This window comes from Columba livia, chromosome 4 (assembly GCF_036013475.1).
Source record: "Columba livia isolate bColLiv1 breed racing homer chromosome 4, bColLiv1.pat.W.v2, whole genome shotgun sequence".
Classification (NCBI taxonomy): Eukaryota; Metazoa; Chordata; class Aves; order Columbiformes; family Columbidae; genus Columba; species Columba livia.
The window spans coordinates 74,718,572-74,790,660 of record NC_088605.1 but is presented as its reverse complement, the minus strand read 5'-3'; the positions used below and the strand labels follow the sequence as shown (position 1 = coordinate 74,790,660).

The following is a 72,089-nucleotide window of genomic DNA, read 5'->3' as shown; positions in this document are numbered from 1 at the left end:
AACTCCACATACACACACAAAATGCAATGAATGGATGTTATAAAGCAGTTGCTGCTTTGAAGGTGACAAAGCAAACAGAACTGACTCATCCATCCACTCATTTTCCTATTCAATATGATTAACTGGCTGAGTCAAACTTCTTTATCTTTTTCCAAAGGCCTGCAGTGACAAGGATTATCACTACTGAGACGCACCAAAAATGATTAAGTATTTATTACTGCTCCCTAAACCCAAATCTACTACTCCACCACATCTCCATCCCACACACATAGGCATGTCTGCTGTTATTCTTGCTGTGCTGAGGCTACAGTATGCCTTTGCTTTACAGCAATCACATTATGGCTTACAGTTACTCAGCAAGAGTGACACACAAAGGCATAATGGCTTTAAAGCATCAAAGTGTCAGCAAATAACTCCAAAACAATTTTTCCCATAAGCAGCTGACAGTAGCTCCTATGAAACTAATGACATCTTTGTGTTTCTCCAACCAGTTAATTTTGGACAGAGTTCGATTGCCAGGTTTTTTTTCCCTCCACAGTGGTTCGTAGCCCCAGTTCAAAACAAAAATTACCCACAACCAAGGGACAGATGACTCTTTTTACAGAAAGCCTGTAAGCTGGTTTGTATTTGCATTGTGAATACTGAGGGCCCTAAAGAAAATGAAAGAGGAAAAAAATATTAGAGTATTTCTCCATGAAGAGAGCAGTTGATTGCCAAGCAATTACCTTAGTAATATGTTGCCATTTCTCATTTGGGGAAATTTCCTTGAATATTGGTAATATAATTATGATAAAGGCTGAAGGCATACTACAGTACTCAACTGCTAACAGTCCACAAACAATTTGTCTTCTCATGACAGACAGGAGAGGCTCTAATTACACTGAACATTTCAAGGAAAGATTGAATGTTTGCCAGAGAGCTCTCCATTGATTGCCTTTAAAGCATAGTACTGGACTGCTGAAGGGAAAATACAGATTCTTGGCTCCAGGTAATTAACTTCCATGCTGTTCTCTTCTTAAACCCTAATGAAGCCCCCTTGAAGTCTTCATTACCAAAGGGTATTTGTTAATAAAAAAGCAGAGCGCCAGCCAAAGGTCTTATTTCCCCCTCTTTCTCTATAAATTTCCCTCTATTATATATTCTCAGGACTCACTAATGCCTTTGAAGTGAGTAATGGTAGCCTGAAAAGTGCAAAGGGTGAGGGATACCTAATGAGACAGGACAAAGCAGAAATGTGGGAAAAGCTGGAACCTGAAGAAAGACTTACAGGAGAGAACTGGGGTGTTCGACAGAGAAAGGAACAAGAGGAGATGGAAGGCAGAGAGCTCTATCAGTATTTTGTGAAATGGCATTACCGTGAAGTTAAATTGAAGAAGGAAATAGAGTAAACTTTCAGGAAATGCAACAACTCAGCAGCTGAATCTGAGGGAGATACAACATTTCTCAGAGATGGTAAATAAACTAAGTCTAGATTTCATATGATAAGAAGTAAGATTGCTGACTGACATTGGTGGCAGGGTTTTCAGGAAACTTCTGCTCAGATATTTAAAGTACTGAGTGTGCCTGAAAGGGCTCTCCACAACAAAAACTGCGATCCAAGGACAGTGAATCCCCCTGCTCCAGCCACAAACACACACTGCTGTGCCAGCTGACATATAGGGGCTACCTAAGGGAATGTGTTCCCGTCTGCTGGCTCTGCTGCTGACAAAGTCTTTGGACTGCACTGACTGGGTGGCAATATATCAATGTATTCTACTTCTATCCAACAAAGCACCAGAGTCCTTTTCTACAAGGTTCCTGTGAAGTCACCTAAAACCATGTTTTGGATGATCTCTTAATTCCCTACACAAATATACAAGCATGTGCATTAAAAATGTCCACAATATTAGAGTTGGAGATTTAGTTGACCAGTACCTGAGTGCTGGAGGGAGGCCAAGATGTGCGGTCCGATTCCTCTTTCATTATCCAGTTGCCTGAATCCAAGCCAGGAGCCACTAGCAGAGAGGAAGAAATGTTTTAATGATTTCATTTTCATCTATTTTGTATGTTAATATGTCTTTTCAATATATTAATCCACATCCTTCCCTGTGTCCAAAACCTACATCAAAACCAGCAGCTTATCTCTATCCCTTCTTCATGCCTTGGCAAGAGAGTTTGGCATATGAAAAACCTCATCACTATTTGCTAGACAGTCTGTGCCCACACAGGAGGTATTCCTAGAGTTTCCAAGTTTGCACAGTGTGTTTCTGCTGCCTGCATATAGCAGCCATGCCCCCATCCCAATTCCCACTCCATGCCCCCATCCCAATTTTGAAGGGGCAGCTTTCACATTAAAAACAGATCAGATAAATCTTAAATAGCACACACAAAAGCACAGCCTGGCAATTTGTTAAAGGATTCAGACGGAATACCCTCCCTAATCCTCACTAGTCACTATTTGCAATTGCTGAAATGACCTTTTCCGGACACTAATCATCTGAAGATATGACGACGGTTCCAAGCCCATGAATCATTTCTGTTTCCCAAACCATGAAGTGCTGCTGCCAAAAGTATTTGGTTTTTGTTGGTGGTGGTTGTTCGTGTTTGTTTGTGCTTTGTTGTTTTGTTTAAAAAAGTAAACAAAAAACAGCAAAACCACCAAACCACAAAACCAAAACCAACTTGTACATTTCATAATCTAAAAATGGTTCCCACTCAAGCGATTTGTTGAGGTTTTGGGAAAGCATCTGAATTCTACATAGCTGAGTGTCTTGCATTTCCTGAAGTTCCACATCCTACTGAGATACAGCAAAGAATGCTCTAAGTGATTTCCTTTGTTAAGCTTATCCTTATGATTTCTATAGCTTGCTGTACTAGCTAAGTCTCTCTAAAGTTGGGATTTATCTTCCTAATTTCAGGACTTTTTTTCAGTTGAGGTTTTAGCTATGTTTAATCAGTAGCTGCAAGAGATTTTAATTTGCAAGAAAAGGGTTTTTTTTTTGGAGAAGGGTGGAGACTAATATAATCTCTTGCTTTAAAAAATATCTGTTAAAATGCAGGCAAAATATAGGATTAAACAGCATAGAAGCTAAAGCTACATGAGAAGCTAAAGCTACTTTGCTTAATTGTGATAACAGTAGCACAAGTAAATCCAAACAACTAAAGGTAGCACAGATATCCAAAAGTTTTCCACAAGAATATAAAACATGAACAAATACCCTATCAAAACAAGCAAGCAACTTGCACTTAGATTTTTCAGTTCAGGACTATTTGTAACAGCTCATATAAATGACGAATTATCACAGAACTAGTCTTTGCATCCAAAGCCCATTATTACTTTGCACCACCACTTCATTTGGCAGAGGAAATTGAGTTCCATTCAGAACTGCCTAACCACCAGTGATAAGCCAAAGTATCCATTCCAGATCTCTGGCATTACAGATACTGGAGAAGCAACTGATCTTCTGATTGCAGAGGAGAAAAAGCTCCCCTACAGAGCAAAATGTTCTGTAGTTCCCTGTTAAACAGGAACCAGCCACTGATTCAGGAACAAACAGATCATTTCTTCAGATTACCCTGAAAGTACATTTTTCAACGTTTTCACTTCAAGAAAAATATTCTGAGGTTTTGGGGTTTTTTTTCCACACTGACTCTGCAACCAAACCAGATGTAGTATTCACTTATTCCTAGCTTCAAGATGTTACAGCTTTTATAACAGTGTTGATCACCTGTGCTGCAGTGCATCACAACTGCTCGATGTTCAATTAGTATCTTTCTCCTCAATCTTTTACCACAAAGACACAAGGCAGTGCTGCTGACAGCTAATGAAAAATCCTCCTTAGCAGCAGAGGCACTTGCAGAGCAGCAGAAGCCTTTGCGCTCCTGCACTCAAAGTCCTGAGTCTGAACGCCCTTCCTCACATTGCAGTTTAAACACAAGCCGTGATGGCCTCAGGGGACTCAGGTGTGAAAATGAGCTGGTTTCACATGCATCCTGGTGGGGCACATCAGCAAGATGACACAAGCTGATAAGAGATGTGTTACCCTCATAATCACACTCCCCAGTGGATGCATCTGTGCCACAACTCATTGCAGCAGGGACAGTGACAAGCAAATGTTCAGTCCTAGGAATAGAGTGGAAAAAGCTTTTGTCACATTGTTTGTAGATGGTTTGTGCCTTTCCTCAGGAACATACTTTCAAGGGGTATCTGTATCTTAGCCCCAAGAATGGAAATGGAAATAATAGAAAACAAATGTCAATTTTCTATTCTATTTTCTTCTATTGAGGTCTTATGTCCACACTCATCACTGGAACACCTGATTGCTTTCTAGCAGTTCATCAAGTGGCATGACTAAAATCTGTCATGTGTTCATGTCCTCATCCCCTCAGCAGGGGTAGAAGTACGTGGAATGTTTTGGTTTGCCCCTTTTTTTTGTTTTTAATAGGACACGTACACAGATTGCTATTTGTTGTGTTAGGAAAGACAAGGTCAAACATGCACTTTTCACTTACAACAGATGGTGCTTTGTTTTGTATTGGTCCTAGGTCCTGCAGGACTTCAATCCATACTCCTAAACCATACTCAAGAAAGTTTTTATGTAGTTTCTTGTCTTGCTGGAGTGACTGATCACAGAAGCCACCTACAGGTCTACCAGCAAATCTTTACTTTTCTTGTAGTAAAGGGACATATGATCACTGGTGTTATGCTAGCATAAGAAAATATTGATGGGAAACTGGAAGGAGAGAACTGAAATGAGAAAGGATCATAATCTTCCTACTATAATAACTTCACCTTTTGGCTACACTTAGCAAAAACAAACCGGCCATAACCTCTCTAATAGATTGGGCCACTTCAGTGACTCCCTTGCATTCATGATTGCTCCAGACAGGACCATGTTCCTGAATCAAATTCCACCTGGAAGCCTCAGAGGCAGTGCTGTTCCTCCTACAAACCAGCACAGGAAACCAAGAGTCATCACTTTTTGTGCAGTCTGTAGTAATTCTTACTTCAATTTTTCCCTACAATTAAAAAAAAAAAAAAAAAAAACAAAAAGAAAACCTAGGCTAGGCATTTCCACATTACTATTCTGTTCTTCCTTTATGTCTTCTGAAACTAGAGGCCAATGATATTAAAACCAGCATATCTTCATGTTCTACATATCTCTGCTTCTTCCTTCACTTATTGATCCCTCCAGCCACAGCCCGTGACACTTACAGGCCATTTCATTTCCTAACAGAAACTCTGAGTTGTAACAGCTCCCTAAAAACAGCAGCCCATCAAACATATTTTTTTTTCCTTTTAAGACATTGTTGCGGGACTTGATCTTAACACACTTCCTTACAAAACAAGGGCAAAATCCAGCCTTTTCCTGTTTATTATCAACACAAAAAGCCCAGTGAGAGTTAAAAACAAAGGCAAATGAAGCTGACCCATTTTTAGATGTTAAAATAAAGCACCAGCACCCTCTATCAGGATATTTCAAACACTGGCAACAGAACAGTGATTTATCCCGAATAGAAAATATGCCTTTAGTAGATATTTAGTATGTACTGCAATCTCCCTAAGTCTGCTTTAATTAAAAGTGCTATTTCTGTTTTAAAATTGACACAAACCATGAGCATACAGAGCTCTGCTTCGCATAGATATTTTTCAGAGCTGTAGAGCAAATTGTTATGCAGTATCATTCAGATAAAGGCCTTCAATAAGAGAAGTGATAATGAAGACAGCAGCTGTTACTAAATTACAAAAACAAGACAGATTTGTTGGCAAACATTAACAATCTGGAGAACTTTTTTGCAAGTTCAACACTTCTGCAAAGAGTCCCTATTTGGGTTCCCTCAATGGAGTGTGATGGCACAAGCAAAGTTGCTTCATGGGAGACTTGAGGTCTTGCTAACACAACTGGCTTCTCCTCAAACTGATCCTCATCACAGGGGAGGTAATTAAGGTTCATCTTGACACGCCATGTAAGCCCTGCTTTATGGAAGGGACTATACCGTACAGAAGAGGTTCAGAAAGAAAACCTAGATGTCCAACACCCTTCCTTTTCCTAAATAATAGTTGCCACACAGAAGCAGAACACACTTCCCTGTTGTGTCTCACTAAAATCCTCAACCACTACAGGAACAAACCTCCTTCAGTACTGAGGGGCAGTTTTTTCACCATCTCTTTGTGTCTAAACCATTAAACAAAAACAACTGTCAGAGCAGCAGCTTCCAGTCAGTACAGAATAACACTAGGTTTCAAGCAGAAATCTCAAGGAGAAAGATTTCATAGCCATTCTTTCAGCTTGTGGCAACTACTGTAATGCCACTGGCTTCTTTAGAGCATTGGCAATTTAAACAACTGGACACATTCAAGGCTTTTCCAGTCCCCTCTGGTTATATGCATTTTATCTTTCACAATGATCATGCATATTGATGGAATTTCCATATGGAAATGATCAGCCGATGTTTTTCCCAATGTACTATATGAAAGGGCATAGAGTAGCACAACTCCTCAACCACGAGGATTCCCAGTCACTGCAGGCTTTTCATGTGTGTGCAAGTATACAACATAGATTTTGAAAACCATTTTGTTTCTTTTTTCCTCCCAAGTCTCCCTAGTAGTACATCCTTCTCTGCTGAGAGGAGTCTCAAGAGCTACGGGCTTTTTTTCTTTCACTGTTGTCATCAAATTGACACTGCATCAAACTCTCCTTGGTGTTGTACAAGTTCAAGAACTCTTGCTAAAAAGCATTGCAGTTGCATCTTCAGTGCAGCACTGGGGCAAGGTTACCAGGGCTACTGAAAGGGAGAGTGCTGCAGTGTGCTTTGACAAAAAAAGGCCAGAAAAACTCACCCCAAATGAGTCCATTACTGTTGTTATCAGGTCTCAGTTGAGACTGAGTAAATAGCAACATAAGGGAGATATCGAGTAATTTGTCATGTATGTTTTTAAACATGCAGATTGATACAGGATGCAGAGTCTGGGAAAGATGCATTCTGCAACTCAAGCACGCACACAAACTGGAGTTTTGCCCCACACTTAAATAAAGTTATACATCCAAGAAGTTTCTATCCCCAAAGAGAGGGGGAAAAATGCATATCTATGTAGAAGAACCAGTTTTTAAACAGGAAAAGTGGTCAGTCTCTTTGGAGAAGAAATAAACAATGTGTTTTGGAATAAAAGTTGTTATCTATCTGCATTTCTAAAAACATTTCAGAGGGAAGAGTGCTGTAACAGCTATCATAACCACTTCTGTGTGTTCTTTAACCTTTTGCAGTATTTTTGAAGGCTTTGTTATGCAAAATAGCATCACATGGAAACAAATTGCCTCAGTTGCTTTGTGGTAATTTCCCAAATGCATGCTATTGCCCATTGCCCCATGTCAAAGGGAACTTAGCCCTCTCTTCTTAAGGGAACTCAGATCTTCCACGGCACACTAAACAGTACAAATACAAGAACATGGCATTAGTTTTGGAAACAACCACCTATCTTGGAACAATAGATTCACTGGTAAGGCTTACTGGGCTCTTCTGTGTAAAACCATGGCAAAAGAAAGAAAAATAAACCAGGACAGGCCACAGATTAAAGCAACAGTCACATTGATAAAAAAGATACACATACTATTAGGTTTCTTCACAGAGATTATGAAGAGCAGACACTCAAAGGTAGAGACACTGCATACTACAGTGCACAACATAGTTAAGTTCCTTGGTCATAAGCAAGAAAGGGCAGTTAGTGAGGAGTCTGTTCCATTGTATGTTAGATTTTATATCCAGTGGCACTTCTTGGACAATAAAGTTGTTTGGTTGGTTTGTTGTTCTTTTTAATCTTTATAAGGTAATAGCTTTGTAGCAAAAATGAGAGAAGTGGGGAGCAGATAAGGGTAGATATTACTCTTAAACACAGCAGGCATAAAAGATGTACGAGATAAAAAACTTCCTCATCTCTTCTGAGTGGTAGTAGAACTGCACTGACAAGGGAGAAAAAGATCAGTCAACACTGACATAGTGTTTCATTTTTTCAAATATTAGTTTAAAAAATGATACTCAATATACAAATTACCTGAGCTTTTAACAACATGAAAATTATTTCTGCCTCTGCTGAAACACATGACATAAAACATAAACTTACTCATCTTCTTACATGCTAACCTTATTTAGCAGTTCCTTCCTACCCAAAATGAAGTCAGAGTAGTCAAAACTAGTACTGCATACAGTGCAAGCTTTTTTCATCGGATTCCTTTTAATCATTACAGAACCCACACTGTCTAACCTGGACCAGAAGAGCTCCAATGGAAAGATTGTTTTCTGCTGAGTATATAACACAAACTTGGCCACTCATGTAATTGCCTGATGGATTCCTACTAATCTTTTGGGAAAACAAAATGTGTACTAATAATCACAAAGGACCACTGTCTGCCTTCACTGACATTTATTTGGCCCTAACAAAGCTGAGGAGACCTGTGCAGTGTCATCAAGAGAGCAGAGGAAAAGGACACTAGAATCCAGTCCTCCAAACACGGGCAAAATAGAGAGATCAGATTAAGTAAATGCATGTTTTTCTAAAGGCCTTACTCAAAGAAAACACAAAGAAGTTGAGCAGTTGTAGCAACAGCAGGAAGAGTAAAGATGAAAAATGCTGGTCCCGGTTTTCCTACAGACACCATGTAAATTGAGAATTGCACCATAAACATGTTGCAATTCCGTTTACCCAAAAGCAAAATTAAGAGTGATGAGATACTCAGTCCTTACTTCCCAGGGGAGCTGTACACATTTGGATATCAGGGTCCCAAAAACTGTAATCAGATCCGACTCTCATGATCACGTGATATCCAGCTGATTTCAATGGAACTTTTGACAAGGATCATCCAGCATAAATTCTATAGCTGCAATGAACATATATACAATTAGTGAAAGTTTGCTAAGTGCTTAGAGTTTCTGGAATAACAAGGGCTACCTAAATGCAAAGGATTATTGCTACAGAGTATCCATACTTAGTGTCACTCTAGTGACACTCCTGGAGCTGTTTTGGGAGCTGAGGTGAATAATAGACGTGATTTACTATAAAATAATCATTTATTCTAAAGAACAGCACCAAGGAAATGAAATAATAAAAGAGAAAAAAAAAGGGCACTGTAACTTCCTATGAACCAGAGAAAACCAATGGAAAACAGAACAGCTCCAACCAAATTAGTCAGCAATTGGAGGTGGCAACCAAGCAGCAGGATTTGATGAAATAACTAGTGCTGGTAAAAGGGCAGAAAGCAGGACTAGCATTCTAAAAAAATAATTTAACATAATTACATCAATATTGTCCAAACAGGTATAGCTGCATCTGGTGCAGGAATAAATAGCTTTTACTCAGTCCTTTGGGGAATCCCAGCTCAAATCCTAGTCTCCTCCTTCAGTCCTTTTTTCCAAAGGCCATTTCTGGTGTGCAAAGGGTTGGGGTTATTGCTCTTAAATAAAATAAATGTGCATCTGCTCTCATAACTGTGCCTGCATGTGTTCCCATCCAGAGCTAACTTGCTAACAGTTCTGTTGCCCTCGTGCAGCTTCTCTGGTTTTTGACATATATGAGCATGTCAGGGCCCCATTCCAGCCCCCTCCAAACACACACACACACACACAGAGCTCCCAGCCATCAACAATTCAGAAATAAGTCTTGATCCTAAACATAACAACAACCACCAGATCAGTCTCTCCTATGCTGCAGAATGAAATTTGCCCTGTGAGCTGCTGAGCCAGCTGCTGCCCTTTGGGACGAGGCGGATGTCAGTGCTGCAGTGGCAGGGGAGCGGGGAGCCAGCTGTTGCCAGCTGCAGGGATGCTACAGCCACAGCCCCAGAGGAGATTTATTGCACGTTGACTCTGCCTTCAGAAAACCCTGCAAAACCTCCTTCTGTCATACTGCCTTCCCAGCATAACAAGGATGACATTCACCCTCTGAGATCCCGCTGGTATTAACAACAGCAAAAAACACTCACTGAAGTAAATAAATGCCCAGAAAAACAAACAATCTCCAAAAGCGCTGCACAGGAGACCCAAACACTGCGGTAGCCCAAGGCCAGGATGTTTAACCTTTAGAAAGTCCAGAGGGTTTGTGAAGTCCAGTTGGTGTTTTACAACACACACTGGACTCTATAGAGAAGTTAATCAGATATTGCAATAATAAGTTTTGCAGATGCTGAAAGGCACACAGTGCTTTAAATGTCATTGACTGAGAGAGCACGTAACTGTGCTACCAGGTACTAGACAGTTTATGCTCTCTATATGAAACTTGTGAATACAGCTGCTCTGAAACCCAGTGGTAACTTTCTCCTCTTCTAGGACCCAGCACCCTGTCAGTCTGCAGCTGAATCCCAAGGCTTTTCACTGGATGTTTGTTCTCTAAGAGGTCCTGACAATCATAGGTGACTGCTGGCTCCTGTAGTTATTAACGTGACACAGTGATGGGATTCTTGCACTAGGAAGGGCAGGGTGGAACTTGGCATTCCTCTCTAAGCTCACTTTAAAACAACGTTTTCCATCTGGGATCATTTTCATCAACATGTCTTCTCCCTCCATTTTTCCATTAAAAGGAACAGGGAAAGAACAAGAAATCTGTTTAATCATCTTCTGTGCGATCAGCTGAATTCTAACGCTGTTTGATTACAGCTAGTCACAAAAATGTCAAGTGCATTTCCATTTAGAGTGCTTGCTTAAACAGCCATGCAAATGGGGACCACCCAAAAATCAGCACACATCATGAGAGATTTGAGCTTCCTTATGGCGTATACTTGTTTCAATCCACTCTCCTGCTCTTTAAAATAATGCATTTTCACAGCACATCATTTCCATAAATGAGCATGATACATCACTGCTGCAGATTGAATCATGAGGCCCATTAATAAAGGCCAGGGTTTCCCAGCAGCTTTTCTCATTGGGAAGGTGTTATCTTACCATCTAAATTTGTAATGAATATGATGCTCTTACCCTTGTGCCCACCCTACTGTTCCAGCTCCCATTCTCAATTTGGCTGGAGGTTTTCATCACACAGGCAGTGGCATCGTGTTAGAGAATAAATAATGCATTATTCCTTTCCCTAAGTAAGCAGCTATTCATTTCAAATGCAGCAAAAATGCTTAAAGTGAAATGGTTACCCTTGTCATATGAGATTCACCTCTTATAAAACATCTCTGCCCTGAGTTTCAAACCTGTTATATAATTCCTAGTATTACACTGCTGAATGATACACTATCAGTATTTGGCAACACTAATATTCAGACAACTCCTTGTTTTGTGATTGTAGTTTTCCCACATCCGTTTGCTTTCCAAAATGAGCAGGGCTGATCAGGAAATTGGGCTGGAAATTACAATAAGATATGCAAGGAAAAAAACCTCTGATGAAATATTGTCTATAAAAACACTTTGGGGTACCATTCTTTCAGTTTTTCCAACTAAGAACCCCCTGGTTTTTATTACGAAACTCTGATTTACAAAATGTTTTGTTTAAAAATCAGGCAACTGTAGTTTGTTGTACAGGAACAAAGTAATTTCTGGCACAGTCTGTAAAAGTAATACATTAGGTATGGATTTTCTGATTGAGGCTGGGAACTTCAGAAATCCCTATAGGGATCAAAAAAATCATACAGACATTCAGAGAACTGGACAACTGATTCCCTGACTATTTAAACTGGATTATTAAATGTTAAGCATACTCATTTGAACTGATCAGGCAAATGTTTTGGCTCCCGAAACACAAGATTTTGCAGAGGACACAAAATCATCAGCTTTCATGATCTTAAATTATTAGCCTTTTCGTTTGGGTCTGGATATTATTGAGAATGGTATAGAAGAAATTATCCATGCCTTGGAGGCTTAGAAAAGCTTTCTATGCAAAGCTTCACTGAATTTTCAGGCTGTAGAATTGCACCCCAAGCTGTGCTGGACTCTCAGCCCACTGAAAACTACTGAAGGAACAGAATTTCTCATATGGTGCTTCCGCTTCCTCTTCTGGTCAAAACTGGGAAGTGCACAGATATTTTCCTGTCTTTTCAAGCTTAACACAGCATTCACGAACCCTCAAACATTTCAACAGGCTCGAGCTGTGTTCATTAACCGCAGGTCCCAGCTCTTTAGCATAGTTGTGCAAAATAATTGTTAGCACATGGAGTTAATATCAACTATTGGATCTTCACACCATACCTCTTTGTGCACATAATAACAGCCTCCGAGGAAGTCACTGGGCAGATATAAAAAAAAAAACTGGAGACATATTTGGAAATATCACACCCTTATTCATTTGATTCATTATAAAGAGCTGCATTTCAAGCCTAAGCTGAACAGGCTTAGATTGTTAGAGCCTGGGGCATTTTTAACGGTTTTAGCTGCTTTGAATGTAGTTACTGTACTTATTGCTGATAGGTATTAAAATAAGGAGAGTGTAGAGTTGCTGGTTTAGGAGCAAGTCTAAAAACATAAAAAAGGACAAAACACACACAAAACCCAAAAAACAAACAAACAAAAACCACCACAACAAAACAACCACCAAAAAAAAAAAACCCACAAAAGCCACAAACAAAACACACCAGCAACACAAAAATAACTCTAAAACAACAGGAGAATAAAAGCCATATGTACCAAGAGTCTCCTTACAGCTACACAACATTGCTAAAACCAGAGTAGCAAAGCAGTAGGTTCTCTTTTGTACATTAATCCCACAGAAACAATTAAAACCGAGAATTCAGAGTGCCCAGACATTTTGAAAAAAAGCCCAAAAGTCTAAGACTTACCTTGTTAATTGGACACACTGTTTCCAGGTCTAGATAAGATTCTCTAGCCTTACTCTCACAATTCCCTGTAGTCTGCTAAAGTTTCCAACCTAGCCTTGTCTGATGGAGTTCAAATTAATAACAGTGTCTTGAAGACACAAGAGGTTTCACCAACTTTGCAAAAGGCCAGTCTGGTAAATGGAGGGTGCACTGGGTCAGTCACACCTGCAAACCACATTATCACGCACACCTGCAGACTATATTAGACCCAGGAGAGAGGTAACGAGGTAATTAGATAGACTGACATTTTACTGCAGGTTGAAGTAATTAGGAATCACACAAAACAGAGGAATGACTTTCTAAAGCTTACATTATTCCATATTTTGCCCAGGGTTTAAGAAGAATAATATCATGAAGCAGAAAACCCGATACCCTCTGATATAAGCAAGATTACCAGATACAGACAGGAACATACTGTAATGTTTCAATTCAGCTCTGAAATTCTTGAAATTTGTAAGGGCCAGAGTTGGTGTCCTGGTTTGAACTTGCATACAAAAGAGTGGTATGAAATGTTCACAACAACAACAACTTTAATGCATTTTCAGACAGTGAATGCATAGTAACACTACATGGTTGCTCCAAGTGTATCACCTGAGCTATAAGATGAGAACACACCTGGCAACAGCTTTTACTTTCTGTTTGCTTCACAAATTATGCTACACACATTATCCATGCAGAAGGCAGCAAATAGGACAAAATCCCAATTCGATCTTTATCATTATGCCTCCTAGCTTTTTCCATGATGTTTTAAAACTGTGCATCAGCCACAGGTGGTGAGCGTATTTCCCATCTGCCAGGGCTAAATGTGCCGTGATCAGTATCAGAAGGGAGAGACAGAGAGACACCGAAAGTCTGTCCAACTAGATTAAAATCTGGAAAGCCATGTTATCCAAGGGATGTATTGATTCTGTGGATATCATGTGTTTCATGCTGCAGAGCCATAGTCATGAGCAGAACCACACTGTGTTGGTGCCAAACCTGAAACTTGCCTCTTTAACTTTAATCAGACATTCAGTAGTAAAAAAGGAAAATCAACAAAAAGGAGAAAAGCAGACTCTATAAAAGATGATAAATTATTTAGTAAGTGCTGCAGCTCCATAGAATGGTGTTTGCTAAACAGCACTCCACTTACCTCCTTACAAAACCCTCTTTGTGGAACTAGGTTAATATACAGTTGCCCCAAAATACAGTATATTGTTATAAAGCGCTCTCTTCATTAGAGAGACTGAAGTACAGATAACAACTTCTCTCCTGCTTAATTTATTGCTGAGAATTGATCAAACTTGGCATGGATGGATGGATGGATGCAAAATTTTTGTCCTCTTAGCAGTTTTCTTTGCTTCTTATGACTTTAGCCTCCTTGGGGACGAGTGACTACCCTGCACTCCCGACCAAAATACTGGGTCCAACTGTCTCCCAGGTACCCCAAAGGGGCAGCATGTTTCCTGTAACTTTCCTCTACTTTTGGCTGCTGAAACAGCCTAAGATCCCACCTCCGTACGAAGGACACCTGCTTGGAAGGAGAAAGCAAGAGCAAGACCCCCCATCATGTGATCGGTTACCCTCGATTTGTAATGCAAAGTTCTGTAATAAGAGCCATCTGTCTTGCACAAAGCCTCCCTACACTGAACACTTTTACCGAGGGCCCCCAAACCGCCAACCAACTGAGATTTATCCCGAGGCAGTCTGCAGATGAGAAGAAAGAACTTGGATTAAAGAGGCACTTCCCAGGATGCCTGCTGAATGGTTTTAGGAAACAGGCCAAGGCACTGAAGCCATTAGTCACCAAAGACAAAAATCAGCCCAGCTGACAGTTATTTTCAAGAACCGAGGCTTCCTGCCCAGGCTATGTCCATTCCTCTTCTGTGTCAGTCATCTTCTCATTTCACTCAAGCTATCATACTCTGCAATAATGGGAGGAATCCCTCCGCGGCAACATGCAGTAAGTAATCACGCTTTCACATACATATCTATGATGGCAAAATTTCACAGTTCCTGAGATCCTACACTTATAACACAATAATCACAAGTAATAACAACATCACTTTGCTTTTTTTATAAGGGCCTTTTAAAGTGGTCTTATTTAAGAGATCATTCATAAGTCTTATCAATGCTACGTGTTTTCCTCTGCAGTGTCTTAAAATGTATTAGATCAGATGCAGAAAAGCAAAGTAGCTTTTTTACCTCAGCTGAATGATCAAAATTGACACTAGCTAAGAATTCCATCCATTAATCCTCAAAAGTTCATTAGGCCCTAGGGAGATAATAAGAGGCATTACACAAATTTGATACAAAAAGAACAAAGGAGTATTATACAAATTTTATGTCATTCCATTATCATTAATCCAAGACTTAGCCAGCACAACATGGGATGCTGTCCTCAGTGCACTAAGGTGATACTTTTGGGAAGCTCCTCAGCAGCAGTGTCCATGGAACAGCCTCCTATGGTCACTGGCAGCCTTGGAAAAAACTTCAGAAGAAAACCCTACAACACCATTGGGATGGTATTTTTGTATTGGTACTGCAAGGATTATCTGTCTTGGGTCTGGGCACTCGTGTGTGTGTGTGTGTTCACCAAATTCCTGAATGACTTCTGTGAGCAAGCTGTTCTAAGAGGCACCACAGGCTGGAGCCTGGCAGTGGTCCCACAGAAAGAACACAGCTGCATACGGTTCCTGAAGCAGAAAACTTGTTTCCAGAACAGTGGGATATGCCTCCAAAAAGCAGTGAAGGAGCTATAGCTTTTTGCAGCTGTTAGTATTGCTAGTTATCCTCTCTAATAACAAAGATGTCAAGGTTTAGGTTCATGTTTCATTCAGCTGCAATGTCTGTGCCAGCAGTAATGACTGGCAGCAGGGAGTTATGACCAAGTAGGGGGAGAACACCAAGAGAATGCAAATTTCAAGGTGCAAAGGCAGATGTCACTGTTTGATAAATCTTTTTTTAAGGAAGATGCTGAATACGTGTGTGCCACTGAGTTTATAGAGGCTAGAAGACTGCCATGTTCATAGTCCCTGCTCATTGCAAGGGTGGGTGAACTAGATGACCTTTAAAGTTCCCTTCCAGCCCAAACTATTTTATGATTCTATGTGTCTACATATTCCTGGCAAGATGGCAAACCCACGACTAGGGGTGGCTGGCCCAGCCTTTGGTGCTAAGGGACAAGAATCCATGGTAGAGTGATAAGAAAGGATTCAGAGGGATGGTTAGAGCAGAGACTCAGTGAAATGGTGGGCAATGATGCCAGTCTTCAAGTAGGACAACGTGATTCCAATTCACAGCATGCACTGTCAGTAAAAGCATTTCTCCACTGTAGCCAAGCGACGCGGTGCCAAGGGTGCCCTGATGCCATTACTGCATGAGACACACTCGAAACACAGGCAGGAAGAGCAATCTGTGTGAGGCTGGCTGGGAGGCCTGCCAAGCTGATAAATGACAGGGGATTGCTATTTTTATCTCTCCAGTTCAGTATTTCAGGCCCTAATGCATAAGCTGAGAATCAGTGAGTGATTGAGAATATCTTGAGACTGGAGGTGGCAGAAGAAAGGAAACCAGGAATTAGAACTTCCTGGATGGGCTCCATGGCATGAATTCAATTCAACATAAAAAAACAACCAACTGAACATTTTTCAACATTTCAAAAGGTTGGAGGGGAAGTTACAAAAGCATGGCCAGAATGATCTAGTCTCCTCTTCCACAGTTTGACCAGAAAAGACCACTCAACCAAATTCAAAATACATGGAGTCCCAAAAGCAGTCTTCCTGATGTGGCAGACTAGTTATTTTCTGCATTATAGGCATCTTCTTCAGCACTAGCTGTAACCTGGGATTTGTTCAGTCTTTGGCTGTTCAGCTACTCGGTACCAAGGGCCCAGTCTTGTTAAGATCCACTGCATAACTCACCTTTGGTTGTTGAGCTGTTGCTATTGCACTAACATGTATGTAAGAGAGTATGCATTGGTTTCAAGAATAACTCAACAGAAAAATATCAATGTAAAAAAATATAAAAATGTAAGGGGAAAAAAAGAAAAAGAAAGAAAGGTGGGAGGCAGCAACTCAACACATCAAGCACTAGAACAGGCTGTCCAGGGAAGTGGTTGAGTCACCATCCCTGGAAGTATTTAAAAGACATGTAGACATGGCACTTAGGGAAGTGGTTTAGTGGTGGACTCGCCAGTGTTAGGCTTAGAGTTGGACTTGATGATCTTAAAGGTCTTTTCCAACCTACACAATTCTATGATTCCACATGAGTGGATCAACCCTTAAACTTCCCATGCTATCAAGTTATTAATCTGATCTGTGGATCAAGATCCATGATGCTTATTGTCGTTGGAATTTATGTGGAACCAAAGCATCATCCTCAATCATCCTCACTTGACATGTTATACAACTCAGCTACATTTTACGTAGGGAAAAATCCAACCAACCAAAAAACCCCAAACAGATAACAACCACTTTTATGTTTCTAGTTTACTTGTGAAGTCCATAAATAATAATACAGATCTATCCTTTTATGACACCTAGGTATCCCCAGGAACTGACATAAAATTGACAAACAGGGACTCGGAGGGAAAACAAAACAAACCATAACTGATTGCAAATTCTTGCAATTCCCACAGAACAGCTGATCACTGACATTTGGTTTAAGGATATTCTGTGATTCTCACAAAATATTATTGCACCATGCTTTATCAAACTCATATGTTCAGGATACCATGAACTCAAGCAAATATAAATATAGCTCGACCTTTTATTTCCAAGGCACAAATATCAGTGATTTGATTTTGTTATAGTCTGCCTGTAAGTCACAGATAATTATATGTTATATTTGTAAGGAAACTAGTCCATAAATCTTTAAACATAGCACTTTAACCAAGTTTCAAAGAATGAACAGCTGGATAGAATTGTAATGATATATAATGTGAGAACATAAAAATTGAAGCCTTCCACTTAACTAGTAAATTTTCTCGATTTTATATTTATGTTCTCTTCTATAATTTTTATGATACATATAATTTACTTTAGTACTAAGTTTCTTTCTTTTTAACTATACTGATATACAGAGGACACCAACATCTATGAGTATGGTAAATCTGGACAGGTCTTGGCTGATTTGTAGATACAAAGGACAGTGATTTTCTCAAGCATTTGAAAAGAGCAAAGTGCGCACTTTAGGTTGTATGATCTCAAACTCTGGCACTTCACAGAGTTCAAGGTAATGAATATTTACCTATGTGGATGAAGTTTTCACACACATCAACTATGGACTGGTGTGCTCCGAAGTGTAGTTATCCCACTGAAGAGTTGGCACTTGGGCTTCTTCCTTCCACTGTAAGATATTGCTAATTCTTACTAATTACGGGAGGGCCTGCTGGCCTTCTGCAACGGAAGTGTAGGAGTGTGATGCAACAGGGAGAAAACTACATTGCAAGCAAATAATTCAGCTTAGAAATTGTAACAAAAAAATCATTTTAGATATCATACAGTATTTATAAGTGTAAACTGATACAGTAAATATTTTTTCCAGTTTATCAATCTAGAAAAATAAAAGCTAGATTTTGAAAAGCTAGATTTTGCAGGGAGATGTCCTGTTGCCCTCTGTAATTACATTAGTGTAAAACATAAACAGTTGTATTTTCTGCTTAGAGCTTAATGTCATTATTTTAGACATAATATACACTTTACTAGTGAAAGCAAAGTGAAAAGAGGTACACTCTTCCCATAGTAATAACAAATATAAAACTGGCTACAGCAAGTGCCTTTGTTGTGGAAGTTTAATACCTAGGAGTAAGAGTAAGTATAGGGCACAGCGCAAGAAAATACTAAAAGCCTTCACCTAAAACACTAGTGGCTCTATCTGTTAAAATGTTTCGTTCAAATATTTTTAAAAAATTCTTAATAAATAAATGAATTGATGATTTCATGATTCATAAGAATTCCAGATCAAAACTCATTATCCTGAGTGGGAAGGAATCCACTGATTTCAACAGACTTTTATTAGGTAACAAAATACAAAACAGCAAAACAGTGGAGAAGGAAATCTGCTAATCATATGTGCAATCCAACTATAAAAAAAGAGTTGTCAAAAATATTCTGACAAAGCCTATTATCCGTGAAAATTTGACATAATTAAAAAATTTGGCATATTCAGGCAAAGCTTATAAGACCTGATTAGAATTTGATACCTGAACTAAACGCAACTTCCAAACTTTTTGAAAGTCACTTAACAGTCCTAATTGTACCACATAAAAACTTATTTTGAAAAGATTACCTATTATTATGCTTTTATCTTGCTCCAAATGAATCTCAAACCACTGCCTACAACATGACAAAATCTGCCACCCAAGTTCAGATGTTCACAACACACGTTTCTATATCAAACCAAACCATTACACTGAGTGGTATGACCAGCCTCTTCAAATCTGTTCAGACTTGGATCTAAGCTCAACAGTTAATTTCTTTTTCCACCATATGACAAAGCAAACATTGTTCATGGCAGCTCATGAGTAAAATCAATTTGAATCTTATCTCTGATTTTGCAAAACAGACCCGCATAGCATTAGTTAACTAATAAACGCAAAATAACTCTTTTTCTAAAGTCTCACTAGAAATTAACTTCAAAAAGTAAATATTTTTGAGGGAGATTAGAGATATGAATTTTGCTTCATTTTTAAGACAAAGTAACATTATTTAATTCATTCTTAAGGCTGTTTCTGCATAAAAGAACTAATCCTGCAGTTCTAGAAAGCATTAAGAAGTTTTTCAGAAAAGAAATAAGAAATAAATTATCTCCAAGTAGTTGTTTAGATCCAGGCTATGCATGAGTACCAGCTCTTATCTTGAGAAATGACAATTCCATGAAATGGGATTGATATTTCTTCTTAATCGGACAGACACATCTATAACTCCTGGCAGGTATCCTCTCATTCACTCATTTCCTCAGGTTTTTTTGATTGAGGGAATGTTTTAAATAACAATGTTCCCTGATTCAGCAAGACTTGTTAAAGATTCATTGGCAAGGAAGACTCTTAGCCAAACTAAACTGTTTGGATTGGGAAAACAAGCATCTCATAATGCTGAATCCTTTGGAACAGAGTTGACTCTATTTCACATCACCATAAAAAGCAAAACATAGAGCTGAGGGTGTGACATGACAATAGGAAAAATAAAACTGTGGAACATGTTGTAAAAATGCCCTGCAAATTTTCACCCACCTTGGTGCATTGATGGTTGTGCTTTATCAAGAGAAGGGTTCTTTCATACTTGTCATGGAGGCACCCCAAAAGGCAATTTAGGCAGGCAATAAGCTCCAAATAAACGTTCTAACCAGAACTGTTCAGTAGAAAACACGCTATAAATGAGGTTTATCAAAAATTATTCAGCACTCCGACAACATTGTAAAACACAGATTCAGATACAGGGTAGGAGTTCAACTACACAGCTGATTCATACTCAAGGCATCCCAAAACTATAGAATGATGATTCAAAATGTGCATCTTTACCACTCATACAAAGTGAGGACTCTCAAGGGTACCCAGAAGATCACTTACCAATAAGGCAAGGTGTCTTAAGGAAACTTCCTTAGATGGCGTCCCAGTCTGAGGAGAGAGCTTCCACTGCCGTCCCACTGCTCCAAGGAAAACCAACTCAACACGTCTCCCAGAGGCTCCATTGACACCCTAATTGAAACCGACATGTGACCACTTACAGCAAGTGGTCTAAAATCTTCTCTCAACTAAGGAGTTTCCTTGGTCAGGCGTCCCAGCTTTTGACCAATGGGTGTGTGCATGACCACAGGGGTCTAGTGGTCTAGAAGTTTCTGGTGCTTTTGGCAGGAGGTTGGGGGGGGAGCTGTGTGCATCTGCCACAATGTCACAACACTTCTTGCTAAGCGTTGCACTCCCAGAGTACCACTTGACGACAGCTCGGTTGTAGCTTTTCAAGCCATCAGTCTCACAGGCTACCTAGGAATCCTTTCTCATACTCAGTCCCCAGAAAGATTTAGCATAGGATTCTCAGAGTGGTTCAGAAACTCAAAAGAAATTCAATATATTAAGTTCTTGTGGCTGTATAATGCTTCTTGAAATTGTTTTCTGCTTCTTTCCAGTCTTCCCAGTCTCACCATTCTGCTCTTCCTTCCAAGAAATCTGCCCACAGTTTATTCCTAGTGATTGAGATTTAAATAAGACCAGTTAATGAAATGAGCTACTCATTCCCATTATTCTTGACCAAAACCAAACCCATCTCATGTCCAGTTCTTTAAAGTTAGGGAAAATAGCCGACAATTGGGTGTGTGTGTCTAAAATTAGTAATCCTTTCATTCTATTAATTTGAATAGAGACTACTTGCAAGCCAAGAATGCTGCCTGTTCTAATAAATCCACTTTAGGACAGGAAACCCTGTTATTTGAATTTAAAGTGTTTTGGCATTGAGATCAGAGATGTTTGCTGGGAGAAACTGTATAAAGCTTCTTTTTATGATTATTTTTGTTTTTAACTACTTTTAACAAACATTAAGTGGGAAAAGGATAGAAGAAAGGGAATAAAATGAAACAGATGGAGGAGTCTCTACTGGAATGACACCAGTATAGGCTTGCAGGAGATAATTTAGTTAAGGCACAGTTGCATGGTTTGCTTAGCTGAGCAGAACAAACAATCAGATAAGCTGGCTGGAGCATATTCACAGTCTTTCATTGGAACAAAATAAAAAAAGCCGCCAGTTCCACAGAGTGTTCTGAACACTGACCCCAAGACATGGAACAAACAGAAAGTTTGATTTATTACAGCATTTATATTACAGAGCATAGTATATCAAGAAGCAGCAGTGGAAAATGCTTTTTGATCATCTTGTAGTTCATCCTTTTCCCTCTTTCATCATTGAAAAAGAAATAAAAGAATGCCATTGACCTATAGGTTCTAGGTTTCCAGTCACACAGCATAAGCTGTAAAACATGCTCTTTTCTCTGATTCTGTTTGCATGCACACTCGAGTTGATCAGAGCATCTTTTTCACATTCAGTTGGCTAAACCAGAAGAAAAGAAAACAAGGAAAAGCAGTAATTGACAGGCAATTGGCCAAAACGGATCATATGTATAGTGCTGTGGTTTGGAACTAGTATAGGAATAATGTTGATAGCACAATGATGTTTTAGTTGTTACTAAGTAGCCAGAGACTTTTCAGCTTCTCACGTTGGCCTGTCAATGAAAAGGCAGGGAGTGAACAAAAGGCTGGGAGGGGGCACAGCCGGGACAGCTGATTCCAAATGACCGAAGACATTTTCCATACCATATGACATCATGTTCAGTGTATATTTTAGGGGAAGAAGGAAAAAGCGGGGGGGACATTTGAAGTGATGGCATTTGTCTTCCCAAGTAACCATTACGTGTGATGAAGCCCGGCTTTCCTGGAGATGGCTGAACACCTGCCTGCCCATGGGAAGTGGTGAAAGAATTCTTTGTTTTGTTTTGCTTTGCCTGTGTGTGTGGCTTTTGCTTCACCTATTAAACTGTCTGTATCTCAACCATGAGTTTTCTGACTTTTACCCTCCTGATTCTCTCCCCCGTCCCACTGGATGGAAAGTGAGCGAGCAGCTGTGTGGTGCTAGGTTGCCATCCTAGGTTAAACCATGACAGCTTGATATATATCAAGCCCTTCTGGAATATACGTGATAGCTGTAGGTGTTATATATCCAGTTTAACAAATTAATAGTATTAACTACTGGCTAGCAAATATCTTTCTTTTAAAAGAATCCCTACCTGCCTTTCCAAGTGTACTCAGCAAATGTACTTTCATCTTTACTTTTTAGACAATGTTCCTCCCACAGTCAGAGTATTTTTGTACAACAGAACTGATATTATTTCTCATTATTAAAGAAACACAGAACCTAAGTAATCCCTATAATATGAATCATCTTCTATGATTTTTCCTTTTATCTTCTGGCATTAGAGCTACAAAACCCTCAGGAATCCAAGTTAACAGAGCTATCTCTGGCTAAAATCTTCCCTTGGTCAACAAAATTCTGGCAAGGTTCCAGCTGTTCTCCAAAGTAATCCATGACTTAACGTTTATTTTATATATTTCATCTAGGATGGAAGGCCAAACAATGATTGCTAAACACATTACATAGACTAAAGTTAATTTTGGGAAAAGTTAACCCTTGATGTATAGTTATAAAAAATGCAGACTCTCTCTTGCATCTCAAGCTTTCCTTTACTCCCCCTTCATAGTATAAAAGTATTAGTTAATTCATCCTTGTCCTAACTCCTCTTTCCCCACCTTGACTCCATTGTGGTCATTCTATGCAATTAAAAAATGTTGACAGTAGATGGGACCAGGGGACTTCTTAGAAGGGCACTCATACACAGTATTTAAGAAAGGCAGATTCAGACACACTACATGCTCAGACATGTACACATATGACACAGACACTTAAGATAGTTATTAACAGTAGCTACTGTGGGCAGAAAATATTTGGAGAGTTTAGCAGGTAAAACTGGTATTTTGAGTGTTTACTTGGGCACTTCTGTGTTAGCAAATGGAGAAAATCCAAAAATGGCGTTTTTGTCATCTTATTTGGTACCCATGGGCATCTATAGATGTCCCAGTACCTTTGCCTGCCAGTAATTCTGTTACAACATTTAACATTCGCCTTTCATTTGTTTAAATAAATATTTAATGCACCCTCAAGTTTTTTGTTTCTTACAACAGAAGACCAGTTTGCTTCTGTTCGCCCCATAACTTTAATTCTGGTTAATATCAGCCTGCTCTGGACAATTCCCTCATTGTCTCCCTGGCAGACACAGGAGTACCACTTTTACTATTCTATTTAGTAACAACAGTTGCTGCTTATGTTAGTGTCCTGCAACACCATCAAAGGGTTTGTGCTGGGTAACATACATCTGGATCATTGACACAGCTGGAGTAAGCAGTTGTACAGATCCTGCTACCCAAGCCAGCCCAAGTACCTCTGACAGGCACTTCTAGGTGTGGGACAATATTTATTTACACAAGGGGAAGAACCAATCTGAATAGGAAAACTTCCTATGAATGTACATGGAGGCTGATGATATTTCTAGCACATGTCCAGGGTACTGAGGTCGCCTAAGAAAAAAGCATCACTACAGTTACTGTTATTAAGCCCTAACCAAAAAAAAAAAAAAACAAATCGAAACAAACCAAAACTAAACCAAACCAAACAAACAAAAAAACACCATAAACCCTCCAATAAGTTGCCTTTTCACATTCTTATTTGGCGTGACATTGATGACTACTGCTTGATTATATATGTAAATAAAATAGCGGCCATCACCTCTCTATGATGATGTTGCTCTGAGTTAATGATGAAGTGGGACATGGGGAGGATGTGTGATATGTCGGTGTTAATGAAGATTTATTCAGTAGTGACATTTGATCAAATCTACTTGGCAAAGTCTTAGGTTTCATTAGTTAAAGACATAAAGCAGTCTGTCTGATTAAAGGGAGAAAAAGCAGTGGGGAGCTCACATAAATTACTACAGCTCAATTAGGTGCAGACAGTTTAGTGAGTGTTTATTACCAGTAGAAAAGAAGATTTTTCCAATTAGATTAAAAGGTTTTGAAAACAACCCTTATAGTGCACAGTGATTTAGACCCACTGCTGGAATAATACATTGTGAGAAGCTGCATTGATTAAAAGTAAGCTGGTAAGTTATCTACATTGCTTCATTGTTTATCAGTGGAGCCCCTGCTGCCTAGGTACAATTTACCTCACAAGATCAATGTCTGGACCTGGCTAATTTTCTCCTTGCCCTGAACATTTATATGGATGCAAAGGGCATCTATATCATAGCTGAAAATACCAATGAGATTTCTTTGGGATAATCATCAAGCAAGTGAAGTTGTATCAGTCACCAGAAGTGTATCCTGGCCATGCTGTGCCCTTCAGGCTGGCATCCCTGCTGCAAAGCTAGGTTCAAAGAAAAGACATTTTAATCAGAAAAGAAGGTGATTCCAGTGAGGTTCCACAGTCTCATTGTGAAAACTGAAAAGGCATTAAAACAAAAGCGGACGTATATAGAGTGCTCAGACAGTGGTCAGCCAGGGCTTCTGACAACTGATTGAAGGTGCTTGGTGTACAGTGCAAGCCCATGATTCATGAATCCCAGCATCTGACAGCACAGAATGTGACTTCCAGCAGTGCTGAGCTAGCTGGAGTCCAAGTCTGCTTTGCCAAAGGATTTTTGGATACAGGCTGCAAAAGGTAGGGGGTCATTGTCCATGGCTGTGAATGACTGATTGTTTCCCATGCGGAATGGCATGGGGAAGGCAGGGGGAATAGGAGCAAAGGAAAATAAAATGAATGATATTTCAATTCCTTATACTCCTACTGTGCCCTTCAGATCACACGGATGCCTGCAGCTGCTTCTAATCCCTCTCTCCCAGAATTGTTTATTGTGAAGACTGGAGGAACTGAAACCAACAAATGGAGAAATAAATAATTCTAATTTTACATGTTTGGTTTAATAATGACATGCACAGTTCCACGCTGAAGCCTTGCTTTTACTTTGTCTGTAAATAGGACTCAAAAGAATTCAAATGTTACAATATTGAACCTACATATCTTTATTTATTTTCCCTGCAACACTTGCACATGCAGCATTTCTCCTCTGCTAATGCAGGTCCCCAAAGTCTAAGTTTAAATCAATGCCATCAGAGATGCTGATGCTGTTCTGACAGACTGCCGTGAATGCGGAATTGTGCCCTTCCTTTTGGCTCTAACGATCAGTCCTTTGGGCTTCAAAAAAGTGTGTGCATAGGGGTAGTGATGAGGGGCAAGGAGCTATGGCACAGCATCTTCCACAGGAAAAAGAACAACTGGGTATGCAGGGGTTACCGTTCTTCATCACACTAACTATGGCAATGCCCCAATACATGGTACGTGTTTCCCAAACACACAGAAAAGTACATTCTCCCCCAAAAGGCTTCCTCACATTTACTGACCGGATGGGCAGTTCCTCTTTATAAACATTTTGATGTATACAAACCCATTATTTAAAAGCACATATGTAAGCATAGACTGTCACACAAACAGCAAACAACAAATCGTTGGTTGATTTATAAATATGATTAATCGAAAATGCAACAGTGTGGTATGAGTCATATGAATAATCCCATTGTTTTACCTGCACGTGCTCACTGCAAGCTTCTAAATTACACATTTGAGTCCTGAAAGTCTTAGTTCTTACCTCATAATGAGCAGAGTTCACATAGTCCATATTCAGAGTGCTTTGTCCTATACAGTCAAGCCACGAAGCTTTCCCTGGGGCTTCTTCTCTACATTTCAGCAGACATCACTGCCCTAACCATAACTACACTTCACCAAAACAACCAACAATCATTTTGCAACAAAAGAAGGCACATTCAAACCCCTCCAGGCACCCCAGATCGCACCTCTTTACCATATTGAATAACTGCTCATGAATAAAACACTGATATTCTTTGTAATGTAAACATCCTGTTGGTTAGCAAAACTGGGCTTTTGGATTGTTTTCTTTATAATTGGAAGGGCTTGTCATTTAAGGAAACAATTAACATTTGTTATGAGCAACTTGACTGTGAATGACTCCTACTACTACACTAAATACATGTAATTATGATTTATTGGCGCATAGCAACCTTCTGTAACATTGTAAGCCAACATCCATTTTTGCTTAATTAAACTCGTTATAACAACACTTTGCTACATAAAGGGGGAAAAAAAGCTAAATGGGTAAACCCCAAAATTCCATTAACTGTTCAAAATTGAGGTCATAAAGTAACTATGCAGCAGATTTCCTAGTACTAACCTGCTACCATGACTAACTGGAGAAAAATCTGGAAAATATGTAGATAGAAGAAGTGGACTCAGGCGTTTGGTCTAGTTATAAATTAAAACACTCTTGAACAAGCTGAAAGTCATGTCTTGGGACAAAGACGTCAGCGTTCTGCATTGCTCAGGTTGTTTATTGACTTTTCAGTATTAGAATTTCCTCCATATTTTGTTTTAAATTTACCAGCATTTTGGCTTGACATTATTCACACCAAGTGTTTAACAGGGACATTGTCAAAATGATGTGTGAAACTCATGTGCTTAGATCCTTTTCTTTCTACCAGGATTTAGCCATGCAGCTCCTGGGTGGAGATTAAAACTTCAGCCCCCACACAAACCCCTTCCTTTCTCCCATTAATCAGGAGGGCAGAGCTAAACTGCAGCCTGTCAGTACTTTGAATGAATATGTTTTACACATTGGAGCTGGTTGCTTGCTCAGCAACAGCCTGTGCTATCTGGAGGCCAAAGATAAGTGCTCAGGGATTACCTTTAAAACAATCCCCTCAGCTCTTTTGTCACTGAGAGCAGAAAGTCAGAACAAAAAGTGAGCTGTAATCCTTGCTTCTGTGGACTGGCCGATTTTTAACAATTGAAGGTTCGGAAAAAAAGCCCTTGAAAATCAGTATCAAAGCTCAACTGAAGTGCTGTGGCTGCTGCAAGGTCAGAATGTCTAGTCCGACTCTGTCCTCTCTCCCTCAACAGTTTTTAGCTATTTTACTCTGGCTCAGACTGTAAGAGCTTGTGCAATCCAGCCCAAACACCTTCAATCCTGAGTGTTGCTGCCATGTGAAGGTATTGTGCTGTTGGCCCATTTCTTGCATGGGACAAAGGAGAACAGAGCACTGGGAGTGGAAATGTGCTCTGCTCTGGCTCCTGGGGGAGAAGGCACCTCCAGATCAACTAATTATTTTGGCAATATCCATGGGGGTGCACAGCACTGGGATTCAGACTCCTGAGCCCTTGTTACCCACAAGTCCTGTCACTGCCCCATATTTACAGGACCATTGCTGCACAAACGCTGCTTGAAGGGAGGCGTTTTTCCCTTCTCAGAGGGGAAGCCTCTCAGAAATCGTCTGAGAAAATTAATCTTTCTGATTTCACACAGAATCACAGAATTACAGAATGTCAGGGATTGGAAGGGACCTCGAAAGCTCATCCACTGCAATCCCCCCGCCAGAGCAGGAACACCCAGATGATGTTACACAGGAAGGTGTCCAGGTGGGTTTCGAATGTCTCCAGAGAAGGAGACTCCACAACCTCCCTGGGCAGCCTGGTCCAGGCTCTGTCACCATCACTGTGAAGAAATTTCTTCTCAAATTTAAGTGGAACCTCCTGTGTTCCAATTTTAACCCATTACCTCTTGTCTCGGTTGTCACCGAGAAGAGCCTGGCTTCATCCTCCTGACACTCACCCTTTATATATCTGTAAACATTCATTAATGAGTCACCCCTCAGTCTCCTCTTCTCCAGCTCCAGAGCCCCAGCTCCCTCAGCCTTTCCCCACATGGGAGGTGCTCCACTTCCTTCATCATCTTTGTTGCTTTTCGCTGGACTGTCTCCAGCAGTTCCCTGTCCTTCTGGAACTGAGAGGCCCAGAACTATACACAATATTCCAGGTGTGGTCTCACCAGGGCAGAGTAGAGGGGCAGGAATACCTCTCTCGACCTACTAACCACCCCCCTTCTAATACATCCCAGGTACCATTGGCGTTCCTGGCCACAAGGGCACAGTTCTGGCTCATGGTCATCCATTTGTAACTGTGATGACGGGTTTTCAAAAGGAATTGAAAAGATATATGAGTGGATCCAACTACAATCGTAGGATCATCACACTCATGATTCAGAACTAGTTTCCATAAAACATCTTATTTTCTCCGTAATGTGCCAGTATCTCTCGAGGGCCATAAAACACCGTGCTGTGCTCTGTTCTCTTCAGTGCCTTCCAAACACTGAAGCAGAATACGATACTTTTCACATTCAACAGACCAAGAATTGAACTGATCAAGCAGATTAATTATTATTGTAAATTCTTCCAAGGTATTAGTAAATATCAACTATAGCTTGTATTTGCTCTTAATTTTAAAACTTTAATTTTAAAAAAAGGGGGGAAAAATGCTACTCTAAGTCCAGATGACAAAAAATACAGAAAGAACAAAAATTATTCTTCTTCCATTGGACTACCTGAAAAATCCTCAAAGAAATTCTATGGTAGTTGTGACTTAATAGAAAGAAATTTTCACATTCATGCTAGAAACCCTAAAGTGTACTTGGAGCACCAAAGTGAGAGAAGAAGAAAAATAACAGAAAAGAAAAAAAAGAGGCAACTGCAGAGGATTTGAAAGGATATAATCTAGTCAAAATACAGTATCCAGTGTACCACCATGGAGTGAGAAACTCCTCAGGATCTTTTAATGATGTAAAAAGTTTTGCTTGCTTATAAAGTTAATTGAAAAGAGCTGCATCTGCTGAGGCAAAAACCAGCACCATGGGCTCCAGCTCTCAACCCACACATACTAAAGCCTTGCCTAAAACATGCTTTATACTCACTGTGTCTTGTTCATACATACAACTGTGGCTTGCATGTATTTCCCCCTGCAGAGTTTAAGCTGGTGGGGGGAAGGCACAGCGACACAACATGCCTGTTCGGCAAAGAAAATGAAACCTTGATTTACCATCTGAAGGGCGCCAAGGTCATTTAGCTGCTGAGTGCCTTGCCGTATTTCTTATCCTGGAAGAGCTCTCTAGGTTAATGGGTAAAGACCAGTCCACCCTAAATGTCGACTCAAGTCAGGAAGCGTTTACTCAGTTCTGTCACTGGGGAACAGCAAGATTGTTGTGGATCATCACACACTGTGATTCCTATCGATATTTTGGCTGCATCTGCCATACACTTAGGAAAATATCTCAAGGCTGTTCTCCTGCCACCACCACATATATGCCACCAACTCTCACATGCTTTTTTGTCACTTTATCCACAAAAGGCAAACAGCAAGCAAATGGGCAATAGCATACTTAATCTCTTTCATGGTAATTTTTTTTAACCTGTTTTTTTTGTGTGATATGTTTCCTGTGCTGCTCCATTCTGAACTTCCAAATGCAGCCACCACAGCAAGAGGGGAGACTCGTTGACAGGCAGCACACCAACAGCTTGCTTTGAGTATTGCCAGTCAGGATGGTTTTCTGGAAAGAAAAAGAAAGCAAAAGTAGCTGAGATATTTAAATTTTACAACAACTTTAATAATAATAATAATAAATATCAATTTTAAAATACCTGAGATATTTAAATTTTACAGAAATTCTTCATGGCAGTTTCTAATATTTTATATAATGATATCAGCTCTAAATAAAAAAAAAAAAAAAAAAAAAAAAGGATGATCATACAAGTTCCTTAAGTCTTAGCACAGATTTTAAGACAAAATACTTTCTCTTCCAACAATGCAACATCAGATCCCATTATCAACACCAATAAATAGAAGCTGCTGTACTAAGAAATGTGTGTGTTGCTTCTTCGTTGTGATGTTAAGTCTCTACAATCAAGTCAGGTATGCTCAGCACTTCAAAGAAACATGTTTCAGTTTAGTGAAGCAGGAAAAACCCAGAATGAATTATTCCAACCCCATGGCTGATTAGAATATGTTTCACCCTAAGAGCTACAGATACCCAATAGACTATGATGCCTGTGCTATGCTGGGTGTTGTTTAGTTACCTTTCTAAATAGAGCACTTATCTTCATACAGCTTTCTTTTTTTTTTTTTTTTTTTTTTTTTAGAGACAAAAGATAAACGTTTTACATCAATTCCCTACTTTCAAATATGTTTCAAAACATGTTTCCATGACTGCAGAGCTTTATTCCAATTCTGAGTGTGCTGGTTAAACGAAAGGAATTCATGAATCACTTTGCACTATGAATTTTGCAGAGCTGAGATTGCTGAGAATTACTTTGTATTAGGAAGAGCTCTAGTAGCTAAGCACTGGCTCTATTAGGTTGTGATAAAAAGGAGTTATCAATGACTACAGTGAATTTAAGACACTTTATTGCTGAGCATTACAATAATTTATTGCAGAGTGCTTTTTAATTGATTGTCAGCTTTCAGTGTTTTGCTAATACCTGCAGTTTACATTTATTCAGCACCAACATAAAACCTGTTTTACATTTGTGCTCAAAATTATTAGTCAGAATTAACAGCTGAAATTGCCCATTTTCAAAAGTTCTTATTTATTAAAGGTTTCATTTTTTCTTGGTTCTATCCCACTGGTCAAATATCGACATGAAAAGATACAGAGTAATCATTTATGTATTACCTGTAACTACTTACCATCTATTTTGTGAGTGTGTCTCATTCCAGAAGGCTGTGAGCTTTTCTCATGGTTAGATGGTTCACCTTTTTTGTCTTATTTTCAGTTGTTCCTCATAATACCTCCAGCACCTCTAAAGACTGGCACCAACAACAATAAAGATGGAGAAAACTTATTAAGCTACATTACTAGATCATCCTCTCAGTGTATTCTATGAAAAATATTTGCTATTATTTTTTCCAGTTGCTATCTATTTAGAAGAAATACTGTAGAGGGTGTGAGTTATTGGATAGTGTTTTCAGTTTAAATATTTAGTACGTTTACTTTCATGTTCCTATCATACAGGGAAAAAAAATAGAGAAAAAAATAGTAGATTTCAGAGGTACAGCTTTTAGTATTCTTTGAATAAGAGATTCAGAGAAAATTCCTCACACATGAAATCCAGGACTTCCTTTAATTCAAAAATCAAAATGAGAAAGGGTAGGGTCAATGATACTTTATAGTAGTGTCTAAAATATAGGAGTTAGAGATAAACATCAAATAGCTTTGTCAGTCTGAGAATTCTCTTATTCCGGCAGCACCATTTTGAGATTTTTCCAGTTCTGGAAACACGAGATAACAAATCCTGAAAAGACAGTGCCTGGATTTCCAAATTACTGTGTTTTATTTTGTTTGTTTGCTTGTTTTTTAATTATTTAAATACCAATATTTGAGCAGCCACTATCCCGAGGATTGCACAAATGAAAAGCCATCTGAAGCCCAATTCCATTTTTGTATTGAACACAATGCCTTATTTTAAGTTTAGTATGTTGTAAAACACAAGGAAAACTATCTGGAAGTGGGGAGAAATGGCACGTCATTACTTGCATGTCACAATAGTGCGGGCTGTTCCTGTCATTTTCCACCATCATAATCCATCATTTCCCACTATTTCTAGTTTCTACTCTTTTTAAAAACATGATGAAAAAAATGAGTAACAGCAAGTAGCGATTCCACTGTTCTCCCCTTTGTCTGGCTTTACCCTGCTTGCCCAGTTTAGGAGGGCGATGCCCATAGTTCTCTTTGGAGGTATGTTTCCCTTCAGCAAGATTGTATGGGGTGTTTCAAAAAGATGAGCCATCTTTTTGAAACACTCTGTATTCATCAGTAGGGATGAACCTGTTTTTAATAGCAAGAATTCTTTGCCTGTATCAAGTAATGGTACTTGTAGATCTCACCTTCCAACCACACCACTATAGTCCCTGGTTGCTACAACAGCGAAGCTCCCTTGGTTGGGGGGTCTTCTTGGGGGTGTGAGGGAGCAGAGCACGTGAGGTTTTTTTGATTCACCAGGGATGTGGGGGATGCCATCATTTAGTAGAGTAAAATCTACTTTTGAATGTTCAGCATAATTCCAAGGAAAAGTGGGCAGCTGAATAAATCTCAGAAGTGCAGAATCAGATATGGAAAACCTGGTACCTCAGTCTGCTCTCCAAGATGTGAATCCTCACAGGGGCTCTAAGGTTGCTGGGGACCACCCTCCCATTTCAAAGGGAAGTGACAGAGGAAGCATTTCCTCTCCTTAAAGGCAGTACAGATATCAACCAAGCAAAGCAAGATGCAGGTTTTCTTGTCTTCTTTTATATTTTCTTTTATATATGACAGACAGACAGAAGTGTTATAAATTGGTAAGTAAATAAGGAAATATTTTCAATTAATTTTGGGGAAGAGAAGACATAATCAGTATCAATATATCCAAATGTTTTACGAAACAACAACCACTGAAACAAACAAACAAACAACTAGAAAACAGGTTTTCCACAGGAAGCTATTGAGGTAGAAGAATGCTGTATTTCAGTCCAAAGCAGCTTAAGAAACCTGTGTGCTGCATAACAGACACTACTAGGAAAAAGGTTTGTTGTTTTGGAAGCAAGTATTAAAGTCAACAATTTCTAACATGGAACCTCAGACAAAAATTAATATTGCATTTTCTCTGCATTACTGGTTGTATGTGATAGTTGAAAGTAAAGAATGAGTTTTCAGTTATTAAATCAGTTTTCTAAACATTCTTTGTTGTTACTTTAGCCTGTTTAAAATAAATCCTTCTTGAATTTCAGTTTATTTTGTCTGCTTTTCTAATAAATTAATAATGTAGCCGTCATAATCATAATGATTTCCACAGTGACGGAATACAACACTGATGGTTCATCACCCTATTTCTTAGAGAGAAAAGCCTGCCATCTGTATTTCATTCATGTGTAACTTTTCAGCTCCTCCAACACATATTCACAGAAAGAAAACACATATTTGAAAGCAAATGGAAAACAAACAAATGTTTTTCCCCATCCCTGCAACAATGATAATTTGTTTTAGCTAAAAACAAAGGATTGTGGTCTAGATTAATTTTAAAATGTATTTAACGAAACATCATTCCGAGTGCAAATATTAATGCACAGGTGGGGAATTGTGAGTACATTAAGTGTTTTTCTACCATATAGAATAAAGGCAGTCACTATCTAATCAGACAAACAAAACAACAGTGAGAATATTTTAATTAAAAGATTATATAGAGTGTGGAAAGCAACAGCTTTAAAGTGAATATACTTTTTAGGTTTAGAATCTAAAGTTAAAGCATTCTGGAAACTGTTGATATACAGGACTGGTAATCAAGACATTAGCAGCCATTGTCTGGACATTCATTACCTGAATTAAAATGTAATCTGCAAACACTGTAAGCCATCTTCCAGCTATCTGCTTGAAAAATATTATTCTACTTTATTTTTATTTCTGATTGTATACAACTAGTATATAATTACTGTGTACACACACAAACATTTTCTCCCCCTTGTTAACTTATTAACTCTCCTTTGTAGTTGCAAAGTCTGGCAATCAACTTTAAGTCTGAACACTGAACTCGAACTTCTAGTTATAGGTGAACTTAGTTCAGCAAAATTACCTCTTCATAGACTCTAAAAATGACAGATTTTCTATGACTTAAGGGGATTAATTCTTTTTATGGGCCTAAATGGCTGGACTCTGCTGTTGGTTAGATTATCAAGTGTTCTTGAGTATTACAGATAATTTTACGAGTCTTCTGTGTGCTACACAGTATACAGGGAGTTCATTAGCACTGGAAGAGAACATAAAAATGCATCCAGTTTACAGAAGGATAAATGTGTCTTCTGCAGCATGTTGTCACTGCACAAGTCAAAGATCTGGGATTTTATGGTTGGGCTGAGATAGAAAATAATAAGCATAGGATAAATTTTTGATGTGATTATCTACCTACACTCAGCATAAACAAAATAAATCAACCCAAAATAAAGCAATAGGTGAGGAAATAAAGAGCCTAGTAAACAAAAATGTTGCTAGATGCTTTGTATCTGTCCTTGTTGTAAGTAATAAAATCAAAATGGGATGGCTGAGAATAATTTTTAAACTAGGAAACGTAATTCAAAATCCTACTACATTTTGCAACCAGATATTTTAAAAACAGGACAAATATCCATGCCTTTATTTTGCAGAAGTCAGGTAATTATACTAATAAGGCAGAACAATTCTCTCTGTTGTTGCCCGTGTGGAATCAGTTTGGAATACAGAATCATAGAATACCAGGTTGGAAGGGACCGCAAGGATCATCTGGGCCACCTTTTTGTGGAGAAGCACAGTCTAGACAAGATGGGCCAGCACCCTCTCCAGCTGAATCTTAAAGCTGTCCAATGCTCAGGAATCCACCTCTTCCCCAGGAAGATTATTCCAATGGCTGATATAATTAAACTTAAAGACAACAAATGGTATTAACGCTGAGTATGACTGAGAAATGTGGGACAAACTGTTAGGAAACTAGGACAGGTTTATATGGGCGAGTAGTTATAGGTGCGCTCTCTGATTAAAGCCTCTAATGAGGTGTATTACATTGAGAAGTTCAGAGTGGATGGTGTTCACTTCCAATGGTATCTATAATTTTGGAATTTGGCCATAAACATTGAATTAATATAGGAAACAGTGAATAACAAATTACAATTGAAAATGACTGGTACAAATACCAAGAACATTTTCATTCAAGTGCTTTAATATTAATTAGAACCAGTATTTTAATGCATTTTTTAACTCTTAAGAGACTATATACAGGGAAGTGCTTTGTCTAACCTGAACTGACCTGAAATACCATAAGCTAAGTTGATATTAAAGACTATCAGTGAACTGTAAATCTACAATAAGAGATTTCTTTGGTCCTCCAGGTTTGCATTCTATGTTCTTGATAAAATGAGCCCAATGAAAAATCAGCCCATGAAAATGCAGAAATATGCAACCAGTAACCTCTCTGAAATAAAACCATAGTGTTTGCAGTCTTTGCAGACATAAATATATATATATATATATATATTTGACATTTTGATTGCGTTAAACATTTTCATCAGTGAAGGAGCAAGGGCTGCATTGTATTAATATTACTCCACTGCCTTTGCAGTTAAAACCAATCTGAATCTGACCTTCAGTACAGGTGGGTGTCTTCCTCATTAGCCTCCATATATAATATACAAATAGAAGGTTAAATTTGGGCCAATGTGTTTTCAAACTCAGCTGAGGTAATTTTTTTCTAACTGCTTTCCCCTTCTGTTCAATAAATGAACACCTATAAATACCACTGCATTATTTTAGGTAATATGCTTTATCTTGCAAATGGCACATCTCTTCGGGAAAATGGTTACCTGAAGACAGAAATATCTAATCAATATTGACCACACATATTGCAATTTTATTGCAAATTTGTGGGTTTGTACCTATATGAGGAAATAAATGATGTTCATTTCACAGCTGTTGGTTCTGAATTAGCAGATTCACTTTTCCCTCACTGACCACATACTGCTGCACTGCTGGAAGCGCTGAATCTTTTCCTGGGTATGTAAATATGCTTTTCAGTTACAACTCTCTGAAACTAGGTGTAGACAATCTTGTCTCTTAATGTCACAGAAGACAGGAAGGATTGGAGGGGTGGTTATAAAAATTCAAGGTAAGAGGAGGCAAAACTCTGCAGCAGCAACATGTTCACAGAACAAGAGCCAGAAAATAATCTTATATTCTCCTTCTGGGTACACACTTAACAGATTCTCTTGAGAAGACTAGGAAGTCTTCAGGCTTTAAAATGAAGAGCTGAAGAACATTAATTAAAAAAAAAAAAAAACGACAAAACAGAAACTCCACTCTCCTGACATGAACATCTGTTCTGGATTGAGTATTTAGAGGATTATGACCTGCAAGAGTGTAAACTGAAATCCAATTGAGCCATGCAAATTTCACAAGAAGGTACCTTGGAAAGCTGTTCCCCACACTCATTCATATCTTGCCTTTCTTCCTACATATACACAAGAATGAATGGTTCATAAGCACATCCATTTCCCAACTCACTTCAGCCATCCATTTCTTTCACGGTAAGTGTAAAATCCATCTTTTTCTATTGATGTTAATTCTTAGCATTATCATTTGGGAGAATATAGGCATCAGCTTTGCTTCTTTGCAAATATGTTGGAAGTGGATGAGCTCACACCTGCCATTTTGCTAGAGAACATATCCTATAGATAAGGTACAAGCAGATGCATTTCCTAACCCAGACTAGTTCTAAGTGCAAATCAGCCACTCAGAAATATGCGAAAATCCAGCACTTCAGAGGAACAGTTAGAACAGCAGAATGACTTCTTTGGAAAGTCCTGGCATGTACGTAGGTAGGGATCTGTTAACGGCAGTATCCCACAGAGCAAAACTTTTCTGTTTTACATTCAAAAAACACTGCACTTCCGAGACACTGAGTATGTTTCCAGCACACAAGCTACAGTTTTGGGGAGCCAAGAACTTCCAGTTTCTAAGAAGCCAGATAGAAACACATGTTTACTAGATTTTCATAAACAGACTTTGCCCTCTTCAGAACAAAAATCACCCCACTTTCAAAGATCAAGACCTACAAGAAGACAGGCAACTGCAGTTAGTTAGCTGGGTCCCCTGGTAGGAGCACTGGGCTTTTTACTGCTAGTAAATCTTCACACAACAGCATTCACAGGTAGCATTTCATCTCATGCCTAGTTAGCTAAAGGTCCACCTCTGAGAACCAGGACAGCATGTCTCAATTAGCCAAAATTTCAGCCATTCAGCAACATGACATCTCTACAGATGACAACAGTATTTTTTTAGGATCTTTCAAATGCCGCAGCTTGGGTTTTAACTTCAGGAGAGTCAGGGCCTAGGTACTGCATATCAGAAATGCTACCTGAAATTACATGAGTTCTTAAGGCTCAGAATGTCATTTTCACCAAGGCAAAGGTCCTCTGGGAAAAGGAAAGTTCTAATCTGGTCCAAAAATATGACAAAAATGAGCACAAGAAGGAAGAAGCATCATAAAGCTCACGACTTTGTGACTGAAGAGCTGTCTGGGTAGCCTTCCTGAAACTGTCTTCTCTAACATGCAGAACTAGAGTTATCACATTGAGTATTTAATGCTCTAGAGAAATAAGAGTATGGCATACACAGTATTACACATGATCATTTAATGGCCTGCAAAAAGCACTCTGCTACAATGTTAATATGGGATGTTTCTGAAATTGTTTCATCTGGCATTGCAGCTGTGCCACAGTTTCACAAAGAATACTGAGAACCTTCATGTTTTCCCCTTCCAGTATAAGCATAATGATATCCAGGGTTGTACCTCTATAAATTTACTAACTACCAGTTTTAAAATATGCAGGATTACAAAACAATTGTTGTTAACACTGTATTGTGAAAAGTTTCAGATGGTACGACATTTAAAGAGAAAAAGCACAAAACGAATGGGAGGACCATCTACAACAAGTACCATGAAAGAATGACAATGCTGGAAGGAAGAAACTGTCAGAAGATGTCAGGAACGTCTCCTAAGCTCACCTTGTACAGTGGCTGTACAACTGATTGTACTTTGTTTGCAAGATAAGAAGGTAGAGAAGTTACAATTTAAATGGTTGCATCCACATCCTGGCAAGCAGCCAGTCAAATTTTCTTTTCCTAAGAGCATTAAGCTTCTTATAAACTGCAGTTACAAATTCTGAGTAACAAGGAAACCAAAACCTTCAGTATTTATTACAACAGGAAGACAATCTCATTCCACTAGTAACCGCTGTAACCCTAACACAGCATGGTCTCAGGAACTACTTGGAGCAAATCGAGTAGGAAGAAAACGTGCAGCATAATCCCTGAACAAGCGCAAGTAACCAACGAACGAATGATGACCCACACTGCATGATTCACTTCCCAGCAGCATTCCCAGATAAATTAAGGATGTTGCAGCACAGTTAAGCCACATCTTGCCTTTTTTCCTCCATAAACAAGAAAATGAACAAGCTATTATTAAATAGGGAAAGCAATTAAAGTTGTAACACTTTCAAAAGATGCACTTTCCAGGAAATGCTTCCCATGTATATCAAGGAAAATGTTTTTAAAAATTCTTAACTAGTGAGAACCTGGTATTTTATGGTAACAATCCACCCCAGGAATCTGCCTCAAGAAGAAATTGGAATTGTAGCAAATGTTCCACTTTGAAAGAGAAACACCTCTAATTCCTAGAAACTGCAGCTCAAACTGTCGTCTCCCCATATTTAATCTCAAAATTCTTACATTCATGAAAAAATATGCTAGCCTTGAAGAGATCTCAGAGTGGACATAAGTGCACAGTATTTTAGTGTAAATAGCATCAAACAGTTTAAATGAAAGTCTTTAGTGGAATAGAACTTGGCTTGCTGTACTACTTGCAAATCGTTGAACAATTTCATTGACCATATCCAAGAATTAACACTATAGTAAAAAGCTAAGCAGTGAATACTCACTAACGGTTTCTTATAAGCCTATAAAATGTTAAAATTTATTTTACCCTCTAGTGCAACAAGCAGCACTAGAAGTCCATTTCTGTACTGACACTATCTTTCAGAAACTTGCTTTGTTTTTCCAACTGATGCCAAGCTACTAGATTAATTTTAATGCTTTAACTCATTAAACACATTAAACTAACAACAAAAACAAATAAAAGAAGCTATTTTTTCATCAGTAAATACAAACATTCAAAATTTTTCCTGTAATACTTTGCTATAAACCTATTATTCTAACAGTTATGTTTTAAATATTACATTTTAAAAAATCGTTACTCTACTTGCAATAAAGCTCATACTGCTTTACTACAAACATTCACTGCAAATAAGCACTCTCTGCAAAAAGCAACTTTCCACTTTCCTTGGAAAAACAAGATTTTTTGCTACCATCTCTCTACCATTTATGATTAAATCCAGCTATACAACACTACTCCAATGCACACAAAAGCTCTTAAGGCACACAAAAATCTACAAGGCTACATTCTCAAAGTCATGGTATTGCGAAATATTTATTCACACAGGGCTAAATGACTATGATGGATGCCCTCCTACTTGGATGCAAAATATTCCAAAAGATCCTTGCTCTGAGCATTAATACATGGTTCATGTTAATATACCATTAACATATATGAGTGAGGCACGGATCCCTTAGTTCAGAAAGGTGTAACTGCTCATGGATAAATCAAGTCCAGTCACAACTTTATCTTCTAGGACAGCAGTGAACATAAGCAAGTTACTGTTATTATCAGGCAAACAAACTTACTGTCAGTCAGGCACACAAATATGATCAAAAATAACCTACTTGAAAACAACCAATTTAATTTATATGTAAGTTGGATGAAGGCCAAGTGCATAGCAGAACAAAGCAGTGAAATATGTTTTCGGGTAGTTCTCTCTTGCTGCATTTTAAATAATAGTTATTTCCATGGAAGAACAGCTGATGTCTGCACAGCTCTGTGACTCACAATACTGAAACAGTCCCAGTAAAAAAGAGTAATTGCCTCTTGTACACAATTGTTCTCTGTATGCTTGTACCGTCTTTCAGTGTTCTGGGACAAAACAGTTGAAATGTTATAAAAAAACCCCTTTTGATAGTGGAAATTTTGAATAGGCAAAATGAATAGAGGCAGAGTGCATAGAATAGTACAACTCACAAACATTATTATGTAATCCTTTTACAATTTTTACTGAATAGACAGTACATGATGCATACAGTATGACAGTCAATTTAAGGGCTGAGTGAGCTGCAGAGATATGGATCTACAACCCATCAGAATGTGTTTTAAACGTAACAATAACTTTCCTCTTTCACACATTAACACTTTTATTTTCTGTTTGTATGTCACTCTTGCAGTTTTTAAACATTAGAAAAAATAGTCAAGTAACCTCTCCTTTTTGATGACAATAATGTAAACTTTTAAATCAGCACAGGCTACCAGGAGAGCAGTAGAAAAATGGTTATCATTTTTATTTGATTTTAAGAGTTAAGTTCTGTGCATTTTCTAAAGAATGAATTTTAGCAGTAGAACAAAATGTCTATTGTAACTCCAAGCAGTAGAAAAAAAAAGCTGCCTCTGGGAAAGAATTTATTAAACTTTTCCCCCTCCTAGACCCACACTGAACTCAGAATTAGACAGCATGCGTCCCACCCCCGGAAGACCATGATTTGCCTTTCAGTCAGATATTTCCTCCTGCTGGTAAACCTTAAGCTCTGTTCCCTAAAAAGGTTCAACTTGAGAATTGTTGCACTGCCATGGTTACAAGGTAAAATACGTGGTAAGCTCAGGGGGCCACCAAAGGAAATTGCTCGTCTGAGAAGAAAAGTGACCTCTCTATTTGGAATTATATATATATAAATATATATATATATATTTATATGACCTTTTGTACTTAAACATACTACGTATCTGAAACTTTTAACTGAGTATCTCATAAACATTATGACAATGACCTAATTCACCTGTAGTGCACCAAGTGCAGTCCAACTGTTTCTGACATATTAGTGATATTCGTGCTATCTACTAATGACATTGCAAGAATTTTTTCAGACATCAGTTCAGTTGAAGAGCTTACATTTTTCTCAAGAGGAACTATGTCTATTTGAATGTCTGACAGAAATCATACATTCCTTACAAGTCCTACAACTGCCTGCTGTTAACAGCATCCTGTAATATTGTCAGTGCCTCCAGCATAACAGAGGACTTCACAGCTAGAACTCTGAATGAAGCCCCCACCTGGATTTCCTTCACATGTGGGCACAAGGATGCAAAAGTATCTCTTGAATAGAAAATAAGGTGTACTTTCTAATGAGAGAACTGAACAAATTAGTTTTTCAGGGGTCCTATAAGCTCTGCACACCTGTATTGTATGATAACATATGTGCTGTATATGGCAGGATCTGGCCCGTAGTGTCATTTTTAAGAATATGCTACGGTTACCTGAGCAGGGATAGACAGAAGGGGCATGCAGTTATTACTGTAGACATCATCCATCCCCACTCTGACTGCATAGGTACAACACCAGGATTACTATCGACCAGAAGCTGAGACCAAAATCCTGTAGCTACAAAGGGGAATACTCAGAACAGCAAGCAATATCCTCAGTAATAAGAATTTATATGATTGAGTATCTGAAAGAGCAGACAGACAATCTTTACCCAATGCCTACAAAAGTAACAATCAGCAAACATCTACTAAAAGGGGAAATAAGACAGAAAGCTATTCCATGAGGAGATCACTTATGGCTCACACAGTTGCTCACTTGTCTGTGAACTTTCAACTTCACATAAGGGATCTAACATTTGTTATAGAAATTAGCAAGATTTTGTTACACATTATCCCAGTCAAAACCACCTTCTGTATATGGTACAGAACATCTAAGTGTTTTTCTCTTATACATGTATATGTACAGTCACAGAAAATTACTATAACATACTTAGTATAGAGCTTTCCTTCAGTCTTCAGGTAGTGTGCTGTACAGAGCAGTGACAGATATGCTTTGCTACTCTTGGATCCTTTTTCAATGCTCCTGCCCGGCACTTTTCTGCTCACACTCTGCGGTTACACTTATTCTCCTCCTCCATATCTCAAATTCCTTATGCTGTTTTCCAGAACAGTTCAGCATATCAGTCACATACTGTTTTTCTCAAGCATTTTCCTGCTTGTCTTTTTTTTCCCCCCCTCTCTTTTTTATATTCTCTTGCTTCTTTATTTAAAATATGAAGTGAACAGAACAAATGATTGGGACAAAATATGAGCCAAGACAAAACGCAGTAGTTTCAAACCCTACTGATAGCTACGAGACTTCATTAAAAGTGTCTATTTAATTATTGCAGCCTGGCAGAATTTGTAGGTATAAGATACAGAACATCAAAAAGGAACCCAGAACTGAAGAACATACACATTTATAATTTTAATTATTTTTGTTTTCTGACATATTTTCTCATATTTGGTGCAGAGTGGTTATAAGAAAGCAGAACAGATTCTAAGACACAATGGCAAATTTCTTATTGATTTAGGAAACAGCCTAATCAAGTTGTGCTGTATTATGCACTTTAAGAATTTTTTAAATGGTAGGAAATAATAATGAATTTGAATTGCCTTCCAAGAGTGCTTCCCTTCAATGGAAATTTGAACATCTATGGATATAACTGGAAAAACAAGCCTATTCTCCCTTGCCAACAAAAATTTTAAATGGTTACAAGAGTTTCAGATGAAAATTCATAAACTGATTAGTCAATACAGATTTTATCATTGACATTCCATCTAACATTCAAGAATATCAGAAAGAGTTTCAGAAGTTCATTATAGCTAAGCACAGTTTTATACACATTTTGATACTGATTTATGCAACATGTGAAGATTTCGTGCAGCTAAAAACAAGACAAGAAAAAGATGAAGCAAACAAACCAGATGGTTAGTCTTTATATTAGCTACATTTACATTATATGTGCAGCACTTCTTATCTTACCAAAAAATTTTAAAAGCATCCATATAGCAAACGTGATTTTAAAAGGTTATATTGGCATATCATCATTCTAGATGCTCAAAAAAAAATTCTTACAAGTATGGAAGTATTTTGGGTGATGAGTTAAAGCATTTTAACACATTGCAGTTAAACTTCTCATTTTTCATTCTCTCAGATTATACTTTAAAGCTACTGAAGTACTTTAAAGCACTTGTGCACAATGTATTACATTTATGACACTGCAGTACTTCCTATAATATTACACTACTTCTTTGAGTGGCATATATTTAATACCTAGATAGAATTCAAGCAAATGGAAGGACCTGTATTCTACATGTAGTATGTAGCTGGTGCCTCACCTGCCTTTCTCAAGTGGAAGGACTAAAGCAGTAAGCTACAATTAATTTTATTCATAATAAAAACTGCATACAAGAAATCATGATGTCTCGACCGATTCCAAAAGCCTATTTAACAAAATGCGTATTTTTGAAGACTCAGAGGTACTGTAATGTCTGCGCTATTATTTAAGAACCATTAAGTACGATTGCAACAGTAGCTCTATTAAACATTTTATAGTCTTCTCAGTGTACGTTTATTTTCTGCATCAACTTTTGGTCTTTTACAATACTGTTCTAATAATTTAGCATCTAAGCAATGCCACACTTCAATAGATTGAAGTTAGTAGGACATTTTTCTGGAAAGGGGAAAAAAGAGTTTCTGGCAAAAAGCCGACCTCATCTACATGAATTATAAGTGGTTTAAAATAATTTGCTGTCTCTAGGTCCCTTTAACCTTGCAAGGAAATTTTAAAGTGTTTCAGAAGCAAATTTACATAAATGCAATAAAAGTTTCAAATCTTGGATTTGTACTTCCCAAAGTACCTTTTTGCCATTAACTTTTGGTTTTAATGGCAATAAGAAATGAAGCTTTTGTTCCAGCTATTTGAAATAACAGCATCTCTGTACAGTACTTTAGATTAAAATATTCGTTAGCTAAGTGAAGTCACAATATGAAGGTGATTCAAAAGCAACAGAAAGCAACTTGAAAATCACATTTCCAAGACTACAGCTGATTGTAAAGTTTAAATCTAGATTCTTAGCCTGTTATGTCTGTCTCAACTCTCTCCTGTTGAAATGGTCTTTGGTTACAATACAGATCTAAATCTTCCTAGAGTCTGAAGTTGTTCAGTTATGCCAGTCAATAGAAGTATTTTCTGTTGAAAACCAAAATCATTTTAGGCTGTATATTGTGTCGGGATATCTGACAGGAAAGAGGAAAAAAAGCCTAAGTACCTGTCCATCGATGTCTACACTGGTTCTGGTGGTAGGAAGTATTGAACAAAATTTATTTCCCACTGTGAAGAAATGCATTTCTGTACAAAGCTAAATGTTTTAATTTGACCTATCAGCCTGTTATGATGGTAAACTTCATCAAGGACAGAGTGGAAATAATGTGATAACGTTTGCTGAAGAAGGAATTATGACCAAAAACCAAAAAAATGGTTAAGCAAATAAACAATTTAAGGCAAGGGCAATGCAGTAGTAAGAGTAATCAGCATTTTTGGGAAAGCTACTGCACAGCACTTCCATCTGTGAAGATTGTTCTGTTTCTAGATGACAAAATGTTCTTGATTTGTGTTACAAGCTTAATTCATGTTACATGTTAAGTTCCTAAATACTGATAATTATGGCATTCATCTCACGTGTAAGATAATCCATATTAATGGCATGACAAACATTAATGCTCCACACATTTAAAAAAAAGATAGTCATTTTGTATTACTTAATAATCCTCCCAAGAAAGCATTTCAGTCACTTTATCCTTGCAAATCCAAAAGATTATTTAAGGCTTCTTGCTGTCATTTTAAAGCAAGTCCATTGTAGCTTCTAGCATGGCACTCAGTGTGTTCTTTAAAATTAATCCTATGAAATGGCATTTGTCTACGTGAGAAAGTTTAAGGGCATTAAAAATAGTTAAGAAAAACATAGGTCTTGATAACTTGGAAAAATGTTTGCTAGATCTTGAAGATTTTCCCACGATGCTCATAAGAGTAACACTCCTTTTTCTTAAGAAAAAAAGAAAAGTAAGACTAACTAAAACTACTCTGGATTCAAAGATGAAACTAGCAATTTTTTAAGAGGCATAACACTTAACACTATTATATTGTACACTTAATTGAAAACACACAGGAAAAAAAAAATCACAGGGTAGGTGTAACACATGGGAGAACTCACACTTGAACTTGTGGATCACGAAGCGTTCCGGTTTTGATGTTCCGTGGTTACCATTAAAGCCAATATGACAGCAGTTTGCTAAATATTGAATGGATGACTACCAAAGTATCTTGTGCTTTGCAACACACCTTTTAACCAAGTTCACTATATATCTTCCACAAACTTTTAATGTCCCAATTTTACTTCAGAAGTCTGGATATGACAAAGGTGCCTTTACAGAGAGCTTTATTGAGCATCTTAAAAACAAGAACAAAAATTTCCAGGGCATTAAAATACAATTTGTGTATCTTACTGGTCATTCTCATCTTTTGCAGACACCAGACAATCACAGAGTCTAATTGTGCAAGTAGAAGAGATAAAATGTCTGAATTGGTTTTATTTTCCCTTATATCCCCATCAAAATCAGGTAAGTGGGAGAGGACACTCTCTAGACAAGTTTCTGGATACAGTAAGGACTTTTCTTTTTTCTTAGGCTTCCTCAAAAGTTTGTCTCTTTTTTTTCTCAAACAACACTAATCACTCTAATAAAAGGTGCCTGTAAATCTGCCTATGCCCTCAGGCCAGCATGATTACAATAAAAATACCTGAAGAAGAAAGAAAATAAAACAAAGGCTGAAGAATTTCTTTTCCAGCTTTCAGCAACTAGATCCTTCCCCTTCTTTTCACTAATTAAAAGTTCTTATCTCAGCCTTCCTCTGCCTAATCTTCTCTTCTTTTTCCTTATTTCTATATCTCTCATCCCATTTAAACCAACCTGCTCTCTCATCACCTGCCCTATGCTGCTTTTTGTTTATTTTTCATTTCCAGTAATTCATCTTCCTTCCTTCCTGCCCTCCCTTCTGCAGTGAGATAAGATATATGGGAATATATAGAGCAAAATTCTGGTTTCATTGAAGTTGATAACACAGCTTGCACTGACACCAGCACAGCCAGGATTTTAGTTGTGTACTGATATTTGATAAGAGACTTCCAAATAGTTTTCCCTCCTTGTTTGAGATAAACATACATGGATTTTTAATAAAAAATAAGGTCAGGAAAGTTAAACTGCACGTCCCACTTGGGAAGATAAAAATGGTCTCATATCCACACATAATACGTAGATGTAGGGATCATGAGACACATTTCTGAATGTATTATCTTTTAGAAATGACATACCTCAAACCTTTTGCAGCTGTAACTCCTCCTGCCCTTCTCTGAACAGGACCACCTCTCTCCTTCCCATGTCCAGCCAGGTAACAGCAAACTATCCCTAATTCCAGGCTGCTGAAGTGGGTGATACATAGAAAGGTCATAACCCAAGAGCCATTAGAAAACTGTTTTCCCTGTACCTGTCTCACCACTCCACTGCCCCAGGTATTTTTAGTTGGTTTTTCTTCACTGTTTTAATGTTACCTATCAGCTACTTATAAATCTAGTTACTAAATGCCTTTTGTTACAAGTATATAAATCTAGTTCACATTAGAGTCCAATCTCCCTCATTAAAATTTAAGTCAAGATGTACTCCCCTCTCATCTTTTGAGATTCCTGCTGGTGAAACAGTGCAGTATTTGGGATTTCCTTTTTCAGTGCTAACAACTGAATACTTTTCACTATTCCATCATTCTGCCACCTTTCTTCTGGCAGTAATACCCTAGCAGGGATAGCAAGAAACTTATGTCCTTATAGATTGTTACTTTATTCAAACAGCTGTTACTCATGGACTAAATATAAAGTGGACGATAGGAAAAGACTTTGCGAAGCCATATATCAGGACGAAAGTTTTATAGCTTTAGTGTTGCTTACAAATCAATTCCCCTGAGTTGGGCTACCATTAGTAGCTTTTAAGATTGCTTAGAGCTGTGTCATTCACTGTCATTTTGACACATTAATGCATTAATGGTATGTGCGGGCTGACACAACTTCTCTCAAGTACTATTACAGTAATTACTAGGAGTCTTCAATATGACATGCAAAGTTAAGAAAGGTGACAAAAGAGTATGTAGATACTCAGACACTCTTAAAACATTCATTCAACATTGACAGTGCGTAATTAAGAAACTGCAAAAACATTGAGACAAGGATTGTCTGCTCTCCATACCATCAGAGGAAACAAGCATGAATGGAAAAGGCAATTATATGAAAATGATGGCTGACACTATGAAACAATTCTGTTTCAGTAAAAAGAGGTTAGGAAAATCAGAGTAAAAAGTACTAGGTTTGCTCAGTTTCGTTCTTTCACAGAGAAAAATGTTAAAATCTCATTTGTGTTTAGTGAAAAATACGCAAATTTTTGAAAGCATTTAGGAGGCAGCAGATGGTGGTAATGAATCCCGAGTTTGCGTTTAGAACCTTCGAAACTCAGAACAAAACACGTTTCTGGATTACTTCAATTATCACAAATGTCTCCTAAAGTAAATCAGTGAGAGTGTGGAACGTTATCTGGAAAACAGGTCTCTGCCATTACAAATCATTTTACTTTATTCTTTCTCAATCAGCTTTATTTTTCCTAAGCATTACTCTGAGTTACAAATTAAGAATGCTAAGCATTACTTCCACTTTTCATCTAAAAACACTCTCTCATCCCCCACACGTACTGTTTAACAAACTGGTTCAGTGCATCAAGTACCTTAATATCAAAATTCCTCAGCTGTTCTTCCTTCACTTGGAACTAGGAGCATCTTGACAACTTATTGTCTCATGGTCTGGTGACTCAAGTGCTACACAGGGGTAATTCCTCAGACAACACCTTCATGTTGCTGTGCAATGGCCAGCATTACTTCTAAAAGCTGTTCAATACATTTGAAGTTACTTGAGGGGGGTGATTTTTTTGCTTGTGTATAACTAAAGAAGTGGAGAGTGCTCTTAAGCTTTTCACAAGGCTTAACTTTGTTGTTGAAATGTGTCTTGAACACTTCCCTTCCTTTCTAAGACCCATCTGTAACACTCTACTGCTTCCTTCACATCCCAGTCCGCAACTGCTGGGTCAAGAAACAGCCGCCTTTAAACTCATATTTGATAATTGTAGTATGACCATTTTTGGCAGGTAAATGGTTAACTTCTTTAGGAAAACATGTTTTTCAAATCACCAAACCTAAAGCTAAATTGGTGTTTTGCAAGTACAAGAGCTGATTAAGGACATCAACACTTGGCTGTTAATTGTTTACAGCCATGAACTATTTCTATATTTAGTCCAAGACACATTTTAAATCACTGCAGTGTGTTTTATAATCTGAAATGAACAGCAAGAATACGGGTGATATTTTAAATGATTCATAAATATTTAAAAGTCTGCTGATTTTCAATCACATCTTTCTGCAATCTGTTTTTCATAAATACTGAATTTAGTGACAGGTTATTTTCAGTAAAACAGCACAGTTATCATTCTTCTAGCAAAACAGTTAAAATAGCACAGAAAATCTTTAAGACTAGGAAGTTCCTTAGTATGATTTATTACCTAAAAGGTACTAATGTATTTCAGAAGCATGCTAGAGCTGTATTTCTGTTGTTCCTGTTAAGAAATTCTAGCTCCCAGCTTGTCAGTTTGATATATGTTTCTTCATATGTCTCATGTTTTTCATTGTTGTCATAAGGACAAAGCAAATTTGACAGCAATATTTACTTCTGCCAAAGAAAGAATATTTGAACACTAGTTAGGAAGGAAAGCAACTACGAAAAGATTGCTTTAATAAATAGTATACTATTAAAACAAACAAACAAAAAAAATCCAAGAGGGCCTATTGGGGTGGATATAAATAAGTTTTGTCTTCTCTCTTTAAAGCATATAGAAATTTTAGCTTTAAATGTAAACTAATTCCACAGCCCAGTGTGTACCTGTTAGGAATAATCAGCAGCTTAGCTATATCAGCTATGACTTGATAGAACATTCAAACACTACATATTGATAATATAAATACGTACAACTATAAATACAGATGTTTTGTCAGCCATCCTCTTCTCCTACCAGAACTGGGTGCTTTTAAATAACCAGATATTTGAAGTAGAAGATGACACCCTGCAGTGGTTCTCCACCAGTGAAATGCTTTGTGCCTACAACCAGTACACCCAGTTCTTTGATCACATGGAAACTGGTTCTCATGTAATGCCCTAGAATGGTACAATATTGCCCACTGGTCCTTGCTGGCTGGACATGCTGCATATGCCAAGCACTCGGCCTCTGTGCAATGAACAACCTTTAATTCCATCAATAGTCCCATAACCAAAGCTGCTTTCAAATAATAATATTTTAATGTCATAAATATTCTCCACTTGCAGGCCTACCGCTTCCCAAAACTAAAGCAGCAAAGAACACAGGGTTAGAGATAATATTTCTGTAAGTCAATGGCAACTTAATAGGCATGTGCTCCTGAAAACAAATCAAAGCTCCTCTGGGAAGAAAATGTATTTTCAGGACAAATGAACAACCAACTGGCCAGAACAAAACACTTGGTTACCCCACATTAAGTTGCTTTCTTAAGAGACACACTTGAAGGAGAACTTAAAGTTACTTATTTACAACAAACTGTTTAGAAATCGTAACAACTTCCTTCTAGATACTAAATCAAGGATACAAAATTAACATAATGTATAGCTCAGTATAATACCTAAGAAGAATTGCCTGCTTTCTTAACATGAACCCTTTAATGTTAAGATTAAGGTTAGAGCAAATCCAACTGATAGGAGGAAAGATAACCATGAAGTGTCATGCTAACATGTTTTGATTTTATTTTTTTTTAATTAGAGAAGCAGACAAGAAAATGTATCAGAAATCTCGAGGTTGTATTGAAGTTCAGTTGAATTACTTTAAGAAAAGCCTTTGAATTTACAACACCAAAGTACATCAAAATGAACAGACGCATTGCTCACCTAGAAACACGCAAACATTGTGTTTGATTAGAAACGCTGAAAGCAACTCCACATCTCAGATGAGAATAAGCAAATATAGAGACAGAGATTAAAGATTTACATGTGCATTTTATACTGTAGATTATGATCAAAGGGTTCAATGTTAGGAAACAGATTACTGTAGTGGGCTTTTAAAAAGTAACACGTTGAGAAATAACAACAAACAACATTGCATAGACATAGATAACTTCAGAAACAACTGTAGACAAACTAATGTAAAAAGTGTTTATAGACTAATTAACTTGTCCTGCATGAATGAAAAACAGAGTTTCAACTCTACACATTTAAGATAGATTCAGATGTTTGACTTCTGGAGTCAGTATAACTGCCTTTGTCTAGATTTCTGTCTTTCAACAATAGCAATTTCTTTTTAACACAGTTTTAAGAGCTATATCATAAAGTGCTCCATCCTATAGCACATCATAAATCTTCACAGCAGCCAGGACATGGGTCAAGCTCTAGACTACTCACTCTGTGAAGGCTAAGACATATGAACCGCACACAGATAAACATGTTTTCTAATTTTCAAATTATATATTCTGACATCACAGAACATAAACCTTTGACATACAAATCCATTTATCAGGCACTAATCTGAAACTGGAGCAAAGGCAATAGAAAGAATGGTCCACACCATTTCTAATAATGCTTTGTTTCACAGGAATAAATCCCAAATCAGCACAAACTGTTGGGAAAGTCTAGGGCCACTAATAAAATATCCCCAGAAGAAAAGGGGGGAAGGAAAGTGTATACCACAGAGTTTCTTTGCCTGTATAAAGTAAACGCAAGAAACAAGGAATACATAGTCTCTCCAGAAGGCTTATTTGCAGAAGCAAACATTTATACAATGCCCAACGTACTACTCTCCTCTTTCATAAAGATTTCATAAGTATGCAACAAAATAAACAGAATGACTGAAGCAACAGCATGAGGGAAACCCAATAAATAGAGCTCATTTCATATGCAAAAACAATACTGAGGAAAGAGCAGTTACTGCACTTCTAATAACAAACAACAGACCATTCATAACAGAAACTTAAATAACTCTGAGTTTCAGGTGAGCAAACCACACCAGGAACTGGATTTTTTTCTTTTTGCTGCCTATATTTTAATTTCATTCTGAAAGTACAAAATGCAACAGCATCCTGGTCTTCCCCATAGTATTTTCTTGCGGCATATGAGCATTGCAGTGATATAGATTGACTGCAATGGTCCCCAAGGTTCCCCCCACCTTTCTCAGCCCACACACATCAGGGTGCTGGCAGCATCTTTGCAACAAAAAGGGTTCTTGGCACCAAACGCTAATGAGAGTAACTTTGAAAAGCTCTGTGCTGGATACAGTCTAAAGGTACAGTGAACAAAATTCATATATCTTTGTACCTTTCTGGCTGATCATTATGCTGAAATACAACTCAGCAGGAGCTGAGAATAAGGGAGTATTTGCCTCAGATTTTTGGCAAGACCAAAGCAGTTTGTGACTGTGGAAATCCAAATCATATACAGAGATTTTCTGCCATACTTCATCCCCTGCCTATTTTTCACCCCATACCTACAAGGAAAACAATTGTGTCTTACCTCTGTTCTCATATTTGATTCATTGTTGATGCCATGCAAATTTAATGTTCAGAACAGTAGCTACAACAACAGATAACTTTTCCATATTAAAAAATGAGGAAGGAGAGGTTACAAACTTGAGATTGATAAAAGAGTTTTGCCTTGTGATCTCTAAAAGTAGTTCAACAAATTGACTAACTATATGTTTAGAAAAAGTAAGTCCATGTAACATTTAAAAAAAATTACCTTCCAGGTTTTACCACCAAAGCCTCGATTCAACTTCACACAAATGAAATCTCTCTAAAAATGGCCAGAGAGAAAAAAAAAATGTGATTCATAGTAATTAACCTATGTCATGTGTGATTCCTTTGGTTTTATATTGGTTTTATATCATATCATTAAGCACACAGTATATCCAAAATAAATTTAGATGCAAAGATGCAGAGACAGGCATGCCTAGAACTGCAAATACAGCTTCCTAGTTGTAGTTTGTAATTCACTTGTATACTAAGAAGTATCAGACAAAACTGTGTTCAAGTCAACCTATTTGTTATTTCAAATATGAAATACCAGCATGTGAACCTGGGTTAAGTTACAGATATGTGATTACTATATATAATAAAACATACAAGTATCTGTATATACAAATGAAATGCCAAATATTTAACATACTTGCAAACAACTAAAGACATATGCACACACACATATATATGTTTTCTTATCCGCCTAAATACAACTCTTGGGATAGACATTAATTGACGTGTGTCTACTGCTAATGAGAAGCATGATGCTAACTAAAATTCAGCACAGATGCAAATTACATCTTTGTTGACCAAAACCTCACCTTGTCTGTTCAGAAAAAAAACATGAATGTGACTTCTGTAGGTCTAAAAACATCATATTATCTGACTGAGCATGAACAAAATAACTTTAGTATGCATTTGAGATATGGGAAACTTGAAACATTTCATAATTGGGTTCCAAGAGATCCTGAAAATCACATTAAAACTACAACCACTTAAATGATTGTCTTAAATAAATTTTTTCTATCTACTTTTTTCTAGGACAAAACCACAATGTTTTCTTTCTTTTGGAAGCAGGGACCTCTAAGAGTTGTAAACGAAATGGAAGTTACCTGCAATTTTACATGTCAAACGTACACATTCATTTCTTCCACATAGTCAAGCATTACCAGCAGACCCAACATATTTGATGATTTTCTAGGCCTTCATTGAAATGTTGAAATGACATTAGAACATAGATTGCGTACGCATGTACATGAGGAGGGAGGATAATTCATAAACCTTGTATTCATGTATCTGGCTCTTTCTGGAGATCAGGATGGACAAGTGACAAGGCTAGGACTAGATGTGAGTTAAGTGGTGACATCTGAGCAAAGATTTAGTGGGACTGCAATGTTGACCATTAGCTGTTTTCATTTCAGCCAAGCCATCTTTAGATACCTCAGTTCTTCAGTGGACCAAGCTCTTACAGTGCCATCTGCTATGATTATCCTGTCTTGGACTAATAGGAGACTAAGTAACTCAAGTCCTGATTATTTTTTTAGGCTTTTCTTAGGAATCTTTTCAAAGATCATTAGCACATTTTCTTAGTAGTGGACACGACAATTAGACAGAGTGTTTCAACAGTTAATCAACCAGTGTAAAATATTAATGAATAAAATTCACATATAATACCACTCTGACTCTCATAACAGAGTTTAATTGAGCTGTAAGTGATTTGAAACACTTCAGGTGGTTCCTTTCTTAAAAGTAAATTTCACCCAATCCGAACTCTTGTGTAAGTTTAATTCTTAATAATGTCACATTTTAAAAAACATTGTTTCCACTAGCAATTGTTTACAACTTTATATGAAAGATATGTAATCAGAACGGTTTTTGTTCTGCAGTATTTCATGAGTTCTACCTATTTTTATAGCTTTTTACACCAAAATATTGATGGAAATGTAAGGTGAAAGTTGTAACTTAAAACCCTGAACATATGCAAAATAAAATGTCACTTCTGGTATACATCAATTTTAGTTTGTTTTTGCACATAGTAGAAAGGTTTTCCTGTATGTTCATAAAAGACTGGGGTTTGACCTTTTAAACAAAAGATACTTTATTTTGAGGAACCCAAAAGCTTAAGAAAAAAACATTAGGGTCAACATTTCTTACCTATACATAGATCAAAAACTCTTTAAGACAATGGAAATTTCTGAGTAGAGTACAAGTGGCTCTTTATGAAAAATGTACATGATATGATTAACGAAATGTCTAAATGTGGAATTAAGAAATTCTAGGTGTAAGAAAATGTCTTTGGACATAATGAAACTGAAGCTTCTTCAATCTTCTGTCCCACAGATTGCATGAAAATTCCCCATATTCATGTTACAGCAATACTCTTAATAAAGATGTGCTTTCAAACAGTGCTGGTGAGGAAAACAGCAAAACAAAACAAAGCAAAACACAAGCAGGTTTCACAGTTTTAGGCTACAAATAAATGAGACTATATTCAGGATAGAAAATATTCCCATTGGACTACATGATTTCTTAACTAAACAACGTAAGTAACTATTTTCATTTCCTCCCTGAAAGATATTCCAATATGCTTTCCCTAGAATACCCAAACTTTGCTCAGAATTAGTTATTCCCATACTTGTGGAATACAGTATAGAAACATAAAACATCTTTTAGAAATGTATAGACCTGCTGTAAAGGCAAATACAAATGTATAGGCCAGCAAGTACAGGTTGTAACTTTCAGATTCAGTAAGTTTCTCAGTTGCTGAGAATGTTGTCAAACTAATATCAAGAATCTCTATAAAATACTGAAGTAATCTGAAAAAGATTTTCTGCTACTGACTAGGAGGTTTTAAATGAAAAAAAATTACTGTTATGTTATCAATACCATTTTGTATTGCATATAATAGTTAACCGAATGACACATCCAGATTAAGACCACACACTTCTCTGGATGTGGATGCACATAGCGACACGGGGATGTCCAGTACCTCATGATAGCTCTCAAGGATATTCACGTCACTCCCTGTTTTCCATTTACATGAGCCTAATTACCAATTCAGATATTGAAGAAATCATCAGACATATGGTAAATTGAAGGCATGACAGTGTTATTATATAAAAGCTACAATTCTGCTAAAATCTATACTACTAGCTTTTAAGAAGCAAATCATTATTTATAACCCTGAAAAAAATATATATTAATATTTATGATGTTATAAATCTCCATGAAAGCCAGTGCCTACTTATAGAGAAAAATATGTATATATGTTGGTTGTTAGGAAGTCTAAGCATTTTGCCAAAATCTGCAAAAATCTCATGGAATGCATATTGGAGTATCTGAGTCATGAGCCTCATCTTCATAGTACATCATAAACACCTCGTATTGCAGTATGCCGAGTCATAAGAAGTTTTTGGTGTCAGAAAACTATTTTGGGAGGAACTATGAATGGACTTTAATATAGATTGCTTCACACTAATTTAAAAGATTCTGACTATTTTTTTAAGAAGTTCAAATTATGCCATAGCTCACAGAAGATATGAAATTTGCTGGAGAAAATATCCTATGAATAGAAAAGTACATTTTCCCTAAAAGAATAATTACCAGTCAAGCACAGCTGATGGGAAGCTATTACAAACCACCATCTCCTTCATTGATCTGGATATTTCAGGTAAAATTTTGACAGGTCTGCCAAGCTTCTCCATGAACATAATAATTCTTACATGGATTCCTCTGAGCACTGAGTAGAAGTAGTATCATAACACCTAAAGACACTGCCCAAGAAAGCCAAAGAAACTGTGGTAATTAGACGCCAAATCTATCTGAGAAAGTTAAAGGTTCAGTGTTCCATATGTCCCCCTCATAGTATGAAAAGTAAAACAATACCTCATGCTAAATCTCAAGGAGATTCACATGTCAACCCCTATTTGCCAAACTCCTTGTCCTCTGACATGTGATGACATTCAGTGTATTATTATCTAACAGAGCTGCTATTCAAAAAGTCACCACACACGTAATGTAGGCGACTTAGTTACTTAATTAAATGATACAAAAACCCTAAAATTACAATGTATTATGTGTACTATTCCATTAAAATATAACCAAGAAGCCCTGTTATATACAGATTCTCAACATGTGCTGGACAACAGTCACAGAATCACGGAATCACATAATGTCAGGGATTGGAAGGGACCTCAAAAGCTCATCCAGTCCAATCCCCCCAACGGAGCAGGAACACCCAGATGAGGTTACACAGGAAGGTGTCCAGGGGCGTTTTGAATGTCTCCAGAGTAGGAGACTCCACAACCTCCCTGGGCAGCCTCTTCCAGTATCTGTTACCCTTACTGAGAAGGTTTTCTCAAATTTAAGTGGAACCGCTTGCGTTCCAGTTTGAACCCATTACCCCTTGTCCTATCATTGGTTGTCACCGAGAAGAGCCTGGCTCCATCCTCGTGACACTCACAATAATTAAGAACTAGTAACAATTAATAGCTAGTATTTGCACAGATAACTATGACTTCAGAATGACATCATGGTCCACAATACCAGATTTTGTCAGACTTGTTATTAATCTGGCCGAATTTCATACTGAAAATCATCTATAGATAATAAGCACAGAATGTGAAGATGTGTTAGCAAGTGTCTATTCAGAATTTAATCATACTCTCCAGGAAAAATTTGTTCTATTGTAACAAAGAGTAAAAGTTAGCAAAGCAGCAAAAAAAGAACTAAAGTTAATAACTTGTATCAAATGGATAGCTATTTTTTAAATAAATGGAAACTGTGACTAATAAGCAGTGCATAGTAAGGAAAACGGAGATTGTAATTGCCATAATACAGCACATCAGTGGTCCATCTAGTCCAGCATTCTGTCTCCAGAAACATGCATAAAAAATGCTTAATGAAGCAAACAGAACATGCATAAATCATCAGCTGCCTTCAGCAAGTGCTTCATGAACTCAGAGCTGACTTGACATCGACAGTATTTAAAAAGGTCATAGGCAGACCGATCTCAAACTACTCTTGAAGAAAAAATGTGTTCAATTCTGCAACAATCTTTTCTGCAAGTTTCATATTGTGCTTCTTTCTGTACCACTCCTTGGTATTCAGGTTGAATCTACTGATGTATATTAATGTATTTTGTCAGCCTATTTTTTAAAATCTTGTCTTGCAAGAATTTAGAAACATAATGAATTACAGATGTAGGGCTACTGCAGCATCACATGAATGGCTTGTTCATGAAGACTGAGTTTACTTTCTGCTTTCTCATTAATATTTCTTATTACTATACCAGTAATTCAACTACTCCTCTTTTTGTTCTAGTCCCTTATGAACATACACATCCCTGCTTTATAAAACAGAGGGAGCAATTTATGAACTAACATGCAGTTAATGAATCGTAATAAAAAATGATCTTGTAGAAAATGACTAAACACAAAGATTAGCACAAAGACAAGATCTGATTTGATTACTGGATTCCAGTGGCAGAAGCCAGAGGAAGGAAAAACTGCAGTAATATCATGATAGAAAGTTCAACTTAGAGTAAAGTCAAACAAAGAGTTATGAAAACACACAATTTCCAAGTTTGAAACCAGTCTATCAGGTCAAAGGGACAGAGAGCAACTGAAGAGTACAAGGACTCATGAGAAACTCATTTCAACATGGCGACATTCAACAAACCTATTTATTTCTAACGGTAACAACAGTGTCACTTCTGACTAGCCATTATTAGAATGCATCTGACATCAACATACAAAAAAAATTAGCATTAAACAATAAAAAGTAATTGAAAATATAATGGCAAACACAGCAAACAGACCAAAATCAAAACTCCTGTTAAGATAAGCATCGCCTCCTACTGCTTTCTGGGAAAAAATTATCTTCTAATATAGTTTTTCTGAGACTATTTTTATATTTAGAATTAAAAAACGGTGTGAAGCTTCATGGTAAGTATGACCCATTTTCTTCAAGAGTTATTATTCTGGACAACCAAAATAATTTCATAAGTTATAAAATATGAGTGATATTTTATATTAAGGCAAAAGGATAGAAAAATGTTTCACGTGTCAAACATTTACTGAGTTAATTGTTCACTCTATTCAATTACTTTGTTCACTTCTAATTATCAATTAATTGTTCAACTATTTCACACAATCATTTTGAATACAAGTAACTACTTTCACTTCAGTGGCCAAGGACTGGATAAGGAAGAAATCTGGTATCTGGAGTGTCAGAAGTCTGAATGCTATACCATGCACTAAACGTTGGTCACCTTTCCTCAGATACATACCCTGACAGCCTAACGCTGGCTTCTCTATTATGATTGTCACTCAGTTGATGTCATATTATGTTCCTGTGGCCATTTAGTTGCACAACTAGCTCACAAAAGTAGCTATGGGCCTCTTCAGGCCTATTAGAAGCTGTCTGGTGAACGATGCCTCTCAGCTGGGGGTACTGCCCATGAAGGCAGCAGAACAGCTGAATTGGGATATGACATGATGACATGGACTGAATGTGTTCTTTGTTGATATCATGGTCAAGCAAGGAAGGAAGGAAAATTGATCTATTTTTCAAATAGATCCTTCCTTCACTAGAAAATGCTTGTGCGTCACCTTCTCTTAACAAAGTAGGATTCATTCTCAAAAGGGTTCTACAGAAAAGTCATAACCAGCTGGTCTCAGATACCTACTAGGTAAAAGTATAGGAAAACTGAAAGTTCCTTAGTAAGAAATGTTTGCAAATTCCTTTTATTCAGACCTAACTTTAACTTCATACTTCTGTGACAAAAGCCTATGTTTGAAGTCAGAGGGAAATACCACTGTACATGTGCTACTACAGAATTCTAGAAAATATTTTTTGTATTACAGTTTGAGTCCAGCCCTAAAAAACTGCTTTATGTGTGGTGTTTGTTGTTTTGGTTTGTTTCTTTTCCTCTCCTCTCTGGAAATTCCACTTACAGAAAGATAATAAAATTCAAAAATTTACTGTTTGTGACTCTGGTTGTGGTTACCAATTAACAAGTAGTGCTGGACTTCAAACGGTTCTCAAGAACAGTAAATTACGTGATCTGCCTTATTCTAATACTTCTATAGTCCCACTAAATTCCAGCAATCCTTTATTGTAAGATTCGCACAGAAAGAATAAGAGTTTAGTTTTGTTTTGTAAATGAACTGTTTGGTAACTGTAGGAATTCCAGATTTTAAGTTCATTATTAAAGGAAACTCATGACCATTAACAGTTTCTATGTGTATTCTCAGTGTACTTAACATCTACTGAATCAGCTCAGAGCAGTTAAGGACTAGAGAGGATAATAAATTAACTCAAAGCCGCATTTTTTTCTCCTTCTGTGCCTTCAGATGTTGTAAGCATAAAAACTGGTAATGCCTGCGCCCATTTTAGGCCACAAACAAATTGTGGCTCCACGACCATTTACCATTCTAGAAGACTGGCAAACAGAAATATACTTTTTCTTCTGTACTCAAAGTGAGCAAAAGGTGGGCACAATCTGCATTTCAAACCACAGGACGAGTCTAGCGCCACGGCCAGTGATCTTTAATGCAGAAGTCACAAAGCTCCTATGTGTTTTCCTTTATGATCTCACTCTCTGGTCTCTTGTTTTTCAAAACCACAAAATGTGCAAGACCATCATTTCGTTCATGGGAAAACTGTCACTGACTTATGATAACAATTTAATGAGGTTCAAGGAAAAAACACGTTAGGTGATGCTTACATGACTGAAGAAATTTCCCTCAATGCACAGACAAGCAACACCAGTCTTAAAAGGAATGGTGAAGTTACTTGGCTTGGCACCACTAGTACAAAGAATTAACCTTATTTAATATGATCTTGTTCATCATAATGAGCTTCATCTAATTCCATCCTTCAGAAAGCTTCATTTATCTAACTTACAAATAATATGTTAAACAAAAGCACTTCACTATATTAGTGTAAATTACATCAAATGCACTAGAGAAAATTACCTAATACAATATTCTAAACCATTTAGTGTTATGAACTAGAAACTAAAAGAGAAAATTACATTCATGATTTGTAGGCTATTGAAAACATTCTACACCTGAAATCACACAATCTGCATATACCTTGCTGCTCTCTCAATGGTAAAAGGCTTTAATAAGCCAGAGAACCAGAAATAATATTCTGTGAATTAAGCAGAAAAATACGTTAAGTCCCTCTGAATGCGCATGAACAAGACCCTGCAGGTGGTCTCTTCTCAGGCATTGGCACCTGAGCCAGGGAACTCCTCACTTCAGCTGGGTTTACTTCCAAACACAAGACAAGAGTTCCGAAACAAGGCCCAAGTTTTTCAAATGCAGAACAAACATCTGGACCAACATGTAGACACAGCATTAGCCTTTTTGTTAATTGTCTGATGTTCGCACAAAATGCCATGCATGCGATTGAGCAAACCCACACACACACCCTGAAATGTTTAAAATCTATCTATTGAAAATTGCCCGTAAAAAAAAAAAAACAGTGAAATCCAGAAGCACTGACTAACTTACAGGCCTATTCTATGGAAAATTATAGACCTAGAAACTTTCCCAAAGATTCTCTCTTCTGTTACTCAGTAGTTGTTCACGAAAAATTCACTCCCAAGTCTACAAAGTAAAACTAGATGAGTGTGGAGGAATCAAACTTCTTGCTATAATACATCGATTTGGTATGTAGTCAGACAACCTCAGAGATAAAAAGCAGGAGTCCCTTTTGAGAAAGGAGTAAAGTGTGGTTTGAACTGCAAAAAATGAAATGTGTTAATGTTTTCTGGAAAATCCAAAATTTTGAGACTAATGTTTTTTTTTCAAAAAAACAAGCAGATGGAGTAATAAGAATTGTAAAATCTTCAAAATACATAAACCATCTCTTTCCAGAGGGCAATCTTTGGAGATCTGCTAAAACAGCTCTTTCTAATAGAACTTCTTATTCTGTAGACCAGTAAAAATTTAGTTTAAGAAATTAAATTTGTTAATACAAAGCTTACTTGCAGTAAATATTCTTAAACTAACCAGGCAGCCTTTAAAAGATTTAAACTACTAAAAGGAAAACTTTGCCTTTAGGGTCAAGAAACAAGAAATTCAGAGTGCACATCATTTATATTTTGACATAAATCTGTACATCATAATGTCTAATACATAGAATTTCTACTTTAATAAAATATTCTGTTTCTTAAGGGCAGAAAGGGTTTCTGTTCAATTGCTACAATAATCATAAAGGAGTAAATGATATCTCCAGGAACTTAAGAATTACACAAATACTCAAATGAACAGATCCCTTGTATGAATTTTTAGAAACAATAAGCTCCTATTAATTGTGGGGGTTTATTAGTATCATTATTATTATTTTATGTTTTCCTCTTCCCTTGTGAGTTTTCTGCTTTTGTAGCATAAAATTACTAGGCTTTCATTTGTTTAATCAGATCACGGTCAAGTTTAACCTGTGCTAAACTATAAAACTTCAAATAAATGTTTCATTTAGAGTCTGCTCTATACACCAACAGGAATTAAGTTCAAATCAACGTAGGACACAGTGCTACCAAGAGTCCATTACAATCATCAAACTTCAGTTATTAAAGCAAAAAACGAAATGTAGAAGTTTCAGAAAGCAAATTTATGAAATTGCAAGTTTGTAGTTTTTATCTGACTGTATTTGATCAAATGCAGTGGAGCCCAATTACTAATTGATATCTCAGACTATAAACTTGACTTCTACTTACTCAGCAATGACTGTTTCCTCCTTTCTGTGCCCCATAAAGGTCTTTTAGACCTTTAGGATGTCAAAAGACTGAAAAATACTGATGTAGCTGTATTTCAGCCAAAGAAACAGAATCTGCTAGTTTAGGGATTTACAGACTCTCTAGGAAGAGTGGTACAGAAAAGAAGAAGGCAAAATTGCCTAACATAATTCTGTATATCAGGTCAAGAGAAATTAGAGGTCACTGAGCTTCCTTTTTTCCTAAAACAGAACCTATTGAGAGAAAAACAGTTATTAAATCACACTAAGTTGGGCAACAAAGCTAACAAAGAAATACTGCCGACTTCACCTTTTTCCCGGATAGAAAGATTAACCGTTCCACAGTTAGATTTCCTCTCTCTTTTATGGGATTTTGATCCCCTAAAAACATTAAATCTCCCCAGGTATTTGGAGAATTTGTATATGAGTTATGCAATAAAAATAAAGTTCCCTAAGTATCCAGCTATAACATATGAATTGCTGATTATACATGGCAGGTATTCCAGCAGTCTAATACAGTGGAAAAGATAAGCATCAAAGTCGTAGGGAATATACATGGTATTTATGTTGAAGTGCAGTGGAAACGAAATTGCAGGGAGCATCTTAGTCATTCTGAGCTTTCTTAGGTTAACATCCTCATAGATGCACAGCACAGAAACAAGAAGTGACTGATAAAAATGTCTGTTGCTATAGCAATTAGTAATATCAATAACAACTGATTAAACATTGACTATAAAATCTTTAAACAACAAAGTAAATCAAAGTGCTTCATTGTTCCTCCCTATCTTAAACTCCTAAGCCCTGAAGGTGGAAATATAAAGTAGCCATCAGAAGAGGTTTTCTCCAAGAGGCCCGATAAAACAGATATTCAACTTGAGGTTAAATTAAAACTTCAAAACTCTAGAGCTTAAAAAGACATTCAAAGGCTAAAATAAATTATAATACTTAAGATGTGGTGCTGTGTATAAATAATGGAACAAATTTTATGAGACCAACATATTTAGTATGTTAGTAGTGATGGAAGCAAGTGTGCAAATTGTTTGAGATACCAACACATTTAACAAGAAAGCAGCAAGGAAAGCAGCTCTGTAAAAATGAGGCAAAAATTGCAAGTTATTCCAAAGCCTCTAGATAAAAACTACCATGTAATTGCTCTGTTGATCTGCATCCATTTTTTCCTGAGAGGTTTTACTTTTCCTTTTGTCCTTAGCTTTTTTACCTTTTTTTGTTTACTTTTAAACTCTTACAAAGTATGTACTTAAACACTTCCATTTAGATTTTAACCATCTAGAAATTGCCACATTTATCACTCTGAGTTTTAAAAGGGAATTAAAAAGATAGCTAAAGCAGTAATTATGGCTATTTGCCTCTAATAAAAAATAATTTATCCCACATGCGCAATATAGTCCATCCATGAGTCTCAATACTTTAAGATGCCTGAGGGTCAAACTGCAGAGATGGGAAAGTTGGGGTACATTACATCATATAAAAGATATATAAAAAATCTGGCATCTACTGCATGCCCAAGTGTAAAATGGTAGGGGCTGCAGTAAAAAGCAACAAATAGGACTCTAAAAGATGACGGATGTCTCAATTAAGAAGTCTGCTGTGTTGTAAATTCCTTTCCTATGGTGTTCTCAGGAGGTTGCCCTGGTTCAAAACTCTTAGAAAACTATCGACAGAGTTCTCAGACCACAGACTGGAAAACCTCAGGCACAGATAGTTGTACTAACCAGAGGAATGCCTGAGACAGCTTGTGAACTACACGGGCTGAATACATTTTTCTGAAGAAAGCTGGAGAGCAGCAGGAGGATGCCAGAATTGGCACTCTTCAGCCTTTGCAGAGAAATAAAGCCAACCCCATTTTCAACTTAACAGAAGAATTGTCCCTGGCATGTGAGAAATGGGTCTCCACATCTTTAGCAATATACAAAATACTCACGTATTATGGGGTTTTAGTTCATAACCATCCAGCAATGAATAAAAAGTAGGTATCCATGCTGATTTTATCTGGTCAAATAATGACAGAAGAGGTGCTCACAGTGGTAAGCTTGCTCACAATTATAATAAAAGCATTTAAAGAGTTTAAATAAAGGATTTCACCTGGAAGTGGTAAAGCTGAATTCTTTTCCCTTCAGGAGTGGTTATGTTTTGAGCAATGGGGTTAAAACAAGCAAACAAAAAACCAAACCAACAAACAAAAACCTATCCTACAACTAATTTTGGAGGAGGGACTACAAACCCGGGATTTCCTTCAGCCAGGCAGGGATGTTGTACATTGTCCTACCCCCTCACTTAGTCTATATCCCATTAAACTGGCATTCTTCTCAGTCCAGTGCCTAACTTTAAACCAAGTCTCCCTTTACCTTCTTGCCTTCCTTGTGTGCTAGGAAATTGAAGTACTTGTAGGTGAACACTCTCTATAACTATTACACTATCACACAAATGACAACCTACACCCTTCCTGCACCTGCTTCTCTTGCACCCAGCAATACTGTCTGTGGCCCTCTGACCCTCTCACTTTGGCAGGAACTTCTATTCCAGCTCTAGGTATACAGGGACTTTTTTTTCAAATGGTTAAAAAGCCAACAGCATTCTGTTCTTGGGTCATCTCTGCCAAGTGAACAGAGGAACAGTTTGCAAATTGAACTGATAGCAATTTAAATACATGTTGCTAGACTATTCTACTGGCAAAAAAAAATAATAATGGACCAAACCATTATTATTCCTAGTACTGTTGTACAGAGTTGGGAACCAAAAAAATCTCATAAAATAGCAGCTACAGCTGTTTTCCACAGAGCACATGAATGTTCCCTTTAAATAGCCCTGGACATACTAGACACACCAAGAGGAATGGAAGGGCACAGAAAGAAGATAGCTGCATACTGGCTGTCCTCTAGGCACGTGCCCACATCAACCCCAAAGCTCAGCCCATTCTTCCTAGCAAACATTATTTCTTTCCTTTCCTGCCAGTATTATTGCCCTCTAATGTGATGCTGTAAAGGTTTGCAACAACATGGTTACAAGAGTCCAGTTTGCTCAAGAGGAATGTGGATATGTTTACTAATGAAGCACTTAGAAAAACTGCAGTGTGAAAAACAGTGAAACTGGATGCTGAACAGTGAAAAGGTCACTTACCTCTCACACATTTCCTAAACCACAAGTTCATGAATCAACCAGGTGCAGCCTTTAATATGTCCAGTAACTGCACGTAGCTTTTGAAAATCAGCAGTATTGTGAACATTTGTCTTTCTTGAAACCATGTTTTTGGAGTTGTCAAAAATGCAATGGCATTTTTTCCCTTCCTAATCTCCACAGTACCTGCACTCAAAAGTGACCTGTGAAATGTTATGCATACCCTCTTATCTTCCAGTCCCTGTGAGTAACAGATTGTGGGGTCCTTATTACATTTTTCTGGTAGCCCCATGTTTTGCTTCATCAGTTATTGAGGAACACACTGATGTCAGACAGTACACCTAAATCACAAAATCTAACACCAGATTAAAATAAAAATATTTACTTTCAACATCCAAAATAGACTGAACAGTTAAAAATGCTTTATCAGAGATGTAAGTGAAGAACTGAATGAAAAATCAGCGTTAGTTTATTACATCGAGATCAGAACTGGAAGTCTGGTTAGAAATCTCTGCCTGTGTTCAGTTGTTTTGATCTTTTTTCTTCCCTGCATTCCCTAACCAAGAACTACCTCTTGCTGCATGTCCTACATTTCCAGTTCATGCCAAAGAGGAAACCCTGATCTAGTGAACCACTTTTTATAGTTATACCCTTTGGGAGGATTTTCCAGAAAACCCAATAGAACTTAGTCTCCCTCTGCCCAAACCTACTTACCTCGAACACAATCATTCTGACCTCCCTCCTCTCCGCCACCCTTCTTTGAAGCGGCAATAGTTCTATATTAGCTGACCAGCTGTTATCTTCTATACTTCCCTGCCCTTCTATTCAGAAAGCTCCTCATCAACTGGCTAACTCTTCAATGTTAACACCTCCATTCACCTACACTTTGTATGAATTTATACCTGCATACATTAACAAACTAATTTGGTGTAGATATCTACAAGAGGTTTTTATTACAATGTCACTATGGATGACTGGCTAAGTTGATTGAGATCACACACAATAACAACATCAATCATGTTGGATGGCAATGGGTCCGGGTGGATTAACCTGCAAAACCTATCTTCAAGGGATACTTTAAAAATGGCTCAATATCAAACAAACGGGGAGCCCAAATATTTAGTTTCCTTTGCTTTCACAGTGCAATATAATCCCTCTGCTTGTCAGAGTAAGATAAAGTGTAGAGCAGCGTACTACTGAGATTTTAATACAGAGCCTAAACACTAGTAAAACATGCTTATTTGTGACATGACAGCATAACAAATGCTTAACTCCACAAAACAAAATAAAACAACATGGGAAACCTCTGTTAGTATTTATATTCTGTAACAATAGAGGAAAGATCTGCAGGAAAATGAGAAATGTGAGGAAAAGACAGAGTACTGTAATTAAATGACTTAGTGTACAAAGTCGCCCTCTCTATAGGAAAAAAAGAAACATACCATTGAAAATTTGATCAGCCATGAATGACTGGTCTAAACTACAATATGCATTGGCATTTCATTTCAAAAATATTCCTTTTGCTCAGTTAGTACCAAACTGATTCTTCTACACAGTGTTCACATGCTGGGTCTGTTATGCTAAGAACAATTGAACTTGAAGCACCTTGAAACAGAAGTACACCTGACTTCTCTGAGTCATCACATATAGGGGTTTTTCCACAAATAGATGTGTTTATTCCATTTTCTTGGCTAAATTCCAGCTCTCAATAATGCCAATGTTCTCATCTACAGTGTTAAAATTCCATAATGCCTAAAGTAGTCAATGAGTGAGAAATGTCTGCATTTTAATACCAGCAAATCTTCTTCCTCAACTCTATTTATTGTGCAGAGAAATTAATCAGGTTCTGTAAAACTGTTACATAGAGCAATTAGTCAATGCAGTACTTCTGAAAGGACTATAGATTTACTTTGCACCTACTGTCCTTCATTCCTTCCCCAAGATACTTTGCCCTTCAAACTGTGGCAAAATAAATCCACAAAGGCTGAAGCCAAGTGAAGAAACTGTGGTGACTTCAAGACACATAGGACAAGGAAAAAACCAACAAAATCCCCCAAGAAAACAAATTCCAAAGACTGAGAAGGAATATGTCGTTATGGGAAAGACTTCTGTTGTCAAAGAAAAAACCCAGGATATTCAATGTGTTTCTCTTATTGATACTTTTTTTGAAGAAAGTAGATGGAGCTACAAGGACCTTGGTATTATTTTTGCTGTGATAGATGGCTGTATGATTAGAATGCAAAAGCAAAAAAATAAAATAAATGGGAAGGGGAAAAACATATCCACCATCACTATTGAAAAAACTACATTTATTACTGCATAAACTCATTCATTTAAACACTAATTTTATCTAGTCATTTTATAAAAATGTGCTCCATTAATACTTGTGGTGAATGGGAATTGTACTTTAATTATTCTTATACTAACTACAGTTGGCAGGACCCCATAATCCCACAGAAATGAAAATAAAACAATTATTTTAATATCCTAAAATAAAGATTTAAATCATCAAAGAAGAAAACTTTAGAGCATGAGTTTTAGTGTATACAAAGTATCTTCACAAGAACTTCCACTGAAATACACAGATGATACAATAGCACTATTTGTAAAAGATACTTTTGTGTAAAATGCAACAACTCAAAAAGCCTAATTAATTTGATTTATTAATCTATTAGAACTACTATTAATGCTGAAATAAAATAATTTGGGTTAGAATTACCATATGTCAATCTGTACAGTATTATACCTGAAGAAACCTGAACCATCATCATAAAATTTCCATTGTTAGAAATCCACTAGCAACAAGTGACTGAAGAGAAATTAGCTCAATTTTTAGCAAACAACATAAATTACTTTAAAATACATTGAAAAGCTGACGTCACCTTGAAGACTAGTGTTATCATCCTTCATCAGTCACTGTTGATTACAGGGAATAAAATATAGCCAAGCAATGCTAGCGGTTGTATTTACACTTACTTTTATGTTGCTACTATGTATTTTAACTCTTCTCAACAGAAAGGCGATTGGCAGACTCTGGGAAAGGCAGAAACTACCATCTCCTGACTTCTGGTGTATATACTGCATTCCTTTTTCCCCATTCCCAGTTTATTCTCAATTCTGTTCAGTTTAGCAGAAAAATCATGTCTTTTTTAAGGTAACTATTCTGATTTTCAAGTCCCCAAGTGGTAGCATCTGGTAATCTTTTCCAAAACTTAACTCACTGTATGACAGAAAAGTAGTTAAACTTGCTTAAGTTCTAATCCTGGGTATTTTGGGGCCAGAGGAACACATATCAGCACATCACTGGGTAAACACAGATGAAAGGACACTACCCAATTCTCATACGATCGTTGTATATCTGATCGCACAGTGGACTGTTCTTCCTTAAGTCTCACAAACTCTGTTTTTCACGAGTTTCTGTATTAAGTCATTATCCCCTGGGTCCATCCTGGTATGCTCTCACCCTTCTTGAAATGGGACACCAAACTCAGATCTGATATTAAGCTTATGTATGTTCTATCTCAAGATTGTTAATGCTGCGTACATAGAAAAGATCAAATTTCCATGTCAGCTCCTAGTTATAATAAATTTTTAGTTAAGTAAATAAATAAAAAGAATACACATTGACCTTTTCAGCCATAGTATTGGTGTAAAAGTTCAAAATGAATGTCTAAGGAGGAGGTGTTTGTTGGTTGGATGCTTTTGCGGGGAGAGATCGACAAATCTCTTCATATCAAACACACAATTTATACAAAGTAAGAAGAAAACATTTGAAACACCATATGATTTGAACTCTGCTACTTTTAAGTCAAAAGTAAAAAATCCCAACTGTTTCTGACATCTAAAGTTAAAGATGATTTCTAAATCAACTAAATTTAATATAATCAAGCATCTCTGAAATTGTGACGTTTGGGAGGGCTTTCGGTTTGCTTTTATATAACTATTGCCTATAAAGACACAATTGACAATTTTAACACGTTTAATGAAGCAACCTAATTTTTTAAACATGAAACATTCAGATTTTAGTTACCGTTGGCTTTCTAAAACTCACTTCAGGAAAAATCTTTGAATACATTTCATAAGTCATCAATAAGTAACCACTGGTTAGGAATCATACATTTTTGAGGACAAAATTAGGTCGCTGTCTACCACATGCTGGCCTTTCTTAGCTTCCATAAATGATTAAGCAAGTGTAATAGAAAGGTTGTAAAATTAAAAATACATACTATCATTTTTCACAAAATCCATGGCACTGTACCATTCTTATAATTTCAGATTTCTAAGGTGAGACTTTAATTTTCAATAGTGTATTCATTCTTCTATGTAACTAAACCAGGCTAAAATTTCTCCACTGTAATTGCATATAATAAGAAATGACGTATTATAAACTCAATGTAGAATTACTGTAAATCCTTTTAACAGGCCCATATGAAAAGAACAAAGGCAAAAAAATGTCACTTACTTTAGCAGGGACGTTGTTGCTAGATGTACGAGGTTGGGCGAGCTGTCAGAACAAGATAAATGGAGCTCAGTTGTACCATTAACCTGTGACATTTTTGACAGTGCAAGGCTATGCAGTGTGAAAAAAGCAGAATACATGTCTTTTGACTTTTTTCCCCTCAGTTAGTAATAAAACTATGAAAATAGATGCAATAATCTTATATAAGAAAAAAGGGTCACAGTCTAATATAAGGCAAAAAAGTGTCATAATCTGACTCTTTTTCCAGCCCTCAAAAATATAAGAACTGAAATTAAGAGGCCCATGCCTTAAGGATACTCTATAGATAAATTCCACTACAAGATATAGAAAAGGAAATTCTATTAAGTAAATTAAATAAATTGTATTAAAATTTAGAACAAAATAATAATTTATTTTTCCATAAATCTTGACGTTTTAAGAACATCAAACTATAGTCTCAATACTGAAAATTTGATTTATACTTCTTGTCAATCCAGCTTTAAGCAGAAAGAGGAAAAGGAACTAATCACTATAAAATGATACTCAGTATACATAAGGCAGCAGTCATTCATTATATTATTAATTTTAGACTTTAGTGTTAACATTATGAATTAAGGTGGTTCTTTCCTAAAAATACACAATGTCTTGCTGAAAATACAAACCCCACTTTTACAAGTTATTTTACAAGTATTTTGCAAGTTAATATATGCCAAAAAAACACAGGGATACTTCGTGAAAAAGCTTTTTAGATGGTTGATGATTAGAAACCTTCTTCAACACTTCACTGAATCCAAAATATTCCTTAAAAACAGAGCTTTTCCAATAAAAGAGAGCTGATCTGCTCTCAATTTATCTAGTTATCCTTTGTGCTATGAAGAAACGTTATACAGCAAATAAAAAATTTAGGTTTTTAATGTATTTAGGAACAATTCTGCTTTTTTTCTTTCTTTTAAATTTTTGGAATCACCTGCATTGCTGTATTGTCTAGTCTAACAAAGAGAGCATCTTTCATTTTCTTCTCATGTAGCTTTACAGGGGACAGAGCACTAAGAGCCACAGCATAGGCAAGGATTACAAATTAGTATATTATTTGATTTCGTGTTATCAGAGTAAAAGGATCTGTTGTAGTCACACAACACCCATGATCACTCATCAGTGGAAGATTCTGGTTTCAGTTCTGTTAGGATAAACACAGGTCAGTTGTTTATCACTTCTTTTTAATACTCTTTATCAACTTTTCATCTTGAATAAATGATGGCATCACTAAATCAAGGTTATCTTTATGCCTCCCCTAAGCTCCCTAAAATTCCTTTCCTGAGAGCTGACGAGCACCTTCAGTATCAGCAGGAAATGGCTGCAGTCAGGAATTTATATTATGAGTTTATTCTCATTTTGAATTACAACTCAAAATAATTTTCAGAGGAGTCAAAGGCACAACACATAGCCAGTAATACTGCATTTTATTCTCTCAAACTTCTTGAAAATTCTAAACCCACGGATTATTACACAATTGCTGCTAGCAATAAAATAGCAAAAAGTACGTACTACCAAAAATGGTACCTTATGAAAGGGAAATTGTGAGGGTTCGGTGTCTCAGTTACTGTGATTTGATGTACTGTGATGTGAGGTAGCAAGCCAAGTCACCTCAACTCAGTGAACAGAGAAAGCAATCTTAGAAAGGACAGCAGCAATCAGTCTGAACGTTAAAAACATCGGATGGAGTAACTAGAGTCACATTTTACAGCAGAGGGTGGGTAAAATCATTATTTGAGCTACCAAGCCTTTGAAAAACATGGGTTCTCCTGCTAATCTCAGACAGGTTGATTCCATTATAGTCAGGAGGACTATAATGTGCATGAAAGAAGAAAGAGGTGTGGAGGGTCAAAAACTCCTGTGTGTCCAGCACAACTTCAGAATGCAAGATTACAGTATTTTTCATTCAGAGTGACTATCCCAGCAAGGCTGTATTTTCATCAGTCAGATGGATACCATGGCTTTCATGAAGGACACAACTCATCCAGCTGAAGAAAATGTCAAGAGTTCAGAAGGGCTCCTACAGCTTCATGAAATGGAGACCTGAAGGAAGGGGAGAGGCTTTGTGTCACTGATGTCAGTCCTTACAGTCAATACTACTGACACAAAAGGGTGTTTCAGGAACTTCCCCAGGTCTTTACTTTGTCAAAGTAGGATGAAGTAGCTACATCAAGAGTTCAAGCTGGTGCTCTGTAAAACAGAGCAGTAGAGCTTGTATGCTTTGAGGTTTTGAAGACTGCTCAAATGATTCTGGGACTTCAAACTCCAAAAAAGTACAAGTTTCCTAAATTCAGACAATAAGAAACTACATTTTGAGACAACAGACAGTCAGTAGAAAAGTTAAGTACAGGTAATGCACTTTGCCCTACAAAGCACTAATAATCTCTGACAGCTGTTTTCTGGGCAAAGACTGAGCTCAGATAGGAAACTGCACACTTACACCAGCAGAAGAATGGCATATGGGCAACCATTTGAATGAAAATCCACACATTTCAGTGAAAGACATAAATGTGTGAAAATAAATTTACTTAGACTTTGCCATTCTAGCAACCAATGAAGAATTTCACAGCAAAACTGCTTTCCGCAAGTGTGTGAGTCTGTGACTACACTCTGCACCTCAAAAATACTACTGTGTAAAAGCATAAAGTGCTCCAAGTGCTTTACAGAAATCATTAATTCAACCTCGTGCCTTCAAAACTGCCATATCTCTTGTGGAATAAATCTGGAGGCTGCCCGGCACTGAAAGGCACCTAATCAGACTAATTTAATTTTAGTACTACTTTACACAGTTTTGAAACTGAAATACGTTTCACACCAAATGATTTAAAAATACTTCCCTCTTTTATTTTGCCCTTTAAAAAATCAGAATGCAGTCTAGGTCCAAAAGATATGGAGAATTCTTCAGATTTTGTCCGTATCTACATCAGAACATCTTCCAAAACACGTATCGGAGACAACTGTGGGAGTGTTACTGGCATTTCATGGCTCATGTGGGTCTTGCTAACTACTCTTTACCAGCTTACCTTGCCTGAGTTTCTTGGAGGTTGAGCAAGCAAAAGCACTTCAGAAGTAAGAACTATGACTAAGAAACTTCCAAAAACCCTAATACAGTCTTTGAATAGGAATATTTCCTCTTTCCCTGTATGGCTTCTTATCAGGGAAAACTGCCCAGAAAATGTACCACAACAGAGCCCACGTATCTTTTTTCCTTGTAGACAGAACATTCAATATTTGCTCCACTTTTGAATGGTGCAAAAGTCCACAGTATTGTATTT

At 37.3% G+C, this 72,089-nt stretch overlaps 1 long non-coding RNA gene across 1 annotated transcript; it reads right to left on the bottom strand.

Annotated features, from left to right (window-relative positions):
* Window positions 1-29,321: 29,321 nt before the first annotated feature.
* On the bottom strand, window positions 29,322-68,831 carry LOC135579482 (uncharacterized). The gene is made up of 3 exons (XR_010472631.1): window positions 68,785-68,831; window positions 30,938-31,050; window positions 29,322-29,801 (listed from the first exon to the last, which is right to left on the bottom strand). It is a non-coding gene; the product is annotated as an uncharacterized LOC135579482 (long non-coding RNA).
* Between the last annotated feature and the right edge of the window lie 3,258 nt (window positions 68,832-72,089).